This window comes from Poecilia formosa, unplaced genomic scaffold, assembly GCF_000485575.1.
Source record: "Poecilia formosa unplaced genomic scaffold, Poecilia_formosa-5.1.2 Scaffold3, whole genome shotgun sequence".
Taxonomy (NCBI): domain Eukaryota; kingdom Metazoa; phylum Chordata; class Actinopteri; order Cyprinodontiformes; family Poeciliidae; genus Poecilia; species Poecilia formosa.
The window spans coordinates 5,819,277-5,891,365 of record NW_006799942.1 but is presented as its reverse complement, the minus strand read 5'-3'; the positions used below and the strand labels follow the sequence as shown (position 1 = coordinate 5,891,365).

Here is a 72,089-nt window from a genome sequence, read left to right as displayed (position 1 = left end):
GGAGAGGTGTGTTTGAGAGTGAAGGCAGAACAAAGCCAGGGGGAGATAGATGACTATAATAGCAGCATCCTCCACACATGTAGAGAACAATCCTCACTAGTGAGTTCCCATCTCACTGAAAACCAGTCGGCGACCATTTCACTCTGGTGGAAGAGAGAGCGTTTTGTTTCATTCATCTAAGGCAACCGGATTGTTTTCATTGATATTAGCTAAGTACTTTGACTTTTAGGTTACCGTTTTGCTCATAACAGTCTCATTTATGTTTGTGCTGGTCACAGTGTCATGTTTTATTAAACTTAACCTTTTAAAATGACCAATGTATTATCTGTTACCATGAGCTGGAATAGACAACTATTATCATTATTATCCTTTCCACATGGGAAAAATCTAAACATGAATCATAAAAAACTTACTCTTTAAACTGAGGAGTTTTAAAGTGATTCTTTTCTGAGCCAACTCTGCTGCTGTGCTAACATAAATAGTAAGATGAAGATAAGAAATATGAATTTTATTTTCCCCCATAGCATTGCTAATGCTCTTAGCATTCCAGTCTTCTGTAAAAAAAATGTTATAAAAAGAGGCATTTTGTGTTGAACTAAGTTGTTTTAATATCCAGCCAACCACAAAACAATGTTCTGTGTCCAGAGAAGCTAATTTCTGAGAATAAAACCTGTCTCCTTGAAGTAGTTGCACATTTTCTGAAATCATATGAAAAAGAGAAAAACCCTGAGAAGAGTACACAGCGCAATAATGGATAAAAATATTCATGGCTGTACTTGTCGTTGTGTCTCTTGTGAAATTGCCAGAGGTCCTTGCAAAAATCAGAGAAAATTAAATTTTAGCTGTAATATGATTTTTAGCAGCACACACTTGCCTGGACTGTGATTTCCCCTCTGAAGGAACCCAGAAAATCTTTCAGATTTTTTCGGAGCCAATCTGGTTCAGGTTCTGAGCTTTCATTAAGAATATTTTCACTATAATTGCCACCTAATGTCTTCCCCTTTCCACCACCAGCTCCCTGCCATCCCACAGCAATATCAGGTCAGATCTCACCTCTTATTATTTTTGCCTGACTTGACTGATGCAAATACTTTTGAGTCTCCTTTTTCCTGCCTATCATCTCTTTATGAGCTTTTCGTTCTTTTAAGTTGTCTTGCATTTGATGTCTATGAATAGATTATAATCTCAATATCTATTTTTAATCTCTAGTCACCACTTAGTCACCAGATATCAGTAAAAATTTTGATCTTATTTATATACGGTTCCCTTCTTTGATTTCTGATGTTTTCCTCAATCTAATTAGAGAAGAAATGATGCGTTCAAGAAAACCTGTGTAACCATAATTTAAAGCAGTTCAGTTTATTGCATAGTGTGACCTGCAACTCATAAGTGCTGCAGACACAACAGCCACATGAGTCAAGTGACTGTGATCACTGTAGTATTTGGACTTTATGACAGGGATAAAAAGCAATGCAGGCTGAAATATAAAACCGTTTAATACCCAGGGATCTTTATATACCAGAGGCTGTTAGCGGTTCTTAATAATGTGTTTGTATTTACTGTGGTTTCATAACAATGACTTCACAGATGTCTCTCAAACTGAATTCAGTATAAAAGGACTTTTCTACTAGTTTTCATTAGAAAACTAGTGGACTTAAAAAGAGTCCATGAATCAAGGGGGGAGTTCATTTAAAATCAGCGTTGAAGTCGAAAGCATCATCTGTATAAACGGTAGAGAGGCTGATGTCGACAGGGACAGGCTGGAAAGGTTTCTACTAGTTTTCACTAGAAAACTAGTAGAAACACCTGTGGTGGTGTTTCTACTAGTAGAAACTAGTAGTGGTCTTGGACTACAGGTACCGTGTTGCCACAGCATTTACAAGGTAACAGAAACAAAAAAGGCCAGAAAAAGGCGCCTGGTGCGGTGGTACTCTTTCTTCAAGCAAGGACTTAAAATGGTCTCACACTCATGTTTTCTGTTTCCTTCAGAGGTAAAAGATTTTAAACCATGAATGTCTGTTCCCAACAAAGCTGCCACAAACAACCAACAAAATCCTTCTGTCAAGTGATTGAAATGCGCCTATAAATGCATTGTTATATTTTAAGACAGCTAAATATACTCTAATTGTTTTGTAAGTAATTCTAAAAAAGCTGAAAACATTTTCATGTTTTAAGTTATACTCAAGAACGGTGACTTGAATTCATAAACAACAGCAATGCTGAATTTTAGGTAAACGCCAGGTATCAGATGTGAAAATGTTCATGTTAAAGTAGAAAAACAGTTATAAAAATATTCATATCCCTCGTATCAGGACCTCCTGTAAGTGCCAGTTTAAGAGGATGGAAATATGTGAGAAATCATCTGGTTGTAGATAAATACAGCCAGGTGAGTGAAACCTGACAGGATGGGGCAATCAGCTCTGTGGTCAACTTATCTGCTCTTACTCTGAGAGTATAGTTTTCTCTGTGCATATTGTTAGTAATGGTATCAATTGAAAATGAGGTGCATCAATGGAGTATCCATGCAGGACATGGACTAATTACGTCATTAGTGATTTTTTGTGATGCAGAATAATTCAGGTTAAATCTGAATTGTCCATGTTTTTAACAAGAGACCAAAGTAGTTTAGCTTTTTTTTTTAAAAAAAAAAAACAACAAGCAAAGAACCTAAACAATAAAAAAGACTGTAAAATAACTACTCACTGCCAAACAAGAATTTACAAATCAGATATAAAGTTCACCACTTTTAACCTCCTTTGGAGGTTACCCTCAAACCCACATTATTCCTGCGCTCACCTGTAGAAGTAGGAGCAACCTCGCACTGTGTTGTGACTGAAGTATTCCTGGGTTTTCTCATTTCCAAAGTCTTCCAGAGGATCAGACCAGAGCAGGTCACACATGGGCCCAAATGCTGGCGGCTCTTTGAACCGATCCAACTTAACACGAAGAAGAGAAACGTTTTAAGGCATAAAAAAAAACTACAAAAATAACGAAGCGTTACGTGGGGGACGCCGTTCTACTGATTCTCCATTACCTTCTTAATGTCGTCTAAGTTGTGTATTTCAGGTGAGAGTCCTCCGTGGACACACAAAAACTGCTGGTTCATGAGTGCAGCCAAAGGAAGGCAGTCAAATGCATCCATACATGAGTCATACACCTGCTCTGAGTACTTGATTTTACCTGATAGACAAAACGATGGATCAGCTGCACGGATGAGAATTAATGCTAAGTCTGAACTCATATTTTTCACTAAAACATTTAGCTATCAACATCAAATTTTCATCTGTTGACAGAAAACTCCAACCTTTCTTACTGTCACATGTGCTATAGTGGATTAGCTCCTCCAGACATGCTGCAGGCTACACAAAAGCATGCCAAGACTAGAAGAACAGCCTCAAAAGCAAACGCGTTGAACCCTGCGAAGGTACTCACATTCTTGTTTGAAGGTGAAATATTCTGTCAAATGTCTACATTCATGATTTCCACGAAGTAAAAATAGCGTCTTTGGATAGAGGATTTTCAGCGACCAAAGGTATAAAACACACTGTCAGAGCAAACAGACAGACAAGCATAGATTTAGTTATTTTAGAGCACGCATCCACTGCTGTTAAGAATCTTTTTTTTTTTCCTTTCAGCACATACAAACATATATTCTCACCTCAATACTGAAGTAGCCACGGTCAACATAGTCCCCGAGGAACAGGTACCGTGTTGTGGCTGGCGATCCTCCCACTTCAAACAACTTCATAAGATCAAAGAATTGACCGTGGATGTCCCCACAGACTAGAAAATGAGCAAAGGAAAAAAATAGAAATATGGTATTGAATTAAAATTTTTCCTCTGAATGTTACTTTTTTGAGCACAGCAACTTTGCCGAGTTTGGCAAAAAAAATGTCCTGAATTATATAAACATAAAGAATTCCTTTAAATTAGAGATACATCAATAAATTTTCATGTTATTTAAATGCATATATTTTAGTTGAATTTGTACTGTGTTTACTGCTAGTTTAATCTAATAATCTATTCAAGGAAAACACAGGCCTCGTTATTAGCATCATTTCAATTGTGTGTTTTAATACAGCTCTAATTTATCAGACCCAACAAAAACAGGTTAACAGGTAACTGAAGAGATTTTGGGGGTATTTTTTGTGATTTTGGTTTAGTACAAAATAATGAAAACCAGAAAGGCATTTTTCCTGTTGGTGAAGTCGTATTTTATTATTTGGGAGATCAAAGAGTACTTAGGAGGGAGAGGAAGCTTTTACATCCCTTGATGCCCAGCAGTAGGAAAACTTGCAAAGGAAATCAGTGTGACTCCACAGTCAGCCTGAGTCAAGCGTCTCCATGGTAACAAACCATTCCACTGGCCAATGAATGGTGATATGAACTTAAAATCCTTTCTCATGGTATTATGTGTCATTTAATGAGATGAAAAGTGATGACGATAAATGTTTAATAATCCATCGATTTCTTTGTCATAAATCGATCAAGCATAAGATTGTTTTGTCTGGCTAACATTTCTGCAGTCCTTTAATTGGAATATCAAAAAGTGAAGCTTTTTTGTTACTCCAATTGTGCAGCTCATTTATTGTGCACAAATAAAATCGCTTTAACTTGCACAGAACTGGGGTCAAGGTTGTGGCATTCCCAATGTTCACCTGCAGAATAACCAGGTCCTTTTGCAGTGACATTACCACTGCAATGTCACTGCAAATGACCTAACTGGAGATGAATGCCACATGAGATGTCCCGAATGGTGAGATAGCAAGGATAGAACAGAAAGTAGGTCAATTTATCAGATTCAAGCATAAATGAATCCACATCATTGCAGACACCACAGCTTTGAGTGATTTTAAATAATGTTAATAGTGAGTCATTGCTGCAATATTTCAGTTGCTTCTTTAACATTAAAGGTGTGCGAGAGCTCATTGTCGACATTTTCACAAAATCTTTGGCAGCCTGATTTATTGTGATCAAATTGAGCGTTCCTCCACATCATGGAAAAGAAATGCAGATTTGCAATAGTGAGAAGTGTATATGAGAGATAAATCAGCAGATCAGACTCTCAACAGATACCAAAAATCAGTCTTTACCAGAACAAAGTCTCAAGAGATCATCCCCAATGTTGATCAAAAAGAAAAACAATGTGTCACATAGCTTACATCTTATCACCAGGAAAATAAAAACAGGTGTTCAGAGAGGAAGTCAAAAACAGGCATACAAAAAGCAGTATAACCTCAAAAATCCACCCTATTGGAAGCACTGCATTATTTTATTCATTTAAAATAGACAATACACACACATTGGTGTGAACCAGATGCCTTGTGTTTAATCTTTATTACAAACCTGCTAGTTTTTACCGCCTATTCACAGGAAGCTTTTGCCTATATGAAAATAAATAAAAAAAAGATAAAGAAAGGCATAAATAAATAATGTTTGTTACATTTTCACATGTGAGCAGGTCTGCCCACACTGAGGCCACTGCTTTAGGCCTCTACCTGGCCAACATTACCATGAACATATCAGTTTTAGTGTTAGAAATGTAGGAGATTGCTTTGAAGGGCTTTAGCCATCCTCCGCAGACATCTGCTACGCTATCAAAGAACCATGTCGCCTTTTTTATCGTCAGTCTTGCAGTGACATGGGATAACAACAAATCACAATGACAATAGTCGAGGTGTAAATACAAATTCTGACCCATCTCATGCAATCCGTCTGCCACGTGCAATAATGTGTTGAAACAGACGTGTAAATCTGCGCCTATGAAGATCAGAAGATATTTATGCAGATACAGTGACAATAAAATCATGGTGACGATGTTTGTAAACAACAAAGCAGAGCACATTATTGGTGCTGAGATCATCAGTGAGTAAAGCAAGATTTTGTCCACGCAATATGTCTGTTGTTTGTACAAAATGTAAAAAACAAACAAACACAATTATAGTTTGGAAATAATGAAGATGATTTGTGTTACTGACGAGACCTTTAAATAATTATGGAAGTACTTTGAGCAATTACATCGAGGACATGATGGTAATGAGATATTTCTGTGGTCTTTAAGGCCTCCTTTCTCTGCTTCTGAGAAATGAGAAGCGCAAACCTCAAAGGGGTAGAAGAAACCCAAGCCCCCAGGGAGATGTATGCTTTTTTCACAGCGAACACTATGGCTCTGGAGTGCAAGCCTACATCTCATTTCCTTGCTGCCTTCAATTTTTCATTATCAACTCGCTCTGTCTCGTTCTCTCCTGCTCATCCTCCATCTCCTCTCGCTTTTCCGTCTCCCCTATCAGCTCCACAGTGGCCTTCGCCCACTCAAAGCTCAGAGCAATGTGTGTGGGAGACTGCTTGTGTGACTAAAGCAATCAAACACACACATGCGCACATAGGTGCAGGCCCGTGCACAAACACCCCATGTATTACATGCAGGCGAAAGCCACATTGAAATTCAAATGCAGTCGAGCTCACAAAGATACGAAACAAACGCACAAATGCCCGCGCACAATACTTTTACAGATTTTCACCTCAATATGTTCTGCATCTATTTAGACCAGGAGGCTTAGGCCTGAAGATGTGACTTTTGTCACTTTGTCATTTCTGAAAATGTTGAGCTGATCGTGAGCTAATGAATTAATACTGGTGCTTATATGTGTATTTAATATCGTGCATCTTGTCGTATTAAACATGCACGTGAAAGTGAACAAAGCATTAACGAACCACGTGAAGTGGTTTAAAATCAAATGTCCAGAGAACTAAACCTTTGGGAATCAGAGGAAATTTAAATTGTCCTATGTTATGTGTTGGTGTATTTACAAAACAATTATTTGTGGGTCTAAATGTAAAGAAATAAAGCATAATTCCTGAAATACCAACTCTTATTAAGTCTATAAAGTCTTTCTGTAAATGGTGTAAAATACAAAATTTGCCATAGACTGAAAATGTCTCAATTAGTTTCCTTTTAATCCAGTGATCTCTGTTTTCCTACATCAAAACAATCAGCGCAAAACTACTTAAAATTTAGATCTGACCAGGGCAACACCAGCAAAGCTCTGCTGGTAAGTTCCTATCTGAACCAAACATCGACTGGCCTGAAACAACAACAAAGATCAAAAGAAGGAGGCGGACTAAAAATACTCATCCTGAGCAACACCAAAGAACACACTGTCTGCGATAATTATCTACCAAACTGTTGCCCCAGGGCCAAAATCAATAACTAAATAGTGCGTGCTTTATTTTTAAGACTCAGTTTCAACTTTGGAGTCATTATTTCTTCCTTCTGCAATAAAACTTCTGCAACCCACCACATCCGACAATACAACCTCGAATCCTCGTCCAGTTTGGTTCGGTTATTTTAAATATTTTAATTATTAAGATTACATTTAGGAAAGCAACTATATTCTTACTGGCATTTTCAGACTAATGATGACAAACACACATTTACCTCATTTGAGCATGATCTATTGTCTTTCCCATTTTAAAGAGTAGCTAAGTAAAAAGCTATTCTCATACCTGTACAGCAAGGACAAATAAATTGAAGGATTACTCATTAAAAGCTCCTCAACACCAATGCATACGAACAAAGAATAGACATCAGATCAGCGACTAGGATGCACATCAACATATCAACGATATATGTGATTTGGATGACTGCTGAAACAGATGTGTGCTAAATTTACTGGGAGTCATCAGCCTCAATTGTACGTTACCTTTTTAGATAATTGTCCCCTGTTTGGGGGTGAAAATAAACACCAGGAATGATTTAAATAGGATTGAAAAAGGTAAACAAAACTGCTTAATAATAAAACTGCCTAATAATAAAATGGCTAGCTTTAATTTAGATGAGTAAGGCCCATGGCTTTGATGCTAAACATGCTAAATCACTGACAGAAGAGCCCATTTTCAAACTACGACATATCAAAACATATGTAGTGAATTACAGTCTTTCATATGTTTAACTGAAGATCATAAAAAATGAGTTCCAGGTTTAGCCTAATTCAGCTTGCCATGAAAAGCTTGGAAACGTCCCTAAACCATGTGTTACCTGTGACTGGTGCCTCAATGTCGAGAATAGTTTTCTCCTGACGGAGGATGGCTGCTCCCTCATTGATGATTCGGAGCGCGACAGCTTCTTCCACACGGCCCTCCTTGGTCAGGTGAGCCTTCAGCAGATCTACGCGAGGTTTGCCTTCACAGTCGAACACTTCCTTCATTGTAAGGCGGTGGCTCAAGGGGAAGGGGACAGCTAAGGGAGGACAGAGCACAGAGGCAAAAATTGTAATTCAAATAATTGGCATACGGCAGAAACATGGATTGTCAGTGCTACTGACAATCCAGTTATTAAATTATTTGATTATAATGTATGATATTCACAAGAAGGTCTGCTTTTTAATGCAATGTATTCCAATGCAGGTGTGGAGTTTTGTGTTTTCTGATTTCTGCATAAAACATTCAAGCAATTGGTTCACTCTTCCCGGTTTCCTAAAGCGTGTGGTCATTAAATCTGCACCAGTCACCTACCCACCAGACAGTCTGTGAAACTGTGAAATCCAAGCACAGATAATTACTTCGGTGATGGCAGTCAAGGATTATTATTATTTTAAAATTTGCAGATGATCTGTGTGACTACTAGCTTCTGGGCACATGCACAAACATTAATCTAGATACACAGAAAAAGTGTCAAAAGAACAAATAATTTACATGGGAAGAAAATGTAAGCCCAGTTTGCTAATTTACATTAGTGAGAAACGAAGGCACCAACACACTCTTACTGGAAACATGCACATATGTTATAAGTCAAAAACTCAGAGAATGAGCAATTGAATGTGTGCCAGATTTCTGCAGTGTGCAACTAACAAGGCCACTCAGCACAGCCAGAGAAAGAAAAGACAAAGAAAAAGGCTCTGAACTCAATGTGGTGAAGATGGTCTTTAATAATGAATGGTAAACTAGAGAAATCTCAAAGCCACTATTCCTGGGATAATAAGGCAAGCCCCTGCAAGTGTAGTTAAAGGGCCTAAAACTTTTCACAGGGCGCAGTGTGTATCTGTGATGGCGACGTGTGCTTTGACACTTAACCAGCAAGTACAAAGCAGCGTTGAATGCACTGCAGAGGAAGTGAATGAGCCCACTACATATAACAGCGCTCAAAAATCTGTTCAGTTTTTGTAAGCAGTATAAAAAGCAGTTACCAGTTAAAAACAGAAAGAAACAATTTATGATATATGAAGCAAAATCACCTTATTCCTGCAAAGTAAGCATACAAGTTAGAAAAAAGAGTTGGAGGAAGTGCACACCTTTTCACTATACTTCTCAGAAAGTCATTTGTTACTTATAAACATTCTTTGTTGTTATATTTCAGATAGCTTAGGTTTTTTTTTAAAGTAAAGTTTTGACAAAACTTGTAAGGAGTTAATATCTTACACAGAGAAGTTAAGTGTCTATGCACCTTCATTTAAAATACAGCTTATTGACCCTGAGGCTAACACCTGGTCCAGGAAAGGCCAAGCTAATAGTCCGAAGTTTACAAATGTCCAAGAGGGGTCAAGTTAACACTTTGAAGATTGTGGCTAGTTTAAGAGGGCCCACATGGATGGCCCGAAACTGATGAGTAGCCCAAGAGGGGCCAAAATATTGTTTTAAAGCTAAGCTAATAAGCTAATAGTTATTCTTGGTGAGACCAGGCATATCTTAGTCCAAGAGGGCCAAGCTAACATTTGGACGCTGCTGATAGTCCAAAAGGCACCAGGCTACCAATATGAAGATATGAACAAAAGGAAGGGGCCATTTTGGATGAAACAAGGCTATAATCTGAAACAAATTGCGAGTCCAAGAGAGCCTAGGTAATGCTATGATGCTAATACTCCAAACTAACTAGAAATTAAAAGTTAGTCCAAAGGGCCAAAGTTAAAAGTCTGAAGCTAAACAACTAGAAGCTGAGTAATAAATATGGCAGACTAAATATAATTCAAACCACTACAATGTTGTTGTTTTTTTGTTTTGTTTTTTTACACCACTTTACATTCACATCTAAAGGTTACTCTGTGTTACAGTTACTCTGTTCTCAGTATGTTTCACACAGAAAAATTATTTTTGGTGCACCACCTCCAACGTCCATTTCTTGAAGAAATATTCACAGATACTGTCCAGCGCAAACATGGTGACAAGTAAAAAGCTCACAAAATAGTCTTAGCATACAATGCTGAATAAAAAACAATAATATTTTTTCTGAACTGGGACTCTTTCAAATCTTTCTTTATCAAACAGTGTACTTTTTTTTCATCTGATTGTTTCAGTGTGGATTTGTAAAAATCAGTAAATACAAATTTAATGTGATGTTCTAATCCAGTGCCGTTGCAGGACCTCTGACCTCTACAACTGTAGATTACCACAACGTGTCTCTTTCCAACAGCAAAGCAATCTTAATATTGTTTATTTCTAGATTTTTATTCATTCTTTGCTTTTTACCAAACTGGAATGACATTGAAACTTAATGTTAATGAAATAGATCGACCAGAGCTTTAGCAATGTGCAACAATTTGTCTGGAGATGATCACTAAACAAACTTGATAATAAAATATGGCCATTCTGTTGTGCTTTATTCATTGCACTCAAATTGGACAGCCAAAACTTAAAAGCATGTACATAAAGAATAAAAAATAACAACAACAATATTCACATATTCATATATTTCTTTAATAAATTAGAACATGCTTTGCTTTTTGATTATATTGCAAAAATCTTGTAAATGTAGCTCCTAATTCTTCTAAAACAATTTATCATAAAATTATTAAATAAATTCCTAATTCTATAAGGAATAAAATTTACTCGCTGCGTATTTACTCAAAATGCATTTAGCCTATATTTTTATAGTAGTCTTCCTAATATGGGTAATAACAGTAAACTCCTAAATATATAATCCCTGCATCTTATGTAATATTCTTCCACAACACCTTCTACAGAAGCAAAGGCACATTATACAAGTACACTGATATAGATGTGTGGTGCAGAGATGAAAAGCTGACTTCTGCTCAGCGCCAAGCTCAGCTGAGCTATGAAATACTGTATGTTGCCGGGCAACAGCAGCAGCAGCAGCGGCAGTGGCAACAGCAACAGCAGCTGAGTGTTGGAGTGCAGCCAGTGGTGCTCCAGAAAACTGCAATTTGCACTGGAGGTTCATAGAGACAGTGATTTATTAGACACGTTAAGGCAGCTGACAACACAAATTTTCCAATCAGCTTTGAATAAAACTTGTGTTGTATTGTGTTCATGATGCCTGACAAATATTCCTAAGACAGGTTATCACGCTGAGCAATTGAAAAAAAAAAACAGAACAACCATGTATGTAATAGATATTATTGCAAAAGAGAGATCCTGGATCCTATTAGGAAATACTGTACAGCCCCACATGATTGGACTAACTAGTGTTGGTAGGTGTAAGGTTCCCTTCAGACCTCCATGTGCAAGGTCTACACACTGGAAGATATTTAAACCTCCAAACTAAATGTATTTATTACATTTAGCAAACACTGGTCCACTTCCATCTAGTCAAACTATTTCATCAGTCATTAGAAGTGACTTTAGGATGAAGGAACAAGTGACAAAGTGAGGAAAGATTGTGCACAGGTAGAAATGTAGCCTTCTGCCTGTTAATGCTAACAGTTCAGCAGAAAATCAAACTGCACTGGCCAGCAGAAACCAAACCAAAGCTTTTTATGCTCTGTCTGAACTGAAGATAAACCTAGTTTGCTTTAGGTTAAAGCTATGCCCACAAAGATAAAAATATCCCAGTCTCACGTAGTGAGTGCACCAGAACATAATAACTCACTATTGTCATGATGGCAAACTTTGATCAACTGATGCTACTGTGATTCAGTTCTTTATGACTTTTTTTTTTTTTTTTTTTTTTACATTAGGCACTCTGGGAATTGTAAAAAGAAAGGCTTGTCTCTTCAAAGCCAAATACCAAAATAGGAAAAAGCAGATAAAAGTGACAAAAGGAATATCCGCAAGCCTGTCAAGAAATAACAAAACCTATCACATGTTTTAGAGCCTCTAGAAAATGACTCGAACTTAGATGTGAGTAAATGTTTTCCTATTTTAAATGGTCAGATAGTTTCTACAAAATACACAAGTAATAAAACTGAAACAAGTGCATAATAACATGTTGAGTGTTTCAGACTCCTCAAAGTGTTTGGTGTTACATGCTCCTGTTACAAAAGCAAAGCGTTTCAGTCAGAAAGCTGGCCGTGTGCCTGTGCTGATGTGGACTTTCTGTTTGCTTCACACTGTTTCTTCAACTCTTGGCCAACAGTCATTTCTGTTGTTCAAATTGCCAGTCATCCTTAGATATACAAGTGATCGCATGGCTTCCCTCTATAATATGTCCAGTATTAGTAAATTATGCCATAGTGATATCAGATGTGATTAACTCCCATTTTCCTTCGATGTTGCTCAGTTTCTTCTAATTCTGTGTAATTTAGTATTTTTGATAGAATCAGTTACATTGAGGAATCAAGAGGGTAATTGTCACCAATATTTCCTTACAGGTTTTCCATTATTTCAGTTTTAATTTGTGTCACACAAGTAAGGAAAATGCATTTTTGGGTTTAGCATTTAAGTTGAGTATGTTGCTAGATTACAATAAGAGATATGTCAAAGAGCAACATTATGATAAACAGAAAAAACAAACAAAAAACAACTAAAAATAACCAAACACTGGTTTCATTTGTTTTGTTCTAAGTTCATGTTTATGAGCAACAATTTCAGTTTACTGTTCCATCAATTACTTATTTAATTCAGGTATTGTTTATTTATTGAACAATATAATGAATTGTCTGCATTCCCAGTGTGGTCATGTGAAGTGTATACAGTCATATCTAACAATTTAGAGGCTCAGACATTAAACCCACATATTAGAAATGTGTTTGCTGGTAAAATGTAGTCTTATGTTTTCATTAGGTGTAAGTGTAAATTCATCATAAATACATAAATAAAGGCTTCGTCTGTATATTTAACCTATATAATGTGTTTTTGTGAATGGATATATTGAAAGGAATTAACTTTTCAATAATATTTTAATTCATTGAGTATGACACTAACTATTTCCCCAACTGCATTAATGTTGCAACCTGATGAATAGATATAAAAGTCATTTTGCACACACTAATATTTGAAAGATAAGCTATCTGCAACACCCCGTGCAGCCCAGCTCTTAAATATATCCTTTACGTGTATTATTTATTTCATTTACAACTATCAATGTGCAGAAAATAAAATGTAATCAGATATGCATTGATGAGATAATGCTTCTTTAAAATGAGTCAGTGGGTTGGTTTACAAAACTAAGATTCAGCCAGTTCATTTTTAAATAATATTTAATTTGGGGCTACCTCCTGTAAACCCAACAGCAGGAATAAGACGACTGATATTTTATTTTTATGTATTTGTTTAAACGATATCCCTTTGACATGTAACAGGGATCCTTAACACACACATTTTTTCTCTCCATTCTTCATCTTTTATTTCCTTGGTTTAGTTCTGAAACCTTGAGGACCTCTAATGTTGCATTCACAAGAACTAAAATAAAAGGCTTTTAGTTAGAATGTACACATGTCCTGTCACTTTAAGTTAAGTTTCTGTTGGGTTCCCCGTCAAGCCAGAAGCACCAAGCAGTGACCAAGTTTACTTATACCTTGGTCTGTCCCTGCATTGGGATATCTACTTTTCATGATGACACATTTTTAATATGCTATGCTGCTGCCTTGGCAATATGAATAAAAATGTTGTGGGTCAAAATATTTTCTTTAGAATGCCTTGTATGTCTGTAATGGTTTATCAAACTAAATCACTTTGTCGATTTGTTGTGTTTCATGTGGGCAATATGGCTTTTTGCCAAGGCCAGTGCTGCCTGTAGGGGGGCAGCCACAGCAGAAAAAAACAAAAAACAAAAAACCTACTCTACACAAAAGTTGGAATCCATGCAACGTATGAATTGGCACTAAATGAAAGTGCTGTTTTGGTGTCTCTGCTATGGAATCTGGACAACATATCTAGTTAAAAATCTTGGCTCTAAACCTGAACTGACAGATTCTTCTCCACCCATTTTCGTTTCCAATCAACAGCAGAAGTTAAGTATTGTGGTTTCTTATTGGTTATATAATAAAAATACTGCTTGCAGTATGAGCTTTGTTGGTGAGTGGGTGTATTTGGTAGTGTGAGGGGCAGCAGAAGCAGGTGCTTTTTCATTCTATTAAAAAAAAGTTAACTTTAAGCTTATATATTTGATGCTTCAAAAGATAATTGTCACAAATATTGCCGTGTTTCTCCAAGTCTTGAGCCTGTAGTGGTTCTAGTGCTGATAGATCTGCTAGGCCATCCTGATAATGCACTGGACTGTATACTACAGAAATATATTCATGCACAGTGCAGATGCATGCTGAAAATGAGCTGGGCCAAGTGAGCTATGGCAACTGTGAGGACCTCATCATCCCACATCGATCAGTTCCATACATGCCTTTTTTCTTCTTCTTTATTCCCCCTAATCAAATTAAAATGTGACTCACTCCTGGTAAAGTATATCCCATTAAATGTCAATTTCATGCCCCCTTCCTCCTCTGCTGCCCCCGTTAAAGCCCACGAAATCCTGCTGCATCACTGCTCCAGCTTCTACCACAACTGAGCTCGCCAACTGAGCTTTTCTTCCTCCTCACTTCTGCCTGCCTGCTGCAGCCTACACGCCATGCTACTGTAAAACCGAGCAGCAGCAAAAAGATCCAGTTAGATCGCGGAATGCATGCATATATTTATATACAGATATATGTTTGAGCAATGCTTCGTGCTTTACGCCTGACTTCCTCGGGGGAGAGCTTGTGCAGCAGAGGAACCTGGGATTGTTTATCAACATCAAAGCTTCTCTTGTCCACTATAACCTCCCAACCAACGCAACTTAATCAATCATTATGGCACGATTAAAACAACAGTAAAGGACCCCCCCCCCCCCATGCCCCCCCCCCCCCCCTTCTCCTCCTTAACCGCAGCGCTTGAGATATTATGTAATGCAGCCACATCCGAGCGGAAAATGTAGGCTAACTTACATTTTACCACCCGATCGGTGGGGTTTAAGACGGTGTCAGCGTTAGACATCTTCATGGGCAGTTGCCGTCTTCGAGGCTGAAGCAAATTTTCCTTCACCCCAAGCTCTCTCCTTTGCAGGATCAACTCTCGATTATTTCGCGTCGAAATGCGGATGATGCTGTGGCATCACTCACACGGTGTTGCGCCGGGTAGGACTGCAGCTCCCCAGGCAGGGATAGAGGGATGCTGGCTGCTGGATGCTGTAGGATCTACTTCTGCCGTGCTAAGCTGTTATAATGTGGGGGAGGATGTGTGGAGAAAGGGAGAGAGAGAGAGAGAGAGAGAGAGAGAGAGAGGGAGAGAGGAAGCGATGTGCACCATCCCGACATGGCGGTGGAGGGAACTCCCACGCAAACGTTTCACGGGACTGCCTGATGCTGCCATCAGATGGAGGGTGAGCTGGGGTTGCCCCCCACGCACGCACGCCGCAGAACCATATAATCCTGGTATTCTGGAAATGTGGTTGCGCAGCATGAGAAGCCTGCAGGCCGGTTTGGATATTTTGTGGACATTTTTTCTTTTTCTTTTTTTGAAGCATCCACAGTAAATGCAGGTTTTGGTTCTATACCTGCGCGCCCGCGGACAATTTTCTCTCGGTGGCGACAAAAACGTCAAATGTCTTTGAAATTGTTTGTTGTCACGTCGGAACGTCAAATTTCAATGTGATTTATTGGAGTGCTGTGTCATAAACTAACACGTGGTAATGTTTGAATGTGAGCTTTAACGAATATTATACAATTTACTTTCAGAGCTATTAAAAGAAAGTTAAAGAAGAAAACTGCTGTCAGAAGAAAACAAAGCCTTTAAGCCAAATATGAGCTCTTATTTGTTGTTGAACCAACCAAATTTTATTCCCCCTCCCCTGAAAATATAAACACTTTGAACAGATTTTAAATTTATGTGTTTTATATTTTCCGTCATTGACAGAATTTGGACATTGAGGGGTAAAAATGCCACAGTCGAATGAATACATAATTTGCCAGAGAAATATTTATACATGTGACAATTTAAAGTAACTGAATAAGTAAAAAAACATATATATTCACAAACATCTACAAAATGTGCAAAACAATGATTTCTGCACACATCAATAAGTAGGTCAAATTATTTGAATTTATCTTCATGTTAAAATAAGTTATATATATGCAACATCAATGTATCTATAACTAATACTTTGATATTCTACATATTTAATTGTCTAACTTTCACAACAGTTTAACTGAATACCACTTCCATCAATCAGTCTGTATCTGCATTGGCCGGCCTTTGAACATACAATGAATAAAAAATTTGAAGAGTGATTTCCACATTGAGTTATTTATTTATTAAATGACATATTTTGTAAATTGCTGAAATGTTTAAATAAGTATACATACATTTGGCCAGCCTTTCTGTTCCTGATGCAGAAAAGGATCTCCAGAGAACGATGCTGCCCTCACCAAGTTTAATGATAGGGATGGTGTATTAAAGGCAACGTGCAATCTTAATTCATCCAAAGTATAATATTTCATGGAAACCTTCTTCTATTAAGTGGTGCAACAAACAGAATAGACAAATGTTTTACCTGCTTTATTTGACTGCATTGGGCACTGAAACTGGAAACCACGCAATGCGAAACACTGACTGGCTGGACGTCAACATCATTTAATGGCCTATTAGTCTAATGAACTGAAGGACAAGCTATAATTATAGTTAACTGGAAAGTGATTAAAAATCAATCTAGTGCAGAATAACTGTAAAACATACTTCTCCTGCAAATAATTTGAAAGTAATTCTCATGAATCAAAGCAGTTCAGATCAATTAGCATTCAGATTGAGTTTAGCAGAGTATGAAACTTCTGGCCTGTGGAGTTGGTTCAGCTGTCTGCAAGGGAAATCAGTCAAGGAGAGACCGTCAAAAGTTCCTCAAGATAAGTTTTAGAGGATTCAGCTCAAGCAGAAAATCTAGTCATCTGAACTGAGTTTGTTAAGAGTTCTATCAGTGTAGGTCTACAATAGAGGCATTTCAACCATTCTGTTTTTAGTGTGAAACAAACGTGATACAAACTAAAAAACTTTTTAAAGCTGTCAACAAACGTCATGTGTAATTCTTGCTGATTACTTCACTACTCCAGTTATCAGAATTGGAATGAATTTAAATTAGTTGGTTCCTGTTACCTACCACTTTGGAGTAGAGGCTGGGACCGATACAGAAGCTCACATCTCCATCCATTCCACAAGCCAAACTAGTTTTAATTTGTGTTTGTTGTGTTTGCAATCATTGTCCTGGTGGAAAATCCAAATGTGTCACCGGTGTGGACTCTGTCATCCAGAACATGTCAGTCCTAAGTACTTAAGAAAAAGGTAACTGGACTTCTGCTTAAGAATATTATTGTGTCCAAGTTTTAAATGTCCCCCATTTGCATTACTCCCAGCAGTTGGCACAGACCCCCAGCATGACACTGAAATTCCTGAAAGCTTGTTCAAAGCCTCACCTTGACTCCTCTAAACATTGTTGTTATATGTTTCAATCTGTCTTTTGTAAAAGTTTTGTCCTCAATACAACTGGCTTTGTCACATAAGTAGTTTTGCATTTCAATATATTTTTTCTTTTCATCCAAAAAGACGTGGGTGTGCCAACAGGATATGAAACATCAATCAAAACTGATCCTTTGAATTCCCTAAATGGCCTCCAACCAAGGTCAAAGGTCAGTGAGGAGAATTAGAGGGCAGAGCTCCACCAAGTTACAGAAAAGGGCCATTAACGGTTAGTTCTTATATAAGCAGCATTTCAAATACACAGCTTTACACTTTAAGCTGATGTCTGTGTCTGTGATATTTTTAGTTTACTAGTGAGCTGTGAACACGGTTTAACTTGTTTGTCTTATTGGAATAAAACTACCTGAGAAATGGGGGCAGTTGAACCACTGACCTTTCGAAAAAGTCTGCAGGACCCTGGATCAAGACAGATTTTTCAACAATTTGTTCACAATTACAACAACAGGCACATTTTTTCCGTTGCAAAGAAATTAAATGAAAAACGTTCCCTTTGTTACGTGTCATTGAGTTTTGACATTACAGAGCAGTTTTATCTCTAAAGAAGTGGTTTGCACTGTTTTCCTGTGGTGCCAGAGATTGGCATGTTCTGTATTCATTAGGCACACTATTCATTAGGTGACTGTGGGGTATGTTGAATATGTTATAGATTCAGTTCCCCATCACAGTACCATCAGGAATATAGGAAGCTCCTCCATAACACCGAATCTGATGCCACGATTGGTCAAAGCCCTCACCGCAACCTGTTGGAAATCTTTGGGCTTTGCTTAAGATTTTGCCACAAATTCTCTCCCCACTCTGAGCTTACCAGACACGTGTTAAAACCGTGCACCTGTGTGGTCATTACTGTCAGCCGCAGAACAGCTGCTCTGAAACATGAGGAGGACTTTTCAGAGCTTGTGATGCTTAGTAATTATCGCTCTTGGCAATTAAAGCTGAGACCACAAAGCTGCTTTTGTTAACAGTTTTGAGTTCGGTTTCTTTGCCTTGTTGATTTGCCATTGCACCTGGTATTTCACACACTGAAAGGAGTTTTTCCAACAAGTGTAAAATAGTTTTGAAATGAAATTTAACGGCACCAAAAACATTTTTTTTCTCTCCCTTGTTGATATATTTGATGTGTCATAATAAATTCCCTTATTATAGGAAGAACACACAGTGCTGCATTCTGCTCCTTTGAGATTATAAAATGTAAAAAATAAAAATAAAGTAAAAAAAAATCTGACAAAACTCTCAAGTTTTACCACAGCGGACTAAAATCCCTGCTGCTGTCCAACACAAAGAAACAAACAGGAGCTGAATGTTTTTTATTGAATTTACCCTGGGAGATCAGCAACTGCATCAGCAGGATAGCTGGTTTGATATTTGGAAGCTTTGATTTTTCCTTTTCATTTAAGAATATGAAAGACTCACATGTCACGGTGCAATGAAGAAAAAGACATGAAATGCTTTATATAGCTCCAAGAATAGGCATGGACCGAACTACATGTGAAAATCAAAAGAAAAATGAACAACATCTGACTGAAAATTCTGAATTATTCTAATAATTTTTCATATTCTGATGTTTGGATTCAAGATGAATAGCTAACTATTTCTTACAATAAATAGTTATTGTAAAATAGCACCTCCTAAAATCCTGTAAAGAGACAATGAAGTTTAAACATTTTGGCAAATAACCAGATCATTATTAAAATAAAATAAAGACACTGTTTATTTCCTTAAATAATAACAGAGACTAAATCACTAGGGTGTTCTCTAAGATAATATCAGAAGAGTTTTAATAGAAAAAACAAACAATTGCTTAAAAGCATGCAATGCTATAATGTCTACCACTAGATGGCGCGCTAGCCTTTAATTTTCTTCTCTGCAACAGCTGGTCTGCTGGATCTGACACACGGGGCAGTGTTTGCGTGTTTACTGTGAGTCATGATCATTTGAGAAAGTAGTCACACCATTTAGGTGGCAGTACACGCAGCTGTTGATGTGGCTTTGGCTTCTATTAGTCGTAAAACAAAATAACTTTGTTTGTGTCAAACTGATGAAAGGGCAAGCTGCTCAAGTTTGCTGCTCACTAATGACACCAAAATAAATAGCATTCAGCCTCACCTTCAATAGGGAGAGACCAATTATTCTGTTTTAGCACTGTGGGAAAAAGCCAACGTCCTGGAGAAAACCCATGCGTGCGGAAGGAAAACACGCAAACCCAACGCAGAAAGATCCCATGTTGAGATTTAAAGTGAGGACCTTCTTGTTGTCCGTCACCGTGGAGCCCTTGTTTCATACAATGCATGAAAGAAATGGTTTCAGCTGTAGACAAAAGGCAGACAGCCCCAATTTCACATTTGATATTCACCTTAATTTAACAAGTTGTTCCAGTGACCTGTTGGCAACCAACATCTTCTGACCCCAACTTGGGAAAAAAACCCAACAAAAAAACACTTGGTGGAAAGCAGTCCTGGCATAGCTGTGGGAGGAACTTGCCAGTTGAAAGTCTCTTAATCATTCATAATGTACTTCCAGATCCAAACTACAATCACTATTATGTTAGTCTCTATAGAAGTTTATGGAAATGCTCTTAAGAAGTAAGAGTAGTTTAGATAAAGTAACATTTTAGTTTTTTATTCCAACCCTCTAAGTGCTTTAAGAAATGTCAATTTGCAACAGGCTGCATCTTTAGAGCATTCTTCGAAAGCACAAGCAATTTACTCCCAGGTGGAGCCGAGGGGTGTACTTTATGTGCTCACTCTAACAGATGTTGCTCCATGCACGCTTCTGTCCTTTAAAGGAGCTTCATCTGCTGCTTATTTGCAGCTGCAGGACAATTTGCTCCTTGGTCATGTTATAGCTCTACTTTATACCCACATCCATATTGTTTCCTCCTCTCATTTCACACCTCAACCCAAACTATTTTCTTCTACATCCTTGGTGCTGTACCACTGAGTATCAAGTTATTTTACTTGGTAGCTACGTCGTATACATCGACTGCTGTTGTAGTTGCTAAGAAATCTTTGGTTATTTCTTTTGGGCAAAAAGGCTTGAAATTCATCAGTTTCGTGTTTGTGTGACCAACCGACCAAATTTTTCAAAGTGTAAAGGTTTGTCGATGATCAACCCTCAAACACGATGAAAAACATTGGTGGCACCAAGCTACAGCATCATCAGGTCAGACAGCATATACAATATGCTGCTGTGCTTATTTTACACACAGCAAACTGACAAACTACTACAGCTTAAATATACAATAATGATTACAGTTTATTTTGAAAGATGCAAAACTTTGTCAATTCCCTCAGCTTCAGCACACTTCCATCCTCATTCTTTGCCCAGTGGAGGGCGGGTAGGGAATTTCCTCCAGGTGATTTCATTATTCTGTGAACCATGACTTCAGGAAGTTGACTTTAAAAAGAATGAATGGTTAGCAGTTTTCAAAATAAAAGTCAGATAATGGAATTGTGCTTTCCTTACACAAAGCATGATGGGATTCATTCCTGACTGCTTTATGTTGTGTCGTATTTGCCCAATGCAGTAGATTACTGCAGACAGACAGAAGAACAAAGGGTCTTCATTTACTTTTCTATGTTTGCTCCTTAATTTTTTCCTACAGATTTCTTCTGTGTTTGCTTTTTTTCATCATACTTTTAAAATGAATATTGTACTTGAGGGAAAAAGTGAAAGTGTCCTCTGTGAAAATATAGTTGTCCCTCATAATAAATATTGAATTAACTGTGCTTACCCACATTTTTTGATTGTCAATGGCAGACCATGAGAATCAAGAAATTATAAAATCTGAACATGCCTGATAGGATGAAAGGGGTTAAAACACCATGTCATGCTTTGTAAACATAAACAATATAAAAGTGTAAAAGCAGATAAGAAGCAAAGTCGTTGACATTCACCAGCCTGGAAAGATTTAAAGAGATTTCTAAAGATTTGGGACTGCAGCAAACTATAGAACAATTTCAGAAAAACATAGAGCAGTGTCATTAAACATTTATGTTTATCTTTAAATGTATCCTTAAGGTTTTGTGATTACTGGACGTTTCAACCAGAAAGAACACAAGTTGAACACAAATTGACTAAACTTTAACCTAAGAATGGGAATTTGTCTGTAAATAATGACTTCCATTTGATTTACTGTTATAAAAAGTGAAAACGGACCCCACAGACCCAAAGAGCTTGCAAGGGTTAAAGTTCTTTAAAATTAACAAAAATTGCAAAATATAATTTCAGTTTCATGCTGGGGCAAATGTTTCACTGTAAGAGCTGAACTGGCAAGTCAAAACTGGCAGATTACTAAACTGTGACTTAAGTTTAGTCATATTTTACTTAAAACACTGGGACTAAAAGACAACATATTAGAATTAACACTGTTTTTTTTTTCAGCCATAGTAGCTGAAATAAGGATCAAACAAAGTACGAACCAAGGGAAAGGAACACTGTATACCTACTGGTACTAAATCCAGATGCACAAAGAACAGAACGTAAGAATTTAAAGAAACAAAACACAAAGAAATGAACATATAGCAACTCCCCTTCAACAATAATAAATACAGAGAACCAAATATGACAAGACCAAATTAATGTAAACAGAAAAGGGAAGGGTCAACACTCAGATCATAACGATGTTAGTTATGGAAAAAAAAAAAATATCTAAGAAAAATACTACACTGATTAAAAAAAATACATTTGAACGTTTGAACCTGGAGAAAAGTACTTTCAATACTGAAAAATCAAATTGCAATATTTGTGTCACCTGCTGGGATAAAGCTAAATAAATAAAGGGCACCAGAAAAAAAACAGAAGGAAAAAAAAAGATGACCAATCTTAAGTCAAATGCCTGCCCCTTTAAAATGTATTTGTTCCACCATGCTACTTCCAGTGGGAGCCACATCCTCTTCCCCTAGTGGCACCAACATTTGAAAACAATTAAAGCGAAAGGTTTTCTTTGGTGATTACTCTTTGCTGACTACGAGTATTCTGTAGCTGTGCTTAAAAAAGAAGTGTCTCTTGATGAGTTGTGAAATACTCGGTTGCTGGAGCACATGCTCTAAATAAATTTGGGTGTTATTTTACAGAAGATCAGCCAACATGTTGGGTTTGAGACTGCTGGGGGATTTTCTTCGGAAACTTTATTTGCTGCAAAAGGAACAATTTATTGCTGCTAAACTGACAGAATAGTGTGATGACATAAACTAATGTGGTAAAAATGTTGCAGCACAAGTAGTAATAATAAAAGGGGAACAGATTTCTGTAGGGAGAAGAAGAAAAATCAACATTAAACTGCACTCCCAGAAAAGAACCATGTCATTTTAAATGATTAGTGTTGAAAAAGTTCCCGACGTTTTTTGCAGTAATGGACGAAAGAAAGCTGGTCGCTCCTCGTCTCTCCCAGCTCCCTTCAGCCCTGACGTACCTCTTTTTGGGCCATCATGCGGGGCTTTCCTGCAGCGCTGGTCATGTGTGCAGCTGGGGATGGAGGCCATGCAACGCTAATCCTCCTCCCCGGCTCAGGAAAGTACCGTGCCTGGCTGTGCAGAACGAAAACAACAAAGAGCCGAGTGTGGCTGCAGCCTCCGGGGTTCAGCGCACCCACCAGAACATGTCCAAGAGTCACAGCTTGCTGCTCCTTCCAACCCATCTATCCACGCATGACTCTCCTTTCCTCCCCTGCTGTCTCTTTCTGACCCCCTTTTAAACCCATGAAAGGCACAGATGATTGCAGATTGCAAAGTAAAAAGTCTTCCTGTTCTAGTACAACCGACTAGATTAAGAAGGACAGAATAGAATAGAATAGAATAGAATAGAATAGAATAGAATAGAATAGAATAGAATAGAATAGAAGAAAGACCTTATTGTTTTACAATTTACAGGCATTAGTCTTAGACATGGTTAAAACAAAGATACACTCAAAATGGAGATACATTTATTTCATGCTTGTATCATGGTTCTTATAGCATAAGCTAATAAAAAGACAAACATCAATGGAAGTATAGCTTATTTTATCTTAAGTGGCTGAAAGGGACAGCATTTTGAGCATGAGTGGACAAATTTACATTAGAAGTAATAAAAAAAATAACAAAGTGATAAGCAAGGGGATTGCATTTACATCTGCAATTTTCTGGAAGTGCATGTTAAGGACCAAACTAATGTGCACAATTTTGTTCCTGTTCTAACATTTTTTTAACTCAGTTTTTTTTTTTTTTTCACACTGGGAGCATGTTTCACCTAACTTGTGCCAGTCACTTCCAGGTTTTGATGATGTCAGCATGGCTGGGAAGTGATCTGAAAAGCCACGGTACATAAAATCTCAGGCAGCTTGAAGTAATACATTCATAAAATAGCTTAGTTTGTCTAGTTGGACTTCTCAGACTTAAAACAACTTTGTGTATATAAAGAGCCACAGTCTTAAAATATTGACTTTTTTCTTGCATTTAAGAAAACAGATTAGGTCTGATTTGATTTATTACTTCCTTTCAATGTTGTAATACTAATTTAATCCTTATTTAACCAGAAAACCATCAAGAAAATAATTCTCCTTCACAAGGCTAATCCAGGAACAATCAGTACTTATTTTAGTCTCCCTGAATTTTTTCTTCATGCTATTTTGTCTCTAAGCAAGACAAATTTCTGTAGAGTAAGAGATTGGATAAAGCATGTTCGTATAAAAGTATCCACTGATGTTTAATGTCGTTTAAAGGTGGTTGAGGTCAAATAAACTTCCTAAAAATGGCATTCCGCATTTATACTGAGACTAAATTTTGGCAGAACCTTCAATTTTCTGCCAAGCTCTCAGGCTTTGTAAGGGATTCAGGTCTGATTTTGGGATATGTTTTGCATCATCAACCGACTAATAGACCCAACGATGCATGATTTTCAAATAATTGTTGAACTCCAAGAATTTATTGAAATTTCCAAATAGTATAATTATGTCATGCATTCTCAAAAGGTTTCCAGGGCAATTAGAAGAAAAACTCCCCATAGTTTCACGGATCCTCCGTCACACATGGACTGCAGTGGGCATGAGGTGCATCCCCATATATCCATCCTTTGCCTTACATCACACTTAAATTCTGTGTTTATTCTTAAAAACCTAAATACTGATGTAATTTGACTAAAGCATAAGAGTTTAGCAAACTCTGCATATTTGTGTTTGTGATGGAAGGACAGAAAAAAAAAGGTTTATCATGGTATCACTTTCAAACAACTGGTGGTATGTAGATAGCAGCTAATGGTTGTTATGGAGACTTGGTAAGCGCAACATGCTCTCTGGGGATTTTGAAACCAATCACCCACATCTTCATCTCGCATTGCGCAAGTCAAACTTGGATCCTCGTACGGCCAAACGGGACGGTTCTAAAAGAGATGAGCATCTATCTTGTAATATTCATTCCCTCCAGAAACAGAAATCTGTGGATCAGAAGGAATGATCAGTTTAAAAAATAATCAATCTAAAAATGATTCCATTATATTTAGTTAAAGGTAACTAACATATGTGGCACCAGGGATTTTGTCAATTATTTCTGGAACAAAGGGTCTTCTCATTATTAAATAAATACAGTAATATGCTGGGTTTTTACAAATGTCTCAGTGCAATTCAGCAATAATAATAATAAAAAAAACTCAGATCTTTTTGAGATGGTCTGAGAAATGGATCATCCTCTAAACATAATCAAGATTTTGAACAACATTAAGAAGGGAAAACATTTACAACCAAACGTTTTTTCCCCCTCCAACTAACTGATCAGTGCTTTAAATCTTTTCATGGAGACCATATTATCAGGGAATGCTGCATAATTCCGGCCTATGTAAATACTCTTTTCCTAAACTTTGTACAGGCTGATGGTTCAGACAGTAAAGCTCAAAGAAAATGATTTTTTTTTAGAGCGTGAAAAATCTTATCTTACAAACAAATCCAACCACCATAAATGTAGCAACAAAGGTGAGTAATAATGAGTTACTTTTACTCAGTTAAACTTACTTTCAGCCTGCCAACCCGGATTTAACCTTTAGAGGGCAAATAAATGTTTACACCATACCTTGTCAATGGAAGTAGTTTGCATTGTTTATAGTAACATATGTTGGCTACTGTAGGTGTTGGTTTCACAAGTCTTGTTTTGTGATAAACTGCAATTAGGAAACACATACTTCTTGTAATTTTGCCACAATGTTATTTATGTTTTATAAATTGCATTTCATTAGTTGAAGACATCACAATCTGCAAAACTTTCTGTCTGTCTCACATAATAGCTACAGCTTTTTAAAATTTTCACTTCTATTTGAGTTGTTTAAAGTATTACTAAACTCACTTGAATATTTTTTTGTCCACTCAAGGCTAATAAGACAAAAAAAAATTAAAATTAACTGTACGATTAAAAAAAATTAAAGTTTTTCACATACGTCTGAGTGTGAGATGCAAAATTCAAAAATCCCATGATGATTTCATAGTATTTATGTGCACCTAAGAGTTCTGTTAGGAAACAAAACCACAACAGTATGTGCATATAACAAATGGGTTTTGGGAACTTTAAATGAGATTTCTCTTTCTTTTTTTTTATTCACCTGTTCAAACTATTGAAATAAATTCAAAAACAGAATAAAACATGTTCAGCCATACGAATAAAATGCAGCTTAGAGAGGTTCTATTATTGTACCTAGTTATCTGATCATAAACGTGAAATAACCTTCACTGTAAGTGCGTTCGGATGTCAAATCCCGTGCGTAATTACGCACGCAGTGACTTTTTGACTCCCGTGTTTGCATAGTGAGCCTCATGTTTATGAGGGTCAGAGCGCATTTATTTGCAGGGATGTTTGTTGGCTAGGGGCAGAGTTTAGTTGAACACCCCCTCCTCTTTCTCTCCCTCTGGCTCTCTCTCTCTCTCTCTCTCTCTCTCTCTCTTGCTCTCTTCAACTGCCGCGATATTTTCCAGCTCTGGAGCCTCAGCCGCGCAGCTCGATCGATTCGCATTGATTGTCCCTGACGAGCTGCTCCACTTTCTAGCCAATGTCAGCCAGTCTGCGATCGGGAAGGAGAGAAATGAAGGAAAATCTCTGCCGCCCTGGCGGTGTCATTTCCACACACTTGGGTTGGCCGCCTGCCAGCAGACAGGCCAGTCGGAAGAAACGGAGTGGAGTTTTGAGAGCTGGATGAAAGGGCTGACATTGTTGTTGCTTTGCGTTTTGTTTCCGGTTTCTCCCCGTTCTCCCTCATCAGGTTGCGTAAAGCTACGAGCAGGATTTCATTTGTGCCTCAACTCTGGTTTAATCCACCACCCACCAGACTCCAGCAGTTTCTATTTTCTATTCTTGAATTTTTGTAGAAATTATACATCTGATCCAAACCAAGTTGAATGAAAAGCAACTTCTGGAAAAAAAAAGAGTCTAGTAGGCAATGATCCAATTACTATTAACTGTCTGTACAATTACAATTTTTCATATGAGCACTATGGGCACAAGCATCGGATTAAAAATAAATAAAATCTTACATCCCATTTGCACCTTGAACTTTATTTGAACTTTTCCGTTACATTTTCGCAAATTTAAAAAAAATAAATAGTTGATTTCATACATTTTGATTGGTTTGGAATAGAAGTAGCTGGTCAGGACCTCAACTCAAGCAAGAATCAGGACTGCATGTACATAATGCCTCATCTTTGTCATTTTTTAAAAAGTTATAGTCGGTGAAATACAACTATCTTTTATTGTGAGATTTCTTTTCTCCCAACATGCATCAGTTTGTACCTAACACAGGAAACTTTTGTAGCCGCTTTGATGGCAAATGATTTCATTGAATCATCTGTAACCTTTTCTTTGTCTGTTGTAACAAAATATACTTAAATGACTCTAATAAACAACGTCTGTCCGGAGGAAGTCTCTCAGAGTCATTTCTGGTGTGATAAGGAGTCATGTGTCAGATTTTAAAAGCAACTTGTTCCAAAGTAAATATAAACACGGGGTAAAAAAAAAAAAAAGTTTTCGGGGGAAAAACAAAGTTTGATTAACAAAAGGTAAACAATAACACAGGTTTTGCACAGCTTGTATATTTGTCAACATGTATGGCGTAAATAAAATTACTCTGGATCAAATTCTACCAACCATGTTGTTCAAGCAGCCCCATTATGTCACAACAACAGAAAGTGCTGGGCTTTATTGTTGTCTTTCTTTTTTTCTTCTTTTTACAATAAATAAATTAAATGGTCTTGGCCATTTGCACAGCATGCTTGTGAATTAAAAAAAAAATCTCATTTAGAAGTTGGAGAAAAAAAAAGATAAGAAAGCCTTGTGACGTCAGAATTTCAAGAGGGAAATCCTGAGTTTCACACTAACCTAATCTCAAACTCCAACACGGCTGTTGTTTAAAAATTGTTGCATTACACAGTTTTTTGTTTGTTTGTTTGTTTGTTTGTTTTGTGCTATGAAGTTCTTGCAGTTTGTATCATTCTCAAATAATTTCCAAAGATCAATACATCTAAAACCTCCATTGGTGAACATATTTATTCAGCGTAAGATTGGATAAAATTCAGGAACATATCTGTTAATATAGCTTGTTTTGCTAAAAATAATTAATCTTGTTGCTATGCAGCAACTGAGAAATCTGTCTGATTTGCTGACTTGTAGCTAGAATATGGTTAATTTGTGTTTGACGTTATTCTTACATAAATCTAGTAACTTTAGAGGTAAGTTATGACAGAAACAGCTGCTCAAGTTGCCAAACGTTACACACACTTCAAAAAAAATTGTCTGAAAGTAGCGCTTCTGAGGTCAAGATATGTAGTGACACTGACATCCATTGTTGGATACATGCAGACACCTCTACTGTTGTCCATCTCATATAGGACCCATTTGTGCATTTTGATCCCTTCAGGTTTTGATGCATTTAAAATGAATATTCAGAAAAAAAATAGGAAACAGATTTAAAGCCCATAAGGGTCCCACTTTTCATAGAGAACGGTCCTACAACAAGCCAAGAACATGGGGTCATTATGTTACTAGCAGACAATGGCCTGGGGACTATTTTCAGACAATTTTCAATATGGCTTCATTTGCAAACTTTCTCTAATCCAGATGTTTTTCGGCACTAAATCAACGTAATCGACATTAGTTTTCAATAAGAGGTCAAAAAGAGATCATTTCCATGTTAGGTACAGGAGTAAACCGATGAAAAGGAGGGTATTCTTGCCCCGTCAGCCTGCAGCTGTATTTTGAAACAAGCTTCTCTGTGGCTCAGATCTCGCACAGAAATCCACTCCGGGTTTTCCACGGGGCTCCAAAAATCTATGAAATGTGTTTGCATGTTCCTCTCTGCAAACGGGGATGTAGAGGTGGGATTGCAAGCGCCGAGAAAGCTCGGGGAACCCACGCGTTCAACACAGCCTCAGAGAAAGTGCGCTTTTCTCATTGAAGCGACGCAAAATCAGAATTGTATTTTATTTTATTTCTCTTCACGTTTGTCACTAATAAGCAGGCACCGGGTTAGGATTGTGTCTTTGGAAAAAGAAGCTTTTTTGTGCCCCTGTCTTTCCTTGTCTTCTTTCTTTCTCTTTTTTTTTGTCACCATTCGCCACGGCAAGGCTGGGAGAGACACGGACCGCTCCGACTGTGGGAGCCCTCCCTTCTGTTTGAATCTGCTCTGGTAGGTGCGAATAATAATAATAATTTAAAAAAAAACGACTGAGTGTTTGCAAATATGCAGATATATGGAAAAGGAGGGAGGTGGGGGTGGATTATGGTTCGAGGTGGTGGAGGGAATCATACTTTGCTGAAGTCTGATGAAAGTTCGGATGTGATGTTAGTGTGGGATGAAGTTAAAGCATGATGTATCTGTACCCTGAAAGGTCTGATCGCAAGACAATACAAAATCCGATTTTGTTATTTTTTAAAAATTTTACTAGGGAAATAAAGTAAGCTGTAACTAAGGAGACGCCACGCTGCTGGACCTAAAGTACCTGCAGTTTAATGTAAACCAGCTGACAATATCGGTTATAGTTAGGATCCATTAATTTGGACATCGCTTTGACAAAAGTCGCCTGGTGACTGTTGTGTTACAAAAACTCTTATGAATGCGGATAACTAAAAGATTCGCGTATCCGTGCGGACCCTAAAATTAAAGATTCCCACTTCCTCGGTTTTTTTTTGTTTTGTTTTGTTTCCAGCTTGTCCTCATTTGAAAGTTTCCCACAGATGTTTTATTTTTTCCGCCACCACAAAAGGTACATAGCAGCATCTCCAAGTGGATCCAAAGAAAAGAAAAGAGAAGAAAAGAAAAGAAGGGGAAAAAAAATCCTCCAACTTTTTTCTGTGTGCGCGCCCGCAGCCTATTCGGGGGGTGAAAGAAGACGCAGCAGCAGGTTATGGACAAAGGATGGAGCGTTGAATCTAATTATTGCCACCAGGCTTTCTAACCTCCTCTGCGTTTGTGCGCGTGTGCGCGCGTCAGTCGAGACGGAGGGAGCTCAGCGAGTGGACAAGTACATACAGAGTCCGCCTGAAAATGGAGAGCTGCGTTCCGCGTTAGGTGTTCCCAGCGTCTGTCGCAAATGATTCACAACCGCGCAGCTATAAACCAAACAATGCTCCCCCTCACACCACCGCCTCCTCCACCACTGCCTCTGTTAAATAAAAGCTGCTAACCTGGCACCTGCGCATGCACTGACGTCAGTCACGGAAACTCATTCAGGACTGATTCCCGGCCAGCGTACCTGACAGTTTGTATATCTGGCTCACCAGGGCAAGACTAAGAATCTGAAGGCAGACAGTTACAGTACCATTTTCTAGATTTGACTACATCACACACTAACCAGTCACTTTATTAGGTACACTCTGGATTTGTTGACTCCTTTTTGCCTACAGAACCGAAAAAAATTGTTTGTTGCATAGACTCAAGGTGTTGGAAACGTTGCTTAGAGATTTTGATGCTCCAGATTTGACAGCTGCACATCCATGACACGGATATCCTGTTCAGCAATATCCCAAAGTTACCGCGTTTGACTGAGATCTGGGGGAATGGAGGCTACTTGAATACAGTGAACTCAAAACAGTTTCAGCTGATTAGAGTTTTATGACATGGTACATTTTCCTTCCAAAAACTGTCCATCAGAAGATGGGTACACTTCAGATATGAAAGGATGGGCTTGGACACCAACAATAACAAGTTGTCTTGTGGTGTTTAAAGTGGCCAAAATGTGCCAGAAAATATTGTTTATGCCTAATTTTGAATGCAAAATGTTGCAACTGAAATTCAGATTCATCAGATCAGGAAACATTTTTCCGGATCTATTACTTTCCTGTTAAGGTGAGCATTTGGGAACTGTAGCCTCAGTTTCCTGTTCTTAGCTGCATGAGTAGCATCTGGAGATGGTTTCTGCAGCTTTAGCACATCTGCTTCGAGCTTTGACGTTTTGTTCACTGATGGTGTTCCACACACTTTGAACCAACTGCTAAACGCATTTAAAGTTACTTTAATCCCTGTTTAGTCCTTATCCTAACGGCTTAGTTTGAACTTGAACAAGTTGTCTCTACTACCTCTAGACCTCTAGACTGACTAAGTGGCAGCAATAATATTTTCTTGTTCACAATTAAAAAGCACCGATTAAATTATGGATTACAATTAACGACGTCAAGCACAGCAAACATATTTACAAACTACCCTGGATTGCAGTTGCTAGAAAACATACATATTAAAAGTACACATTGTACTTTATCCATAAATCAAAGTCAAAGTGACAGAGATCGAGGTGGCCTCAGCATTTATTGTAGCACTGTTCCTCACTATGAGTAAAAGTCCACTAATTTGAGTCTTTGGTCAGGAATATTAAACATGGTAAAAAAAAAAAAAAAGTCACATTTAACTCACAGACGAAGTCAGACTGGATTTTGACTTGCACTGTAAAGATCCAAGACTTTACTATGACTTGCTGTCTGGGACTCAAGTCTGACAATATTTATCTCATTCAATCAGGGGTGAAAATAAGGCAGAAAGTGTAGTTACACTTGGTGAATGATTAATGTTGACCTCGTGTTTCATAGTGTATACAAATGGCACGTTATCATCGTAATGTTAGGCACACTAAGCGTGGCTTCTCGTGTGGTTTCTCATCAGGATGTGCCAGTAAAAGGAGTAACCAACCCCTTTCAAGTTTGCCTGCTTTTATTAAATGCTACCATCAGTCTATATCTAAATCAAACATTCAATAATGTTTTGTTTAGGCATAACCAGCAAACTCAAGACCTCAACTTATTGCATACTTATTATACGTATGCTATTTCTTTAGCCTTTTCCATGGGTTTACAGAGCTTTGCATTATATAGTATTGTGTTGATAGCACACAAAAAATATATATTTTAAATGTAAATAGTACACTCTTTTGGAAGGAAGACATACATAGATGAGAAATTCTCTACATAGCAAACAGAAAATGGGTAAAAAGGGGTAAATTAGCGACAGGACTGACATTATTTAATTGTCTTGTGAACATTTGTGAATGAAATCTCTGAATGTTAGTCAATGCTTCAGTTATTAGTTTCTTAGATATTTTAGTATCTCCAGTTTAATGATCATATTCAAATACCTTATATAGATTAAGACTCAGTAATAAAAAAAAATATTTAACACACACATAGTCCGGCATATTTATTGGCACCTCCCATAAAATTTTGTTACAGAGCCTTAAAATAAAATAATTGACTTGGAGATTTTGTATTCTCTCGTGTCTTTCCTACTTTGGAGAGAGGCTAAAGGAAATTGGTGTCAGTGTCACTTAATAATTCTACCCCATGAAAGCAGGAAGGCTCAGATTACTGATCAAAAGTTCCTGTTCATTCTGATCAACTTACAAAAAGTTCTTATTCTTTCATATCTATTATTAGGAGTTTTCATGAATGGTTACTGTGATCTTGTATTTTTCTTTTTTGTTAACTTATAATTGGGATGATTTTTTCCCCCCAGTGTCTGGGGTCTTTCTGGATGGAGTTTGCTTGTTCTCCCTGTGCATGTACGGGTTTTCCCCTGGTACTCTGGCTTCCTGCCACAGTCCAAGAGCATGACTGTATGACTGTTTGGTTCATTTAAAGATCAGTTTGCAAAAGCAGCACTTTGTGTTGGTGAACTACAATTTTATTGATGCCATTACTTCTAGTAAAGGGAAAACAATGTGTAAACTGTGAGAGAAGCCTTAGGTTGCTCTTGGGTGGCTGTGCAGGGGACTTCTGTCTTGAAAGTGGCAAGATTTGACACTAGGTGCTTTTAAGTGGGGCAAATAGATGATCAAAAGATACAAAAAGTTACAAGGTTCATCATTGTCAAGAATGAGGTGAACAAATATGCTTACATCCTCATTAAAACTAAGAAGTTGAAATGGGATGCATGGGAAGTTCATGTTACTTTACAGCCACTAAATGCTACATTATTGTAGCAGAATTAAATTGGTCATTATGTGCTTATGCCAAAAAGACAAACAGTTTATCTCCTGCTTGCAGTATGTAGAGAATCATTTCTGGCTGTAGCTTCATATTGTGTAAATGGATCTCAGATTCTTATACAACGTGTAAGAGTAAAGTGTAAAGTGTATACACTTTTTTATTATTACTTTAGGTTTAACCTCCAGCTAATTATAGTAACTGAAATCATGCAAATTATTTCATTAAAATAAACCCACAACACTTGTTGTAAGGGGAATGTGTTCCTGCATGTGTGTGTATGTGTACATTTGGATGAGGGGTGATGAGAGACAAATTAATGACAACGCAGTCAGTTGCATACAGGAAAACGGCTAAATAAGTGTAATAGCATATTTATCTGAATTCTTATTTGGTCATTTTAGAATGTCCTCAGTTTTGCATTTAATATATTTTTATAGGACATGTTTGTAAGGGAACGTCTAGCTGCAATGGACATCTCCATTGCAGATGTATGGAAACTCAGAAATATATCAGGTAATACAATGTGGCTAAATTAGCAACGACAAAACTCTAAATCAAATTCAGATTGTCTGCTGAGTGGGCACTAAACCTACCATGAGATTTATCTTGCCATGTATGTTGGCATATTTAAAATGCTTTCCATGTGGGTCCATGAAGAAATGAAGCATGTTCTATAAAACATCGTGTCCTGTTATGTATAGCTTATGATGCACTCCCATAATCAGTGTGTGCTTTTAGAAGACGGGTGTCAAACTTAGTGTTGTTTTGCGTCGGAGTAGCCTGGCCATCGCCTTCCTATAAAATTCCCTCTTGATTAACATTTTGCTTCACAGCACAGTCTGGGCTTTCTCCCATTTACTTGGATTCCTCCTGCAGAATTTGTACCGCATTACGTACGTCATGGACAAACGTCAGCGATTTCGTTAAATTTAAAAGAGTCCACACCTTCTGTACGAAGGAAAACATAGAGGCTGGTTTTTAATCAGGCTAGCATCGGAGTAAATTACTTTTTGCCCTAATGTCACTCCTTCTTTTTATTGATTCTCTATCTAATGATTACCTGACTGTTTTGGGCTAAAGGTAACAAAATGTGGTCATGTCTCCAAGTGGTCCAGTCAGGAGAGAAGTCCGACTCTCCTGGCATGTCAGCCACTCCAAATATTCAGCCTGCTGACGTGATTGAATCTTTCTCAGTACAGACAGAGCTTCTGCATAGCATGCCATGAGATTAAGTTACATATTACCAGGTAATTGCTGCAATGTGCGTTTTGCTCTCGCATATGAACTGCAGCAGTTATTTAGTGGTAAATGTGGTATTTCTTAGTTGCAATGTTCATGTTACACTTTAAAGTCATTCCTAAAGCTGTATCTCTCTTTTTTCGCCATTAAATCTCAAGACAAATAAGTAAACATGTGAGGACCTTATGTCATTTAAGGATAAATTTGAAAAGTTTTTTTGACAAAGCTCCCCAGTGTATTTCAAGAGTCAAATTATATTTTGAGTGATGACATTAAATGTACATATCCAAATACTTAAACTTGCTTTCTTCAAACTGAGGAAAAAAAAAAAAAAGCTAAATTATGACAAAGCTTAAAAACATAAACAGTTCCAAAAGAAATACCTCAACACTACGGCTACTGTTTCTTCTCCTGTGTAACTTCACCTAAGGAACTGGTCACCAATTATTTTTGCAGATGCTTTAATTATAGGTTCTCACAAAACACTAAGGCTTTGCAGTTTTGAGCTGAGCTATCTGACCGTTCTGAAGAATGATTCACTTGTGTAGTTCCTGGACTGTATTGATCTTTTGGTAATTTATACATTGGTCTTTATCTCCGTGCTGTCATCCAGTGTTGCACATTGTGCACAAAGACATTCACAAAAAATAATAAAAAAAAGAAAACAAGAAAGAACCATTGAGATATCAAGAACAACTTATATGAGCACATGTTAAGAAACGGAAGAGGCTTAACGTGCAAGAAATGGCACTTTAATATGTGGTTCAAGAAAAAATATTGTCCTAAAAGACGTCACTTAGTCTTTACATTTTGGATGTGCCAATAAATAAAGTGAGCCTGTCAGTTGAATTAAACTACATCAGCTATAGTTTTACCAAAATGACATCCAGGCTGTCTTTAAATTGCAGCTGCAGTTTAGGAGACAGTTCACATGAGGACATGAGGCTTCTCTGTAAATGATGCGCTGAGGGGAGCTGAGAAGCCAGGGTGTTGGAAGTAGAGGAGGGTGATTAACCAGGGACTATATGCCATGCTCAAGGTTTATTATGATTGAAAGAGTGTGACTGATAGGGCACACAGCATGGGAGAATGAGAGCGAAGCTAATACCTTGTAGGTGGACTTGCTGTCAGTTCTTACCTTATGTTTTAATGCAGTAACAGCACTGTATGACTGCATGCTGGACAAAAAAAAAACCTCCCCTCACATAAATATGGTAAATAAATATTTGCCATTGGAAGCACTTTTGTAATTTCGCAGTTTATATTTTTGTACCTTTTTTGTTTTTTAGTCTCATAAACAAAACAAAGATTAAAGAACGAGCCATTCAAGATCAGTGCCAATTCTCAATGCAGTGCTACATTAAATTAACAAACGGTATGCCGTATATATTGTTAAAAACTGAGTAGTTTTACATTGTAATAATATAACACACTGTATTCCGTCATTTCTACATACCTTACATTAGTGCTTGGATTTTCGCTCAGTGATGATGTTCAGGACAGTGCAGGACAGCCTCAAAATGTAGTTAAGTTAGGGTAATTTATACATTGGTCTTTATCTATAGGAGTTGTCAGGGACCAACTCCTACAGTCATTTACTTAAAAGGCCAGTAGCTTTTATTATTTGTTTCTAAAGAAACAGTAGCCGTAGTGTTGAGGTATTTCTTTTGGAACTGTTTATGTTTTTAAGCTTTGTTATAATTTAGCTTTTTTTTTTTTTTATCTGACTCAACACATATTGCAGGCTTTAGCAAACTTACAACTTACACTTGTTGTAAGGAAACACCTCAATTTTGTAAATTGAGGTGTTTCCATTAAATAAGAAACCTGATTAAAATCACGTGAATAAGTTTTGTCATGGATTGAATAATTGAAAAACATGCTGCACCATCATCCTTCTACCTCTTCCAGACGTCGTCTTCGTTTTTTCTGTCAGTGGTAACATCTGGTTGTTGATCACATGACTGGTGTGATGATTGCAGTTTTCAAAATACACTAATTTTGAAATAGATGGAAAATCACATCATTCTAGCGCAAAATAACTTTTGTCAAAAAAACGTGTTTTTTTTTTTTTAATCGGTGTGTTTAAATGGGCAAATTTAATTTCCCAACTCCAGTTTGCACGACTTTATGGTCAATGGAAACACAGCTAATGTTTTCACAAGGAGCAGGATTTGACATTGCTAGACTAAAGTTAGTTTGTTTGCTGTCTGACATAATATGACCTTGATCATTTTGATAAATTGACTTGGAAACATATATCAGTACAGACCCAGTTAGTTGTTATTTTATTTCTTTACCATTTTGTACATTTGTACCTTTGTAAGCATCAGTGGTTGCTAAGATTCACAAACATTTACTTTCTGGTTTAAAAGTGAAGTTTTTAAAATGAATATGTGTACAGGTTATTGACAGTATATGTGTTATTGTTTTCCTTTAGGACTTTTTAGATTATTTTTGGGTTATTGTGCATAGTTTTCACACACAAAAAAATATAGCATTGTGTCTTATGGTAGACTAAAATATTTTTTACATGCTCTTGATGTGCTCATTTTCACTCCCTTCCATTTTGCCACAAGTTAAAAGTTGGCTAGTTTTAAAGAGGTTAGCAAATCTTTGTCTTTGAAATTGACAAAGACAGATTTTTTTATCACTATCAATGGAGTCTATATTAAAGCATTCCTCCACTTAACTTTCAGGAAAAGCCATTTTTATAGAAGTTTATATGTAATTCATTAGGCGATATGTCTGGCTAATCAAAATAAAAGTACTTCCTGTTCTGTTAACTCTTAAATTCACTCACTAGACTATGTATTCTTCAATACGTTTGAATTTGTAGCGTACTTTGTAAGTTGAATCGAATGCTAAAATATTGTAAAATAATTGCTAATTAGTGTTAAATGACGTGCGTTAAATGGTCAAATTACCGCAATTCACTGTTATTATGGGTTGCAAATGTTTGCGAGTGTTTTTTTTTTTTTAATAAAATAAAAACTTGTTCACTTAATTAAACCATCACTAAAACAGTTAAATGTTGACTGAAGACATAGTTTAGAGGGATTTTTTTAGTCACATACAAAGCCTTCTCCAGAGACTATATGAAACATGAAATCCACTAATTCAGCACTCTTTACTCGCAGCTGAGCACAGATTCTGGTAGGACGGGGATGCTGTCGGGAAACCAGACCCGGGTCAGTGCAGCATCGGGGAAACTGAAACTACGGGGTTGAAGGGCTGCAGAGCTGGCTCTGGTTCTTTGGCGCCGCATCCCCCTGAGCTGGTGAAAATGTGGGGGCTGTGCTTTAGCCTTTGAAGCTTTACCTCCCACTAATTCTGGCCTTCCAATTTCCACACACTGCACAGACACCCCCCCGACCCTCCGTCCTCCGCCCCTCTCTTTGCCTTTGTTTCCCTTATAAGGATTTACCCGGCCATTTCCTCAACGTTTCTGAAAGGTGGTGCGCTTGTTTGTTAACATGGACAGGTCAGAAAATAGCATCATTATATAATTAGGTGTTTAATTGCTCTGGAGTGTCACGGGTTTGTTTAAACTACGAGTAAAACTCGTTATAAATAAATACCACTTTATATTGTTGACATTGGAAATTTTAGTAGATAACTGTGAATTTCAAGATGACAAACTTTTTTTTTCTAAAAGTAAAAGATAATGACAAACAAATGTTTGTCGGTGAAAAGTGGATAATCTGCACAATCTTGAAAATTTGGGATTTTTATTCATCAGGTTTCAAGCCTGCTTAAGTATGAAAAAGTAAATGCAATTAGTTAGACATTAAAATAATTAAATTTTTAAAAATAAAATTCAAAATATTTGAAAAATAAAGTGTTTTGTTAAATTTTCTAAATAATGTCTTTAGCTTTGTTTTTCCACACCAAAACATAATTTTTTGTCAAAGCCTTGAACCTTCTATGTTTTTGTGTTAACCCACAGATAAATGGAAAGTCATTAAACAATTAAAAAAGAGATATTTTTGAACTTTCTTTCAGCTTCTAAGGCCATTTTTAATGTGTCTTTTTAAATGAACCTGTTGTTTTCATAAACAAAAGAAAAGATCCATAGATCACAAACTCTTTCTATGTAATATGTATTTATTAAAGGATGACGCAGTGGAAATTTGATGTAATTTTAAGGCTAAACATGATAAATTTTAAAACATTCCTGTCATAAGTTGTTCTGTATTTTTTACAGAAGTTGTGAAATAGCCCTTTAACACATTTAAAGAATGTAAATTTGGTCTACTTCACATTTATATTCTTTCATGATCTGTATGTATTAATATTAAAAAAGAACCTTGTAAATCTGTGTTGTGAACTGCTGGTGAAAACATCCTAAAAATTAAACCTGATAAAGAATCAGTGTTGTTCATGAAAAAAGAGCTGTGGCAGCAGTGGAAACTTTGGACATGACCTCATGTGGCCAAACTTTTGGATTGGTGCAGCCAATATTTCCTGCTGGATAAAGACAAAAACAGACTGTTTTGGAATACATTGCAAGCAGTGCCTTGCTTGTGATAGAAAGTCATTTATCAAGAAAATTATTGTCCTTGCTACAAATTAATTCATTAGATTTTATTATATTGAAGTAGCAGGGACTTGGCTCCCCACCTTGTAATTTCCTTGCAAGCCAATCAGAGAATCTGCAGGGGAGCAGGTGTTGCCTCATCAGGCAGGAGTGTGTAAGGTTTGATTAATGGATTGATTTGGTAAGAAAAGAATTAGAGGTGTTGTAAAAGCTGTTGTTCTTGGGCAGAATTTTCATCAAATACTTCCGCAGTTGGGTGAGAAATTTCAATGCGCCTAATGAAACTCATTCACAGGTTACCATTGTTTCCTGCACAAATTCCCTACTGAATAGCAATTGTTACATCAAATCTGTATTAAAAAGGTTTTATACTAAATTCTAGTTCTGAAAGATGTGATAAGTTGATTAATTTGGGGGACCTCACTTGTGGAATAATTTAGTTTTGTACTTGTTTGCTGTCAGATTTATAGAGTTTTAAGTTTATTCTCACACTTCTGGCTTTGTTGCTTCTCAGCCACACAGAGCAGCTTTTAAACCAAAATGCTCTAAAATAGTTATGCCCCACTCGCTCAGCAGATGACACATTTTATGCACCCTTAATGGATTTGGCTGATAAGAGCAAGCAAAACCAAAAGCAGAGCTGAATCCAAGTGTGTAGTAAATGCTTTAATGTTTCTTGAAGCCGCATATGTGGTCAATTGAGCGGTGCAACAGAAGGTCGAAAGCGGAAAGGTGCACTGATTAATTTTTTTTCAGAATCAGCGATTCTGAAAAATCTCTGATTGTGAAGTGGTTAATTGAAAATTTTAACCAACTTTTTGTATCCTATATTAGTAACTAGCACGGCTAATAATGCTAAAACACCATTCTCCATTTGTATTGCTCTAAGAAAGTAGATCCTTCATTTAAGTCTGAGATTTATGAAAAACTGCCACAATTTCTAAATTTAAATCCATGACAGAAAGAGTTTGAATCTCAGAACAGAGCAACTTTACTCTACTGCATTCAGCCTTCTTGTTATCCGCTTGCTGTCTTGCTCTTTCTCATATTATTGTGGTGTGAATGAAATGAAGACATACAGTATTTTTATGTGTCACAGAAAACTATTCCTCTTCCAGCAGCTTCTTAAATCTCTCTGCACGCACCGTGTTCATTTTATGCAATTCTTGGTTTGGTTTGCGCAACCGCAGGGATGAGAATCGTCTTATTCCAGACACAGGACAATTTCTTGGTGACTCTCCATAAAACAGGGTTCCTACACAAAAATATGGAATTTGATTAAATCATTTTCAAGTCTGGATGAATGAGGAAAAATTAAAATTGAGTGCCAAACAAGTTTGTGATTTATTTATATCTATAGATTAGAAAAATCTAAATTTCTGTAAAAATAAAGAGCTTCTTTTACTTAAATTTACTTAGATGATGGCCTTTAGTTTCGATGTGTAATAGCAAGTAAGATAAGACAAACACTCATTCTAAAATCAGCTTTTTTGCCCTCCATGTCATTTTAGTTCTAGGTTTAAATCGAATCCATGGATCTTGAAGTGATGCCAAACAAATTTTTGTTTTGGCAATTTAAGGTAGAACTGATCACAAACTATGATTTAAAGGGTCTGTTTGTAATCCAGGACAATGTAGTCTATATATATTTCTATGTTCTCTACATTATAATTGATCTGAGTTGATATGTCAAAAAATTGTGAGATGGCCCTTTACCTCACTCATGAACGGAAAGCCAGCTTCAGCACAGATAATGAAACACAACAATCCATAACTTATGTGTTCCGATCTCCATAAAACAAAAAAATCATAAAAATGTAGGAAATTAAGTCGGCAGAAGTTTGGAAATGTTGGATGGAAACATCTTGAGAACCTTGAATAATAACCCCCTTTCTCTTCTCTCCCTGTAAAGTTTCCTGAAAGCCAATGGAAGAACGTGGATGAGGGCCGCGCTTCTAAGGAGGAGGAAGGCTTTGGTGCCTGTCTCTTTCTGACCGGCTGGCTGGCCCACTAACATTAAGCAACAGTCTCACCAGGGCAGAGTAAAAGTCCTTCATTGCTCACCCCTCTCCCCTTTCCACCCTCACCCCCGACCCAGGCACGTACGTACCGGACCATGTCTAGTGGGCTGTCGGAGGGACCCCAAACAGAGGACCTGGAGCGGAGTAGCTGCAAACAGGACTCTCCTGTCATAGAGCGCAGGAATCGGAGTGGCATCATCAGCGAGCCCCTCAGCAAGAGCCTTAAGAACTCGCGTACCCTATCTCAATATACAGCGGTCTCCTCTGCCACCACCAATGGACACACGGACAATAGCTCGACGAAAAGCCACTCGGCCAAACCTCAACCGCCCGCAGCTCCCCAAGCCACTGTCTCCACACTAACAGCAGCCAAGTTGGACAGAACCTTAGAACAGGTTCTGGAGGGACAAAATGGCCTGCTGCACTTTGCCCAGGCAGCAGCGCTGCTAAAGCGAGCCGGTATGGAGCACATGCTCCTGCCTGGGGGCATGGGAGTGGGAGTTGGCGGCGGAGACGCAGGCTCGGGGGCTAGCGACTTGGAGGGTACGTCTGTCACGGACGCCGTAGGTGGTCCCGTTGACTTCCCATATGGAGTAGGGAGCGGCTTCCCCTTCAACCCGGGCCTTTTCATCATGACACCGGCTGGAGTCTTTCTGGCGGACAGCGCGCTTCACATGGCTGGCTTGACCGAATACCCGGCACAGAGCGAGCTGGCCTCTGCTATCAACTCCGGCAAAAAGAAACGGAAACGCTGCGGCATGTGTCCGCCTTGCCGACGGCGGATAAACTGCGAGCAGTGCAGCAGCTGCCGGAACAGAAAAACAGGCCACCAGATCTGCAAGTTTCGCAAATGTGAGGAGCTGAAGAAGAAACCCTCTGCTGCACTGGAGGTAAGACAGTGGTGGTTAAGATGTACTATTGCTTAGTGAGGTGAAACAACTGCTTGAATGGGTTTGATTCAGAGCGACAGAGACAATCTAGCAGAATTTGAATGCACCGACCTTGGCCTCCAAGTGAGACACAAAAATTCAATCATATAGATGGGGGATACAGAATGATATGGAAAAAGTCTGAGGTTGAGAAGTAAACTGCTTTTTAAAAATACAAATAGGACTTTTGAATCGTCTTCCCCCTGAAAGAAAATTAGCAAAGTGGGGGTATATGGTGGGCCGAAGGCTTCTCGAGCAAGGAAATGACAGGTGGTGAGGAGAACGGAGGGTATGTTCAGTGTAAGCAAACGCTATGGGGTCTCTTTAATCTGCCCACTATGACCACACAAGCGCCATGCCTACATATTTCAACCCGAACACTGATTCAACCTGCCACCGCAACGCAACTGTATTGTTCAAAACGTTACACTTCCCTCAAGCGGGACCATTTTTAGTCTGATCCAATGTAACTCTTGTTTTGCCTACTTTGGCAACAGAAATTTGAATAAAAATAATGTGCGAGTTTGTGGAATAAGATTGGCAGTAATTGTGGATATGTGTACAGTATGTGTTTGAATGTCGGTATACATGTGTGGGTATGTTTGTGTATGAGTGTGCGTATAATGAGGTCCATCTGGCTGCAGAGCTGTCATCTGGAGCACCAGGTGTCAGTGTGGCACACTGCACCCCCTCTTCTGCTTGCCACTGTCCTTCTCTCCTGTGACACTCCTGCTCATCTAAATGGCCCTCCATACTTCCTGTCTGCTGCCTCACACTCTGTGGCCTAACTAACCCTGGCCGTGGTGGCAGATGTTTGATCTCAAAGGAAACAAACTTTTGTGGATGATGGTGTCACTTTTGCGTTGCATAATAAATTGATAGACATGAAACACTGTGTGAACATAAACCAATAGAGAGGCCGCTGGTCTAATTGACCCAAACCGAATCTATGCTGCAAACGGCTAATGGCTTTGCTACGATCTCTGGCTGATGCTGATTGGGACGGACAGCTTAGTCTTGTGTTTGCAGGCTAAAAGGTTAGTTATCCAGGCCTGATGTGCTGAGTTTGGCCCCTCGTGATAAACTTGACACATGTGTAAAAATCAGATAATTTTGAGTGATACAGCTCTCTGCACATGGCAGGAGATTTCAGAGTAATGAAATGCCACAATTCTTTTTGTCAGCATGGTTGTGTTATGCCTGTATTGTGCATAAGTAAAAGGCCATTCTGACCTTTTTTGGGTATGTGAAGTAAAAAAGATAAACACTGACAGATTGATTAACTACGAAGGATTTACAAACAGAAAATGCCACAGTTTGCTAATATTAGTTGCCAATGAAGTTAATATCTACTTCCCATCTGCTGCAAATGAAATGACTTTTTTGAATTTAATCACTCTGGACTTTATTTTAACAAATCAAGTTCAAAACCAAAAGTACTTAGACTGGTCCTGCCTGAACTCAATAATCGGAACAGAACGTCTTTGTTTTGAAATGTATGTTATGACATTTTTATTCTGTATGTAAAAATAAACAAGGAGAGTGGGAGAGAGTTTACAATACTATATTCCAATTCTCTGTTACGTGCACACTTCCTGTCTGAAAGTGGTGGTCTGAATAAACAGCAAACATGTCTCCATAGAAAATACTGTTTTCAAATAGCTTCTTGCACCCTAATATTAAAATGATATGACTTTGGGTCTAATTACGTCTGCAACCACTTCTACACTGAAGAGTGGTGTCGTTAGCTCTTAGGTATAGTGCGGTAAAATGCTTGAAAAACTTTGAAATTTGAGGTTTTGACAGCGACGTATGGCCTTTTCACCAGTCGGCATATGTATATGTCTAATAGTAACTCATTTTGAAGGCTCGTGATAGTGGAATGGATCAGAGTTAAGCATCAAATTTAATCCTTTTGTCAAAGCTTGTCATACAGAAGAATACTTCTCATCAGGGGCAGTGAGACTGAAAATTGTTCAATTGCTGTCACTAGCAGATTTCTATTATTTATATTTTAGTTAAAAAAAAACAAACAGCTGTTGTGTCTTGTAAGTCAGTGTCACGTAATCAACACAAGTCTTCCGCAGTACTTCTCAAGCATCCTCAGCAGTGGGATTAAAGTTTTGACGTGGTGATGGAAGTGGAGAATTTGTGTTCTAGTGTTTTGATTTAGAGCCTGTTTGGGTAATTAGTTACTTTACATTGAGTGAGAGAACATGTGAGCCCTGTGGGTTCCTACTGCCCCGGTGACGTACTGCCGATCTGTCCAGGGTGTATCCCGCGTCCCGCCTATTGCCGGATGAGAGCTGGGAGATGGCAGCTATAGCTGACCTCATTTTTCTGGGCACATACAGTCGCCGGTTGTGGACTTGACCAACTAAAACAGCCTCATATCATAACCATGTCCACACAAGCTCATGCAGTGCAGTACAGTGAGCATCAGGCATGCACTCCGTTCACTTACATCAAGAATGTTTTAATGATAGGTCTAGCTCTTCTTGTTTCATTCGTTTCCTGCAAAGTAACTCTTTGAACCATCATGAAGAGCTACATTTTGCCCCCCACAAGTTTGGGATAAAGCTTGTCAGCTAAAACTTAGTGGAAAATGCGTTCCCAGTGAGAGCTATAGCCAGATCTATAAAGTGATGATTTCCCTTTGAGGTAGCATGTTTTACTTCGGCTACTCTCAATTTCTAAAATTAAATCAAAATTTACCTGAAATAATGGCCCATGATGGAGATCTCAAGAGATCCCGATTTCAAACCAGATTCTTCACGAATCATTTAAGTGCCTTTTTGGTTTTTTTAGGGATAAGCAAACAAAACCTTTTAAAAAAAAGATTTCTCCAAAAAGCTTGTTAAGACTCTTGGATGTGTATTTTGAATGTATATTTGAGTATGATTCAGTACAGCAATCAACAAAATCCTGAAGGAAAACTTCAGCTAGATGCTCTGAGTGGTACTTAATTTGAGGTTTGGAAGTGAAGGTCATTATCTTCCTGAATCTTGGTCGTCTGACCGCTGCCCTGCATGCTTTAGCTGTTTGCCTCTCCATCATACCTGATTCAAATAAACAAGCTTCGTCCTCGACATTTATACAAATTCAAAAGAAGTCCGACCCGATAGTTTAAGCGAGGTGTGTGGAACAGGGACCTCTGCAGGACACTGGTTCCCAGGGGCCAGCGGTGACAAACACTGTTGTGAAATTTTACTTGTAAACTTTGTTGAACCACTTTTGCTTCTGGAATTTACTGGGACCGAGATTAATTCTTTCTGAAGTTGTACTTTTTTCTGACTTGTGACTACATTAAAGTTTATGACCTCATAGAAATTGTTTCTATAGCAAAACCTTTTTTGTTGGTAGCCATGTACATAAAACAGTATGTAACAGTTTACTTGTTTCTGTGGTTTAGTATTTTTTATTATATATATGGCTATAAATAGTGATTAAAATGTCCAAATCCTCCCTGTGATGTAGCGGCTTAATTCTATTTTATTTTTGTTCTGATCCCGTGGCCGGTTGAATCTGTTGAAATATGATACATTAGCTTCTGATCAGACCAAAATAAATCTAAATGACCTCCACATTTTCCTCCAGTAGTCTATGAATAGATTATAGAAAATTATTTTAAATTGTCAGTTGTCAAAGAGGGTACGGTACGTTCCCAACAAGTATAAATTGATTCACAGTCATTGCAGCAAAAGACACCACTTACTAAAATAAAAAAAGTCAGGCACCTTCTCAACAACTCCATCTTCATGTAAATATTAATTAGCAAAGCCGTAGCAGTCAGTTTTGATTGGAAGAAGCAGGAGCTTCTCATCTAAAGACTTTGAATGTTACATAGGTACAGATTTTACACATCAGACCATTGCAGTGGAGTTTAACTAACTGATCAGTCTCTCTGAATGGTTTATGCCGCTTGATTTACTGCTTTGTCAGATTAATCTTTCTGATGTCAAATTGCCTCCACCATTACTTGTTTTATTCATAACACAAAGTAAAATACAACCCAGCTGAGCTTGTACTTTGCTGCACATTTTCAAGAAAAGTTTTAAAATGTTAAACAGTTGCTTATATGAGCATCCCCCACATTGTTTGGACAACATTTATTAAGGAATCAGAATATATTGTTGAGTTTTGACATTAATATCTTCTGATCTTTACCAGTTCAAGTCACACATTCAGTGTCAAAGCTTGGGTTCCTTGTGACATCTAAACTTTTTGTTTACTTTTTTCATCTTAAAATAGTATATATAGAATAAATAACTATGAAATATTAAAAATAAATTTGGCATCTTTAAGTTTGACCTGTCATTGTTTAGGTGCTAGCCTCACTGCAGCCTTGTGAGTCACTGTTCCAGTTGTTTTAATCTTAGTCATTAGCCTAATGACTAAGGCTGCAGAAATGACAAATTTGGGTGAGTGGCTATTTTCTTGCAGCCATTTCCTTATGAAGATCAACACACATTGGACTTTCTTCAATAGTATCGTTTCTCATCTTTCCCATTTTGAAGAGTCGCAAAGAGAAATAGGACTCTACACGTCATAATTATGTCAGAAGAAAGCAGGAAGTCAATGACTGCAGCATAATCTTTGAAAGCCCAAAAGGATAAAACAGATAAGACAATATGTCCAGCCTTCCTGTTATCTGCTAAAAGTCTGAATTCCTTCCAGTCTCAGTCAAACATGCCATGCTACTGCAGCAATACAGAAAGACTGACATGCTTTAGCATGGCTGCTTTTGGAACCGTTGTCATAATTTGATCGCAAATCACAACATGAATATATGCTGAGTATATATATATATATATATGCTGAGTATATATATATATATATATATATATATGTGTGTATAGTTGTTAGTTGTTGCTAGGTGCCCTTGTTTTCTCTTGTTCATCTAAGCTGTCATCAGGTACGACGTCATCCGTACAGACATGAGATTCATAGCCAATAAATTAGAAATGTCTAATTCAACTGATTGTTTTAGATTACAACTCAGTTTTCACTTATGATATATGTTTGCATTGTCTTTCAGTTTTGTTTTTTTTTAAGTGGGATTTGTGCTTCCCATCAGCAGCTTTAGTGCATATCCAGGGTGACTTGGGCACCACCTGCGCCAGAGCAGATCTCCTGGCTCTGGGAGTCGCGCTGAACTGCGATGAGCCTCAGCTGTAGTTCAGACAGCCCCTGAGTGTCATGTTCCACTCCAATCAAAGATGGCACAGTACATCCCCGTCTGCTCCGACTATTACACCCTGTGCGCTTTCAAAGGGGGCATGATCTCTTATTTGAAATATGTGTTGGTCTCAGTTATCCTGGATAGATTTCACTGCTTTCTTCACATATCTGTGTGTGCACACAGTGGACGTGGCGCAACATCCCGCACGTGTTTCACTGCATTTGCATGCAACACTTTTTTTTTTTATTCCCCTCTTTATCTGTTTGTTTGTTTCGGGCTGCGGGTGCATGTATGCAAGAACACAAGTGCAGTCCAGCGACGACGGTGGCAGCGTGTTTATTTTGGGTGTTGACGGTTTCCATTGAAAGCTCATGGCAGCTCAAAGAAGAGCGTAAAATTGGCAAGTGAGGGGGAGTTAGCATGCTGAGGCCTTTGCCACCTCACCGCTCACTGGCTGAAGATGTCTGGATTTATTCTGGAAATGCTATGTTTGAGAGAAATAAGTGCAAAGGCAGTTCTCTTCTGCTCCCCGTCTGAATACCCTCCAGGGGTGTCAGTCTCAGCAGCGGTGAAAAGAGAGGAAAAGTAAAGGTTTGGAAGTTCTACTCCTCCTTGTTGTTATCTAAATGTCACAAGACTTTTAGGATCCGCTGTGCTAATGGCTAATATTTAAGTATCTTATCAAAAATAAGAGGAGCTCGGCTTTTGTAGACTTTGGGAAGCGGCGCTGGTTAAACGTATACACTCGGCCCTGCATGTCATTATGCGCAGCTAGCACCTGAAACGTTTTCCTCTGACACCCACTTTGCCAGCATCAGATGGCGATATGGGAGCAGTATATTCCCTCACTGTCTTCCCTGCCTCCAAGATACCGCACACCAGACAGTCAGGACAGCGGAGACTCATAGAAAGTGACAGGCATGCAGTCTGACGCCGAGATGCAAAGATGTGTGGGCAAGTTGCTGGGCAGGCGGAGGGACATGTTGAGGTGGACAGGAGGGGGTTTGGGGGAGGGGACAACCGAGGCAGCCAAGGTGTCACTGTGGACTGACATCCGCATTAACCCATGAAACTTTTAGCTTGAAGAGTTTTCTTTTTTTTTTTTGAAGTACAGTTCCTAGCAACCATTGTTCACTCCTTATTTTTATTTATTTTTTATTTTTTTGTCATTTTCATCAGACTGCAACCACAAATAATATGGTATTTTATTAGGACTGTAATGGATCACAACATGGATCTGTATTAAGACCCTTTTATTTTGATAACCTCGAATAAAATATTGTCCAACTCAGAAGTCATTTAATTTCCAGTGAGATTAAGATCCGCATGGTGGCAACATCTGGCTCTGGAAATGTAAACATGTCTTTACTATATTCAGATCCTTTCAGCGACTTTTTATCCAAATCTAACAAGTGGCAAATCAGGCCACCTTTTACTATGCTGTTGGAAACTTTTATGGCGGCAACACTTGCTGTGAGCACTTCCTGTTTTCCAAGCGTTGCAGTCAGTCTGACATGGTCGTCCGTCCTGCAGAAAACCGTCACCAGCAGTCAGAGCAGAGGAAACCCACTCCACTCCATGTCCAGATCGAAAAGAAATCACAAATTTGTGGCCACGCTCACTTTCCCAGCTCCTTACTAGCCACTGGGCGGGATTGTGTGTCTGAGAGAGATGATTTTATACCTGAACATGGGACTGTGTGACAAAAAGCTGTACCGTTTTAACCAGTGCCAGAATTCAACTGCTTGGACACTGTTTACCTAGAGAGGCCAGCAATGAGATGGTTTTAAGCTAAATATAACATATTTACACTAAAATATCAACATTTGCACAGAAACATAAAAATAGAATCCTAAATAACCTATTTAATTGGTTTATTGGCAAAAAAATAAGCTTATTTTGAGTTAATTACACTGTAAAAGTGTTCCTTAGACTTCACATGTGATTAATGGACTCAGATGTCAGAGGCTGGAATGGAGGTACTTTAAAAAGCTTAAATTGAATAAAATTGATAAAAAGCAATGAAGGTACTAGACTCCTTGTATTTATTGACATATATTGGCATGTCTCCAGCATGCTCTGTGTCATATTTATGCCCAGAGCTGTGACAGCCAGCTGATTAATTAGAGGATTAGCTGAAGATTAGTCTGAAATTATTTTGATGATTAGCCTCTTCAGACTCTTTTCTGGACTAAAATGAGCTGTTATTTTAGTTCTGATGCTTTTCAACACTGTGTTGCACTGAAGAACCAAAAAGCAAACAAAAGTGAGAAAACAAGAAAAACACTGACTCTTTGTTTGACACTTGAAGCTCCTAATGAGTGCTTATTGATAGGGATGTTCTGAATCAGTATTTTTTGTCTTACATATCAATCAGTCTTTCAAAGTTAGACATTTGTTATCATCTAATCACAGTCCTAGAATTCATCAAAGTCAATGCAATGTATGTAGTTGAAAACACAATAACTTCAATATGCAGTAAAATAACACACCCCAAATCAACAGTATTAGTTTCCTTTAGGTATGTGGCTTTCCACCATTTAATAGACACATCTTGGTGCTGCACAATCTGTTTTTCTTAAAAGAAATGTTTTTTTGTTTGTTTGTTTTTTTTTTCCCAACTTGAGTTTCTGTCATATAGCCTCCACATGTTATGCCAATGCAGGATTAAATCAGTTAATAAGGCTACTATGCTGATCTTACAATGCTTCTTTAACATTTGTTACTAAAGATATGTTTGACTAGAAACAAAAAGCCGGTGTTTAACAATCTCATGTCTTGGTTGTGCTAAAGATGTTTTCACTTGAGCAGCTAAAACCAAGGCTGATGTTCATATATTTAGTTTCTGTTTTGATATGACTTGTTGATATTTTAGATACTTATCTAGTTACACTTGTCTGGTGACACGTTGTGTTCATTTGCCTGTTTCTGAACGTCATGGAAACAACCACGGCTTGAAGTCCACTTTCTGACACACCAATGTCTGTGCTCTAAATCGGAGTTGGCACTGCTCCACCGGTGGCGAGTAGCGGAGACGCATACTGTGTAAATGCGGAGGTTGCGTTCCATGTAGCGGTAACCCGGAGGGGCCCTACCTACAAAGTCATTTTCATTCATTTTCTTAGCAATTACCAGGACATGGAGACATAACTCCTGCCTCTCCCAGCAACATTTTGTTTAAGCATCGAACTGTGGACTTGTGATGAAGTTTCCAGGTGCTCCGAAAGAAACAGGCTCACAGCTGCCCAGATCCTCCCACATATGAGTTTGTTTTATCTGGCCTACTTTGAGTGCCGACTCATCACGCAGATCCTGTGAAAATCTCAGTAGAGTTCCGGTAACTCCACATGTTTATGTTTGTGATTGTAAAAGGGAAAATGCTTTTTCTGTACATGCCTAAAAAAACAGCCAAGTTTGTCACGGTTTCTCTTGTTTTGTACTTTCTAACATTGGCTCTAACTAAATGGCCAGGTTTAGCCAGTAGCTAATTCCTTAATGCCTTACTTGCATGTTCTCTTGTCTTTCACATTTTGAATAATAGCTAAGAGAAGTGTATAAATGTGCACCATAAAGAAAGGGCTATCATGGATTGTAAACAAGAAGTTTAATTTCACTGAGGGCAAATTGTATGGGAAATAGAAATAAAGAAAAAATGCTGGATTTTTTTATTGTAGTGGATTTCTTAATTTTCCCATTAAATAAACTGTGATTAAATGTTTTTAAAGGAAATATTTTACTAATTTTTACTAGTGGTGCTAATAAATGTGACAGGCGCTCTTTATCTAAGTCTATTTTTTTTAAAGCCACACATTGTGACATCTCACATTTGCTTCAGCATGTTGAGATGCTTTGAGTTGATTGCGTCTGTTTCCTTATATGTGTTTTGGGAATCCATAGAAAACAATCAGCTGAACACTCAGTTGTGCCCTGAAGCCAAAACTGAATTAGGAATGGTTTAAACAGGTTTACAGATTCTTGCATCACTTATGCTTTCCTTTATTTGGTTTATTACACGGAAAATGTTTGTGTCATGTGTAAGCCAATGGGTTTGCCTTTATTTGAGACGGGGGGGCACATCCATCGACTTGTAGTGATTGGCCTCTTCACACCCACAGATCCCATCTGCGTGAACTCTCGCAATCAGTGTTGAGGAAGGATAGGAAGGAGGTTTTCTATTTCTGAAATGCTGCCATAACCCCACCAACCCCCCCATCCCATTGATTGCACACGCTTGATAATGAGGAAAAACAGCATTACCGCTCAGTCCCAGCCGCGTGTTGTTTTTCCTCCCACACATTACGTCATGGTCGGTCCAGCCCTTACCAGGTTTTTAACATCTGTGGCAGTGCCAGATGTTGCTGTCCTCCAAGTCTCTGCTTAACAGCTGAGCGCAGCAGCAGAAAGGTCACCGTCAAGATGGAGGAGACGCCGCTGCAATATGTCGGTAGTTAACCTCGGGGTCATTTGTGTTAAAAACGGTTTTCTTAAGACACATAGACTGAAGGCTTGAGTAGCTTTCAGAGGATAACTGTAGGTTTAGTTACTAAAATAAACATGTTATCTACAAAATGTATTGAGTTTCGTCTTCCCGTAGCTAGCTAGTGTTCAATATTTTTGATCAAAACTGGAGGCTTTTATTGACAGTCATTAGATAGGAAGTGGGTGTTCAGGCAAGGGTCTTGAAAGTAGACTCTATATATGGCATGCCCGCTCTACCTCTACACCACACGGCGCTCTGTCATTTTAATATTATTATTAGATATTGTGATGAGAAAATAGCTGTAGATCACATGATTGACGCTACACCTTCGGATATAATCATATGATAAGGTTTGTTTTGTGTGTCAGACCAAAACATCCATACAAACAAGAAAATGGCTGAAGTTTAGTCACCAGGAACTGTTCAGTCTGTGGATCTGCGACTGCAATAAATGTTTTTGTTTATAACATTTCGGAACCTGAAATGCACCTGATAGGATTTTTTTTTACTTCTTTGATATTAAAACAATCCTAAATCAGGCATTAAAACCACCTTCCCCTTCAACATCCAGATAATTTAACAAACACTTGATTCCTTTTAGTGTTTTAATCAGCTGTATTTACTAGAAAAAGAGACTTTACACAGTATTGGAAATAAAAATGTAACCTTTTTGCAGATAAACAACCATCAGTGTACAGTTAACTTTGCTAGAAATTTAATGTGGAGTCTGTACCTTGTTGCCACAAATTTTCATGTCCATGTGAAAAAATAATAATAAAAAAAAAAAAACAGTGGTGGTCACAAAAGATCAACCCTGACTTAAGTGTAAATGAATGATTTAAATTGGCCTGAAAAGTAATTAAGGCAGGTATTGTTTTTGCCTGAACTAATTTGAACTAATTCCTTTGTGGAAAACACAATTTTACAGCCTGAAAAAAGCTACACCAAAAACTTTAGTCTGATTACGTCAGTGCTAGCCGGTCTTCATTATTATTTTTTCATACCTCAATTTGACTTAAAGAGCAGCAGCAAAGACATGACAATAAGATCTTCTTTCGTTTCATTTAAATGATGGAACAGTATTTGTGTTTCTGCTCACTGTTTGGATGGTTATTTATTAAAAAAATAAATAAAAATTCTCTGCTGGTGAGTATTGAGGGAGAACTGAGCCTGATTCCAGCATATATGAGAATTTCACTTGAACAGTCTCACTGTTTGGTGTGATTTCGGGGGTGTATTGCGAGAGTCGGTTAACGTGCCACTGTGTGTGGAGGTGTGTGACTGCACTTGAATACATATTGGTTTCGATGTGAGAGTGTGTGTGGGTGCGTAAATGTTTGCCGAGCTTCTGCCCCTCACACCACCAGCCCCCCTCCCTACCCCTCCATCGCCGCCACCGCCACCTCACTCCAGGCAGTTCTGGCAAACGGAAGAATCCGTGCTGCAGAATAGAGGCGTGCTTTGCAGGACGCCAGCCACGTTCTGGCTCCCGGGACCCGAGCTGCTCTCTATCTCCTGACTGGCAGGCTGCTGCTGAGCCCTGCAGCTGCATGCATGTGTGCCACTCCTGCTCAGTGCAGTCAGACACGCTGATAACCACAGCGACGGGGGGGTGGAGGGCCGGTTTTGGAGGTGGGGGTCGAGGGGGAGGGGGGTGCAAAGCAACATCACCATTCACGATGGTGTGGGAGGGCAATGTGTGTGGTGGCTAAATAATAAATGTGACGTATTGGGTTTTCTGTGAGCTGAGGCCTGTTCCTCCTCTGGTGCTGAGGGCGGTGATGTAGAGATTTCCCTCATGCTGCTAACCAAGGGTCAGACTCTGAAATAGAACCACTACTGAGTGGATTACATATTCAGTTTATTAGCTGATTGACATCCATATTTTAGGTCACCAGAAGTTTTCCGGAGAGGTTTTGTTTTTCACAACTTTACAGTTGAAAACCCAATCTTTCGTCCTGTTGTATTAACTTAGCAAAACAACTGATAAGGTTACTTAAAATATGCTTTCTACGTTAAATAGTAGTTAGTAGTAGACAGTGTTTATCTGCTGTAAACACGGTCTTGTAGTGGTTTTAATTTGAATGACAAAAAATAAAATAAAATCAGTGATGGGACATTTAAACTCATATAATTCAAGATGGGAGACCAGTGAAGACCATTTGTGTCTAAAGCCAACTTCTGATACAAAAATACAAGTACGTAAAAGCACTATTTTTAAAATCTGGTGGGAAAACTTACAGCATTCGATTAGTAAGATTTAGGGAAAGATTGTAGAAATTCAATATGGAACCTCACTGTTGTAAAAATCTGACCAGTATTCAAAATAATTTTCAAATTTTTTTCCCAGCCTCCCTGTGATAAACCAACTGTTGTATTTGTATGGAGAACAAATATAACAGTTCCCTGGAAAAACTGATAACTTTGGGGTTGACATTTTAAACAACCCTATACATTTTTAGTGCAATTAGCAATAGGAAAACAATAATCCCTGTATGTAGTCCATAACAAATTATATTCCGTCTTAAATTTCAATAATCCACTGATATTTCCAAATCCACCATATTCCACGGCAGGCTGACGTCAAACATACACAAATCTATTCTGTCCTTCTGTTGTCTTTTAGTCTGAATTAACAGCAGATTTCAATATAAAAATGTGGTTTATAATATGGTTCTAATAGGGGTTACTTAAAAAAAAGGACTCCTCACACCATTATTTTTAAATCTGAATTCATCCCTTTAGCTTTATTTCTTATAAAAAAATGTACTATTCCTTCTTTAGTTGATTTATGCAATTCTTTACTAATGATGTGTATTTTATTACTCGTTTAAGTTTTATTCTTCATTTTTTTCTCGCATAGTAAAGACAGAGTTTCATTTTCAAGTTATTTTTGCCGTCTGTTATGCATTGATATGTTTGTGTGTTTGTGTAAAATTATTTATGTGTGCAAGATGTGGACATTTTAAAAGGAAGTTGTGTATTTGAGGCTAATATTTGCAAACAGACACACAGAAAAGTGTTGGTGTTCATTAACGACTTATTCTTTCTTTCTTTCTTTCTTTCTTCCTTTCTTTCTTGCCCCCCTCCCTCCTCTCTCCTCTCCCTTGTTGTCTTGTGTTTCTCCAAGAAGGTGATGCTTCCTACAGGAGCAGCGTTCCGGTGGTTCCAGTAGGTCTCCTCCTTCGCTCCTTTCCCAAAGCTCTGCCATCAAGTGCAATGCCAACTCCTGGATTGTCTCCGGAACAGACACTGGTTAATAAACAAACTAGCAATGAATAAAATTCTATATAAAAAGAAAAACCAACAAAAACAAACAAAAAAACAAAAGCAAAGCAGAAAAAAAAAAACAATCGGATTATGGGATGCACCTACTTATTCCTTGAACCAAAAATGAAGCATAAAAGAAAAGCATCTATGGCAACTTTTCATTCCCTTTTTCTATGTTTCCATTTTTTCATACCTTTTTGTCCTTTTCCCAGCTGGATTTTTTTCTCTTTTTTGGGTTTCTGTCTCTTAAACATGGAACTGCTCATTGCCAGAAACAGAAATAACGGACAGATGGTGGACAATCAACTAATTTCTGTGTTTGGTGTTAATGTTGTTCATGTGTGAAAAGATTCGGTACTTGTGTAGAGAATGTAAATTTACAGCTATATTTTAAAGCTAGCGGCTAATGGCAAACATCGTAACTCTTCACTGTTATGTTACCTAAACCCTTGTCTAGTTTATGGTTAAGTTTGTTGAAGATGGAGGCAGAAAGTGATTTAAAATGTGACGCTGTCAAGTTCAGACTGAAAAGAAAGTGAATATTATTGCTGGGCAAAACTCTCAGAGTTGAAGCCATCACTACTGTAATCTCCTTAATGAGCCCTCCTCTGCATTTCCAAAATTTTCCTTTCTTGTAAGACTGGCAGCCTTATGTTACTGTGGCCCTACTGAGCATGTGCCAGTACTGCTCAGGGCAATAGCACCAAGCAACAGCACTTGCTCTGAGTCTACCCTACTGAATGCACTGAAAAAAGTTGCATTTCTTTTTTTTTTTTTTTTTTTTTTTTTTTTTTTTTGTAATTGTTGGTTTATTTGTTAAATTTTCATGAGGTTTTTTTTTTTTTGTTAAGTTGCTGGGTAGCTGCAGCTTTTGAGAAGAAAAAAAAATAACTCAATCTTTGTATTTGTTTAGGAAATTCGACTGGTTTTGTGAATAAAAGGAATGCATGTATTTGTGTCGAACTTTACAATTCTGAAGTTTTGTCTGATTGTCTGTTTGCATGTTTTTTTTAAGAGCGGTTTTGAGTAAGAAAATGAAATTTTCCACGGATTATGAAAAAATGTTTTCCTTTGTTTTATAATTAGATGGCATGAGAAGAAGAAAAAAAAAATCCTTATCCCCCAAAAACTCTTAAAAAGCAAATGAAAGGTGGTGGTTACAGAGATCACCATCGTGTCCCATTTTGCTGCCTGTGTTTAACTTCCTACACTGGAATGATGGAGCCTTGCTGTGCTAAAATGTAACCAAAATGATTTAAAAGATGTTTGAATAAGAACAAGTTTGATTGCCGTGTTTCTTCAGAGTGCATGAAAACCCTGCGAAAATCCTCCTAAATCTCATTTATTGTCAATGATTTTTGGTCTCCTTCGAGGTCTTTGTGACACTCGCCCCGCTCACTGACATTTATAGTCAGAAAGCACGAGCTGAAATGCAGGAGATCGATGGCAGTCATGGATTACTGAAGAGAAGCTGCAGAAGCTTAGGTAAAAGCATTAGGAGCTGAAAATCCTGTGAAGTTCCAGTAAAAACAAGGGGGGAAAAAAGTGGTTTTTGATGTATGTTCTAAAGGTGGAACTCAGTTATTTATCACTAAAATGTTATTTATTGCAATAATTAATTTGAAAAATTTAAATTCACACATCAGATATGATGCTTCGATCTGTGTATATTTCAATCTCTGTTCATTTTATTTATTGAGGCGTCAAGCTAATTAAAACCAAGAATTTAACTGATCAGAGAAAGAAATGTTGACTTGACACTTGTTCACTGACATGCCACGAGGAGAAAAAGAAGCAATATTTTATTGCTACAGAGTTCTGTATACAAGCATAACTGTGGAAGGTTTAGTGTAAGGAAAAAGTGCGGTGGGAGAAAGCTGCAACAAGCCCCAGGGATGACTGCAGCCTTTAGATGATTTTGGAACAAATCCTAAGTTTTTGTGGGTGAAGTCTAAAATGTTCTTACCTGGGCTATAGACAGAAAAAATTCTAGTTGTAGACATCCTCATTCTTCTCACTGTTTACAGGCTTGAGGGTAAATATACACATTCTTTCAGTGTTTTTTCAACATTTCAATAGGAAATGAATTCTTGGATGCAATATTTTGTTGGCCAATAATAAATTTGGATAGACTTTGCATGTCTTTCATGCAAACTCCTGATATAGATTCTGGTGATAAAGAGCTCAGGGGAGAGCTCTTTATCACCAGAATAGTCACGATTAATTAGATGCAATATGTAAAAAATATAGCAATTTTATGTTTTCCTAATGTTGTGAGACCCATCTTCAATTTTCTGCAGGCTATGTTGCCTCCTCTCAATACCAAAAGTAGCAATACGTGGTTCACACTCACTGTCACTGCGCTGGATAGACCATAAGTGGCCTGACCGAAACAGAAAGATATAAGGGACACCAGACCTAACGATGCAAATATGCTAAAGTCTTATTTTAAAGCAGCCTGTGTTTACTTAACACCACAGAAGTGGCACAGGACGACCATCTCCATGCCACACTGCATTGATGCAGTAATTCAATCAAAGCAACTAAGTACGGAGCGCATATGATCTACAGCGCATGGGCATCCTTAACAACGGACCGACATTTTCTGTTAAAAATCCCTTACTTCGTTGGTTTTTGTATAATATTTACATTTTCTAAGCCTTATAAAACGTGGCCACATTCAGGCGGCTCTCTGCATAAACACTCATTTCCATCTGCTGATAAGTGATGACTGCCTGTGTTGTTTTAAAGCTGCTTCTTTGCGTCTAGGTGGGGAAGTGGATGCAGATTCCTTCCACAGCCAAAAGTGTGGTTTTAATTAGCGGCCGTCCACAGTGGAAGGCCCAGCGTGGCGCGCCTGTGTACGAGCTTGTGATCAGCTTTGTGAGAGCTGGAGAGCGGAGCTATATCCCAACTCACCCCCCACCCCGCTCCACTCCACCCCCACCTCCCCCTAGGTGACAGCACTGGGCTAGTGCCATCGCCATGGCGATGGGGGGAGTGTGTGCGTGATTGCGTGACTGCGTGTGTATGTGTGTGTGTGTGTTTCTGGGGGTGGTGGCTGAGGCCTTTCATTATTAATGTGCACCGCGGCGTCCTTACCTCCTCCGAGCCCGCACAGCTCACCGCCTGACCTGCCATCCAAGGGAGAGGAAAAGGATAAGGAGGGGGAGAGAGGGAGTGAGGGAGGGAGCGGAGGGGGGTGAGGCGGCAGAGATAAAGAAAGAGAAGTGAGCCGAAGAGAAAGAAAGAGACAGCACGCCCAGCGCAGAGTTAGAGGAGTGTGTGAGTGTAAAGCACAGATTCATTTACGTGTTCTTATTAAACACCAGGAGTATCTCAGATTAAGATCAGCACTTTGGAGATTTGGGGTGTGGTTTGCAGGTGTTTGTGCCGAGGAGGAGTGGAGGGCAGGGGTGTGGGGGGGGGGTGAAGAAAGTCAGGGAGGGTCATGCGGTGGCTGTACGGCTCATGAGCTGGGCTGTCACACTGGGAAAATCCTGGAATCTTATCACCGCTTCACAGACACTGAGCCGTACTGATCTACTCACCCTTGTTGCCAGCAGACATGCCCTTCCCCCCCTCATCCCCCTTTTGCAAATGCCCCTGCACAAGCTGGCCCTTCGCAGTTGCGACGCCACCTTCTCCACGAGCAGGGAGACAGCAGAACCGATGCAGTCCAATTGTTGAGGAGGGAGGAATGCTGCTCGTGAAAATGGGACTACCGCGAAGAAAAACAAGCTTTGCAACTGAGCAGGCGGCAAAGAACCGAGGAGCCCGGAGAAACCCTGAACAATAACGCAAAGTCACAACCAAATCTCAGTGAGGAACATAAAGAAGTATGTGAATATTAAACGTACCTGTAAGTTGTTTTTGAAATAGTGGTTCAAAAAAGTGAACTGAAAAAATGTAAGCACATTTGTTTCACTACATTTACAATATAAGATATAGAAGTCTGAGGCTGACATCTTTTCATCTCTTTTTCTTGACAATTACTTTCTGCTGAATGGCTTTATGTGTTGCTCCATGATGAGTTGGGTTAAAAAGCTAGCAAAGTTTTGACATGTCACCTAAAACATAAACAGCATAACAAGTTGTTTCTAAAGACATATCAGCTCAACATTTACAACTATAGTCTTCAAAAAACTCATGTTTTGTGTCTGCTGACAATGTTTTCATTCAAAATGTTGCTATGCTAATGCTAGCATGCTTCCTCTGTTTTGATAAAGCAGCTTGTGACTGAGGTAAGACGGTTTGCCAGCAAAGGAAATTGTTCTCCTGCTTCATTATCTTTGTTATCCTTCTAGCATCATTAATAGATAAAGTTAAATTTAATTTTAACTTTGGGTTTTAGTAATAACATTATGTTTGCTTAAAATTAGAGCATTGAACCAATGCTGCAAAATGGCCTGTAAAAAAATCAGCTATTAACTATTGCTAAAGTTACTAGAAATTACCTCATTATAAAATTTGCTAAATAGCTTCTTTTTTATGTAATGGTAATGAATGATGTAGGAGGGATAAAAGACATGGTGGAAGAGACAAAAAGTTAGTAAAACGGTTTTAAAAGGAGCTTTCTTCAGACAAAATTATTTAACATCATTTAATTTGACATTTTCTTTAGTGTCACTTTATTAAATCTAAGCTAAACCAGAAAATCTGACAGTTCTGAATGTTTCTGCCATCTCCACCCAACTGGTGTACGCCATACACAGAATCAAGCACGCCCATTCTCCTTTTGCTGCTCAATCTCAGCAGCAGAATCTACAAGGTAACCCCCCTCACCTGTGCTCACATCGTGGGCTCTCTTCAGACAAAGAAAGCTTTTGCAAAAACACCCTTGCCCCATTTTATACAGCTCAACAGCTGGGACCAAGCATTACTACCCTACAGTATGATTAAATGTCAAAGAATTTAGAAGGCTTCATACCTATTTACCTTGAAAATAGTCATCAAATTAATTCATCAAGATTACTGAGCATGATGAATTTTCTTCATTAATTAGAAGACGATGAACAAGATGTGGTATTAGTAATCAGCACCTCAGAAACTATCCTTCAATTTCCTGGCTTCAATAGCTCCCAACTTGTAAAATTTCATTTGTAAAAAGAGACTGTTAAACACAGGGTCAGCGCAAGGGTCAAGGATGGAAATCAGAGTCTCTATCTAAGCTCAGATGGTGTAAAGGTCACAAGATAATGTTAAACTTTGTGGATGGCAGCCAAGAAATAAACTTGCTTGTTGGCACAAAACTGTGAGACAAAAACTTTTTTGACACTCACTAGTTCATTGTTTTGTTTTGGAAAATGTAAGTAAGTTATGAAAGTAAAGAGTGGAGGTGGGAGTATGATAATCTGAGCCTCCAAGATATTGGGGATTAACCCTGTATTGTTATAATCCCACAACTGAAATGTGAGGCAGGAGGGAAATTAACTTTATAAGAAACTTTTCTTTTTCATTTAGTTCCTCCATGCACATTTTATTTTAATGAAAGTGGTTTCCTTTTAATTCCACATTTAGATAGATAGTTATAGATTGATGGATAGCCATAGATAGTTACATAGATAACTGGGCAGATGGATATGTTCAGCTGGTGGAGAATCCTCCAGTTACAGGATAAACACAAAAACTGGACATTTTAGATGAACACCTCATTCTGACCTCTGTTTAATGGAAACCAGTGTGAGCTGCAATTTATTGGTCGGACACAAACCTGCACTGCATTATTTATCCAAGCTAATTAGATTGTGGCTTACCTCTTCGCTCCATCATTCCTGTCTATTGGTTAGCTTTTCAGTGACCGAATAAAATCAGACATTAGTTGTTCTTTATATCTCTAAATGAATATACAGGCAAAACAAATATGTAAGGTCAATGAAAGGCAAAGCAAATCTACTGTTATCCTACTTGTTACATGCTGAGCTTAGGATTCTTTCTAGATCATTTTCTGAGGTCTCTTTAAATTCTTTGAAATTATTGTTTTCCTGCTTTATTTGTCAGAGTTTATTGGGATTCGCCAGAGAAAAATTTGCATTTGACCAGAATCGGCTGATTTATTGCTTTAACAGTATAAAATGTATTTGAAGTTTTTGAAATCAGTGAATGCACCATGCACTGCGCCAACAGGTTGTCCTGACAGCACTTTACAGAGTGGAAGTTGTGACTGAGGGGAGAATAGTAAAAGCTAGCTATTTTCACAATAAGTAAGGTGTTTAGATTAAGTCAGCGAATAGAAAAATGTGTAAGATGCTTCAAAAGAAGAGAATATTTTCCCAGGAAGCATGTTTGGAGTTAATTAACGTCCAGTTTAACTGTGAACATTAAAAGCATATCTGGCACAGCTCTTGATTGTTTTCCTTTCTTTTTTTTAAGCCCTTGTAAGCTGTTTGGGTCTGTGGGACCCATTTTCACTTTTTATTGTAGCAAAACAAATAGAAGTAAATTATCTTTTCAAATTGAGACTCATTGGCCTCAAGTCATTTTCTGTGAAGACCATATGATGGCCACCCTCTCTACACATTTACTGTGGTTTTGTATGTCTGTTTGTATATAGACGACCATTATAACCGTTTTCACCAACAAGGGGAGGCTAGTCGTGGAAACATTTTCCTGGTCTTCACTTCTTACAGTTATACTGAGCTCTGTTAGTTAGGTTTGATGTATGGTGTGAAAACGGTTTTGGTAAATGTTTGGGTTAGGAATATAATCGTAATGGTAAGATAATGGAAAATGTCTTGTTTTGGCATAAATGCAGTTGCTAAGATGAATTGAAGTCTATACAAAACAACGGGGCCATATAAGGATGTTTGTGTGTGTATCTGTGAATTTTGTCTTACTGGACCTGGCTTTCTGGACAAAGTTGAAACACTGCTGCAATGTGCTGGTGCCAGATGTTTCACTACAGACAAATGTCCATTCCTCGGCCAACATGGTGCCCATTTGCATTCAACTTGTGTTTTTTTTTTTTTTTTTTTCTTTTGGTTGAAATTTCTAATAGAAGTAGAAAAAAGATAAAAATTAAAGATCAATCATAACTGAAAAGCTACATAAAATACTAAAATAATTATTATTCCATAATTATTTTCTCACCTGGAGTTTTACTCTTGTAGATTTCCAGTGAGCATCTATCTAACTTTGGGCTGAAGTTATATTGAAAAATATGAAGTTTGTTTATTTATTCATTCATTCATTCATTCATTCATTCATTCATTCATTCATTCATTCATTCATTCATTCAACTAGCCTGACAGCGGGGAGAAAGGGGCAGAGAAAGAATGAGAAAACATGCAGTAAATGGCCCAAGGCCAGGAACTGAACCAATTGCGGTCACAAATATGATGTTAAATTTTACGAGTATACATTTTATCTACAACCACAGCTATGGTGGAAGTGCTGCAGTTGTTTGAGTTTGATTGACCTCTCATGTGAAGAACTGTTGTACCTTTTTAACCTGGACCATTGAATATGTGGGAACTGCCATTATGTGGGTGTTTTGTGCTAAAATTCAGCTAAAATATGTGCTGGTGTCAATGTGAATTTACCAAAGAGTTGTTCAGTGTCAGAGCTTTTAATAGCTTCCTCCAAGAGATGGTTCTCAGCTATAAAAAGGTGTGATTAGTTTTCAATACCCGTGTAAAACAGAATATTAGTAGATTTGTCTATTTAAGATTAACAAATACAGATGATTTTATAACTGCACACACATATGGTTAGTAACATTAACCATATATGATAGAAAGAAATGTAAGACTAAAATGGGTAAAAATGTGTTTTTTACTGCATTTATAAATAATTTGTGACATAAAAGTTCATCTTCCAGACTTCGAGCCTCACTTTCCAGATTTTAAATACATTATTGATAAGCACAAAAAGATGTCTCAGAGTATCCTCATCATCAAGAAATTCATAGTAGATCAGCAAGGCTTACTGCTGACCTTTCTTGGGGGAATCTTTAAAACATTTAAAAAAAAATAAAATCTTTAAGTATAAAGGTTAATCTGGAGCCTGGCAGTGGACTGGCGACCGATCCAAGGTGTATCGGTTTCTCTCGCCCAGTGACCACAGGAGATACGGACCAGCCCAGAGATGAGCAGTTTTAGACAAATGATGGATTAATCTGGATTTAACTTTTCTATTTAATGATCTTCTAGTAAACCAAAAAATTTAACTAAATAACCAGCTTATATGACTGTGGGACTAAAATTAAGTTTTAGGTATAATTTTCACATCAACAGTTAAACCTGGAAACAGAAATAAAATTATTTTAACAAAAATTTCATGCTTAACAGGCACAACCTTATCTTTGATTCATATGTATCGACATTCAATTACAACAAAACTATTTAAATCTCATTACAGCCTTTGAACATTTCATACCACCCAATTTTAAGGGATAAAAGTAACTGACTCAAGACTAAAATGAAAGTAAGTGGCTAAAATATCCTACATCAGAGCATGTGTTATAACTTAATGGAAGCAACATGCATGGTTTATATAAATGAATTCACATTGGTTTGTAAACCAATTTATTGCCTTGCGCTTATTTCCAAGAATTTTAATTCAGTCTCACTGGCGGACCTTGATACATGAATATTTAAGAATTGCCACAAGTTTTGTGTACTTTTTAGCGGCAGTTTTGTTTTGTCCCATTTTGTTGTTGAATAAAAATATGTTTACAATGTGTTTATATTTTTAGATACTCTGATTACTTTATGATGTCAAACAGGTACTGTTTAGTAATCATGTCATACATGTGGCGTAGGAACAGGGATTAAATAGATTTTCCTTGATAAATGAAACTGTCATTTGGAAATTCACATTTTGTATTTTTTCTGATTAAAAAGGAAAAATAGAAAAGGAATATATATTTATTTCTACATTTTTATTAAACTAATAATCCCTTTGAAAATAAGATATTGCCCCCCCCAGCAAGCAAACAACACACAACATGTATTATTGTAATTTAACTCAATTGTGTTTACCAATGCGTGGACGTATACCTCGGTCTTTGCGTGAATGTGAGAGAGCTGTACACACTTTTTGAGCGGCCACACAAACACGCCGAGGCCCACTCAGGCTTTCTTTCCTTCCTCTCACCTCTCACTCACGCGCTAACAGCTCTCTCGCGCGCCGACACGCTCACGCGGACACGTAGGAACAGATTAAGTCCAAATCAATGGCAGTGGCTGGACTGGGAGGGAGAGGGAGAGAGATTTCACCCAGGGTTCTCGTTAAGGTCTGACACATGCGGCAAAGGCTCGGGGGAGTGTTATTACCAAGGTGATGGTTGATAAGACACTCGTTTCTCCACGCTGCGTCCTGCGGGGAAATGCGTCGTGCAGCCATGGAAACCATAAGGCTAGGTGTTATGCTATAATTGGGACAGCGTCTCTAACGTTGCAGCTGCACTGCCAGGTATGCCACCGTCTCCAAATGAGAAATTACAGTGGAGCCACAGAGGAGAGGATGCGCCCAATTTCCAAGAATCCCCCTTCCCTCCCTCCCTCAATGGTTTCCTTTTGATTTTTTTTGGCCAAACTAAAAATAATTTTCTAGGACAAGTTAAGACATACAAAAAAAAAGAAAAAGAAAAAGAAAAAACAACTCCACATCATTATCTAAAAGTCTAAGTAATACACAAAGTATCTGAATCAAATCAGAGTGCAGAACCAGGAAATGCACTGGAAAAAAGATGGAGGAAGAACGAAGAGGAGGAAAGGAGAAAGATGGTTGTCGGCCAATCCCTGCTCACTCTCTGTAACTTGGTTGATTACGATCAATTTCCACGGTATCGATGGCCTCCCTTGCCCTGAGCTACACTCCCTCCTGCACTTTGCATGGTACGTGCTTTGTGTACCGTGACGTGACGCACACTCCAGCACATCTCCAACCAACCCTGCCTCCTCCACCACCACCTGCAGAACCCCGATCCCGGCCTTGAGAAATATCAACAGCTGGGTTTACCACATTCTGGTAGGAGGGCTATAAACAAGCATTCAAAAAAGCACAAATGTTTCCACTTCTTGTTCTCAGAGTGGGTGAAAATCTGGGTTAGCGCAGTGGTTTCTTTTTTTTGTGTTTTTTTTTTCCCCTCCATCGACTGCCTTGTGAGTCTGATAGGTGTAAAAAAGTTTGGGTGGTGTTACTGCAGCAGAAAAGAAGAAAGGAGATTTTCTTGTCTTCTCTCTCTCACCCTCTCTCTCTCTCTCTCTCTGTCAGGGCTGCAGAGGGATTGAACACAAGCCAAAAAAACTCCAGGAGACAAGGTGGAAACGATGAGATGAGGTCTGGTCACGACGTGCACGGACCAAAAGCCCCCAAATCTGTATTTGTTCTGGGGAATGGGAAACTGTCCTCCCTCCGGCATGTGCGAGGGCGCATCCCGCCCGCTCTATCTCTGCACACTTGGCACGCTCTATGCGAATTAATTGCATCTCTGCGAGGGAGAGAGTGAGATGGATAGAGAGAGACGGAGTGAGGTTTAGTCCTTCTGTTGGGCTAGTCTCGCTACGAGGGGAGTCATTTAAAATTCTGCCTCCCATGTGGCTCCTGGTTTTCACTTTAATGACTGCCCCCTCCCTTTTTTTATGTCCACGACTTTCTAGAGTTCTAAGTTTCCTAACTTATGGCTCATATACATCTCACTCAGGCAACTAATACAGCTGAGATGTCTTGCTTGTTGTTATTTAGGATTTTCCCTCCTGCAGTGCCTCGCAAAACATACTTATATGCCTTTAACTTTGCCACTTCTTTGTCACGTTACAGCCACAAACTTAGTTTATTTTATCTAGGGTTTTTAAAGGTAAACTAACAAGAGGAAAACACATGGTTCTCAATATTCTTTACAAAATAAAAGCAGAAAAGCATCCACTTCAAATCAGTCAAACAATATATTTCAGAATCACCGTTTACTGGAATTACAACTGCAGGTCTTTTGGGGGACGTTTCCACCGGTTTTGCAGGTCAGAGTGAAAATGTTGTCCATTCTTTACAAATACCTCCAACTGAGTCAAACTGGATGGAGAGAGTCTGTGAGAAACTCAAGATTTGCCATTGATACTTGATTGGACTATAACAGCACGTGAATACGCTCAACCTACATCCACATCTGTAGCTGTATGTTTATAGCCGTTGCTCCACAGGAAAATGGAAGGAGTTTCATATATGAAGGCCTAAAGAGTTCAGTTTTTGCTTCTTTCATGTGTTTGCTTTGTCTCCTACATGGCTTAGCTGTTTGATATGGCTTTCTTTAACCAATCGTCTTGCCACTCTTCAATAAAGACTCAGCGCGACGAATAGTTATCTTGTTGACAAATTCTGCAACCTGAGCCATGCATCTCTGCAGCTCCTGTAAAAATGTTTACAAACCATGTACGATGTTCCTCCAACAACAACTATATTGCGTTAATCTATCTCAATAAATCTCAATAATGTGAAAGCGTTGAAATGATATGAATACTATTGCAAAGCACTGCGTACCTTTCAACTTTGCCTGCAGACATCAACAAGTTTAGCTCCGCTGCTAGTGTTTGCTTTCCAGCCACCGTCTTTTCTCAAACTAAATTTTCTCCCCCGTTGTCATAACAATATTGGATGAATAATGCTTTTTAATGGCAGTAATGATACCGGATAATGCGTTGAATCATGTGGGCCTGTTCTGATCCATGAAGCGTCTTTAGTAGTGAGAAGTCGAGACAGCAGCCAGCCCAGTATTAACTGCTGCAGCGCGCTCCTCTGAGCCTTCATAGACGGCACGATAGGAAATGGCCTCAACAAGATAAAGCTGAGCTCTCTGCATGGCTCTCTGCAGGGGTCCCTGCCTCTCTCACGCACACTCGCACACATATATCTTCGTGTGCGAGTAGTGGGGGTAGAGTGATGTGGGCTGTAGGACAGCAAAGTCCCACAAGGTCAGAGCAGGCAGTGTATATGGTTGTTTTTCTCAGTTTTTTTTTTTTCCTTTCCTCTCAGCGGTGGAGCTGTGTGCAGCCTCCCTGGGTCTCTCCTCTATCTGGTCAATACCAGCACGCAGCTTCTGGCGATCAATGGAGGGTCAATACCTCTCAGACGCCTGCCTCTTTGTGCTCTCACTGATTTAGCTACCACCTACCCAGGCCTTTTTTTTTTTTTCAACTTTTTCCTTCTCGCTCGCTGTTTTTTTTTATGACCCAAAGGTCTCAGTTAAACACACCAGCCTTCGGAGGCTGGAGAGACACTGCAGTAAATCTGAAGGGCAGAGGGCATGTTTTAGGCAACATGCTTTAAACCGGAGCCCATCATTAGCCAGGAACATAACTGCAGTGACCTCCTGTCAGCTGAAGCTACTTTTTAAACATTTTTATTTTTTTGGTTTCGGTCGACGCTGACCGAAGTTTAAGAAATGAAAACGCACTCCTGTCTTAGAAAGAATCTATAATCCACACGCTGTGAGGAAAAGATTAGGTTATGCCAGTTTATTTTTTCATAAGAATAACGTTCAGCTCACCTGGAGGCGTCCATGTGTTGAAGAAACTCTGAATGAAACTAGCAGCAATTCATAAAGACCTGCTCAGTCGTGTATGTGACCACCTGATCCCAGAGCATGCAAGGAATAATCAGACTGACAAAAAGTCTGTGTGTAGAAGTTACTCAGCATCTCCTCTCTGCTGCTGTTGATGTGAAAGATCAATTTTGGTTCCTGTATTATGCACCACATCCTTCCCTCCATCTGGACTGAAGCTACTAAAATAATCTGGTGGTGTCTGGTGACTTCTCTCTCCCCCTCTTTTTTTTAACTTAAAAGACTGCATTAAAATGAAAATAGTAGAAGACAAGAACAAGGGTTAATCATAATTTTATTAGAAAGCAAATAGTAAGCTCTTCGGTCCCATTCTCTGCTGAGGTCAGATGTTAACGAGGCCTTTTTGTCTACACAACTGACACTAACATGATATTTTCTCTGTTTTTGTGTGTTAAAATCCCAGTCTCTCAAATCCAGCCCCTCTGCCACCAACAAAAATGCAGTGTTCAACGTTGCTTGAATCCAATTTCTTTCCTGTTCTGATGCTGGATTTGAGAAAACAAATCACTGTTTCATTTAAATTCTCTGAGTTGTAGAGTTGCTATTTGTGTTATCTGGCAATTAAAAGGCTGTCCCCAAATAAAGTGGCTGCATAGCTCATTTTGAGAGAACAAAGGCAAAGTTTCAAGATCCTCATTCAAGCCGTGTTATTTGGTTGTTATTTTCGACAACAAATGTCTAAGCATGACTCCGGGTGTGGCAGCAAAATCAAAATCAAGTCATCACATGCATCTTGGTAAACATCAGTAATTACACAAATATGAAGCTTTGCTGTTTTCATGTCTCATTTTTAAGAATTAAATTACAAACACATTCATTCATAGTCAGAATGTAGTTTGTTGACAATGTTCGGTCTTCTTCAAGGTAATTTCCTTCTACAATTCACAACTTCATTAATATAAAACTGTCAACAAGATGGATTCCAGAATGTATTCAAATGATTTTGTGATGTGGATATCCTTTATAGTCTACAGAAACTCAGAAAAACACTCCCAATTCTTTACACACCAATGAGCGTCTTTCACTGGGTAAAATAACACGTGAGGATGGTAGATATAATAACACTGGAAATGACTTTCAAAATAGACAACAGTTTGCTCCATTAAGATAAGATGACCTTTTTAGCTGCTAAGTAAGCGAAAGCTAGAATCCTAGCTAACAAGTGTTTACTCACATTTTGACCTTTTACATTTTTTGAAAAACTTGTCATTAAGTCAATGTAAAGAAGAAATGTATTTTGTGTAGTGTCATATGTTGAACATGATTTCTCTCTTCAAATTCAAATGTTTACCAGTAAAAGTCTTGTCAGAATCTAACAAAATAGCAACTGCTGGGTTACTTATTTATCTCAAATACTGAGTTGTGGTTGGGGCAGGAGATGAATAGTCTTATATAAACGTTGGGTTAAAAAAATTATCAGTTGTTACATTTAAGTAAGCACAGTACTTTGTACAGCTTAGTACTATGTTGAACATTCAAAGGATGACAGAAGAACTGTGTACAGGACCATTACAGATAGACTATATTTTGTGCACAGATATGCAACAAGTATGAATTTTATTTTCTAAACTTGTAATGAATAAAAGTTGGAATACATGGCAAATTAGGTCAGTGTTTCCTTGTGCTAAGAAGATCCTGGATTTGAAGCAGGGTGAGGCCTTTCTGTGTGATGTTTTTATGTTTTCTCCGTAAACAGGTTTTTGTCCAGGTACTCATCATCAAAAACATGCATGACAAGTTCTTTGTCTGCCCTAAATTGCCCCTAGGTGTGCATGAATATGTCAAAGATGCAGGCTTCCTCTTATCTATTGACTGCTGGAGGTGGGCGCTAACCCTTTGTGACCTTGCAAAAACAATGAAAGAGTGAGGAAAGAAAGCATTAATTTAAACTATTTGGCTAGGAGTCCAGATGGTGACTTTGCTGATACTGACAATGGTGATTAATAATTTTCTGGAGTTTTAGTATCTTCATAAATTTGTAAAAGTTAGGTTGAGTAAAAATCTAAAGAACAGTTAAACAATTATTGCTTATGGTGTTAAGCTCATGCTGTGTTACACAAGTTCAAAATAAATAAACGTTTTTAATGTCGTTAGTAAAACCAGCTTTCTGATTACACCACAGGTAGAACTCATGAAACAAAATCCCCCTAAAAACAAAAGAAAACCTTGATTTTTAAAATTGTTTTTAATTTTTACAGTAAATAGCAAGCATAAGCCAAACACAGTGGGCTGTTGAGACACCCATGGAGAGGTTTGGCTTAGTTCCACAGAAAAATCGATCTGTTTTGTTTTAAAGACGTGCAGGAATAAATAAACACACAATGGTAAAAAACTGAATGTGGATCACTTGTTGGCAGTCAAAACTGAAACAAAATTGACTTAATAGTTGAAGACTGGACAGGTATATACGATACCGCCATGCAGCGTTGAATGTGTTTACCAGTGTAAAACGGGGACATTTGTANCTTCTACAATTCACAACTTCATTAATATAAAACTGTCAACAAGACGGATTCCAGAATGTATTCAAATGATTTTGTGATGTGGATATCCTTTATAGTCTACAGAAACTCAGAAAAACACTCCCAATTCTTTACGCACCTTCTGAATAATAAGATCTGATCAGACTCCAATGAGCGTCTTTCACTGGGTAAAATAACACATGAGGATGGTAGATATAATAACGTTGGAAATGACTTTCAAACTAGACAGCAGTTTGCTCCATTAAGATAAGATTACCTTTTTAACTGCTAAATAAGGGAAAGCTAGAATCCTAGCTAACAAGTGTTTACTCACATTTTGACCTTTTAAATTTTTTGAAGAACTTGTCATTAAGTCAACGTAAAGAAGAAATGTATTTTGTGTAGTGTCATATGTTGAACATGATTTCTCTCTTCAAATTCAATTGTTTACCAGTAAAAGTCTTGTCAGAATCTAACAAAATAGCAACTGCTGGGTTACTTATTTATCTCAAATACTGAGTTGTGGTTGGGGCAGGAGATGAATAGTCTTTCTTTTAAACGTTGGGTTAAAAAAATTATCAGTTGTTACATTTAAGTAAGCACAGTACTTTGTACAGCTTAGTACTATGTTGAACATTCAAAGTATGACAAAAGAACTGTGTACAGGACCATTACAGATAGACTATATTTTGTGCACAGATATGCAACAAGTATGAATTTTATTTTCTAAACTTGTAATGAATAAAAGTTGGAATACATGGCAAATTAGGTCAGTGTTTCCTTGTGCTAAGAAGATCCTGGATTTGAAGCAGGGTGAGGCCTTTCTGTGTGATGTTTTTATGTTTTCTCCGTAAACAGGTTTTTGTCCAGGTACTCATCATCAAAAACATGCATGACAAGTTCTTTGTCTGCCCTAAATTGCCCCTAGGTGTGCATGAATATGTCAAAGATGCAGGCTTCCTCTTATCTATTGACTGCTAGAGGTGGGCGCTAACCCCTTGTGACCTTGCAAAAACAATGAAAGAGTGAGGAAAGAAAGCATTAATTTAAACTATTTGGCTAGGAGTCCAGATGGTGACTTTGCTGATACTGACAATGGTGATTAATAATTTTCTGGAGTTTTAGTATCTTCATAAATTTGTAAAAGTTAGGTTGAGTAAAAATCTAAAGAACAGTTAAACAATTATTGCTTATGGTGTTAAGCTCATGCTGTGTTACACAAGTTCAAAATAAATAAACGTTTTTAATGTCGTTAGTAAAACCAGCTTTCTGATTACACCACAGGTAGAACTCATGAAACAAAATCCCCCTAAAAACAAAAGAAAACCTTGATTTTTAAAATTGTTTTTAATTTTTACAGTAAATAGCAAGCATAAGCCAAACACAGTGGGCTGTTGAGACACCCATGGAGAGGTTTGGCTTAGTTCCACAGAAAAATCGATCTGTTTTGTTTTAAAGACATGTGCAGGAATAAACAAACACACAATGGTAAAAAACTGAATGTGGATCACTTGTTGGCAGTCAAAACTGAAACAAAATTGACTTAATAGTTGAAGACTGGACAGGTATATACGATACCGCCATGCAGCGTTGAATGTGTTCACCAGTGTAAAACGGGGACATTTGTAAATTGTAGCTTTTTATTTAGTTTGTTCTTTGTAAAAGTTTCTTCTTTGTTCTCTTTGTAACATTGCTCCGTTTGTCTTCAGCGGTCGCCACAGCGAATCATTTGTCTCCGTTTAGTCCGTATCCTCTACATCTTCTACCCTCACACCAACTAACTTCATGTCCTGCTTCACCACATCCATAAATCTCCCTTTTGGTCTTCCTGGTTTTGATGTCTGTTGGTGTTTCACTGGGGTGTTTTAGCTTGGTTTACACTTTTAGAGTTATCCAAGAAGAATGTGGTTTTCCAATTTTAAAAAAAAGGAAAAATGTAAATCAGGAACAAAAACAAACCATCATGCCCTGTTAAACTTTTGCTCATCTTGCCTTCAGTTTAAATGAAGGCAAGATGGATACGTCTGATGGCCGATATGCACCTACATTAGGATGACACTGAATTTTGGGACATGTTGAAAAACTCTGATTTCATTCTTGCAACTTGTAAACAACACATACAGATCGCATGGTCCCATGCTACAGAATTTAATGCTGCTCCGTCTGCACCAGTGTGCTGTTGTCCATCGGCGAAAAGTTTTCAGACCTCTACATTAGGGAAGCAAAACAAAATCGACTCAAGAGAAAGAGCAGCAAGAAAGAACAGGTTAATCAGATCAGCATTTATGATGCTCAGAGAGGTTTGTATATACTTTATGTACCTTTGT

The 72,089-nt window shown here is 38.2% G+C and overlaps 2 protein-coding genes and 1 long non-coding RNA gene across 6 annotated transcripts in view; 2 read left to right on the top strand and 1 right to left on the bottom strand.

Moving 5' to 3' along the window:
* ppp3ca (protein phosphatase 3, catalytic subunit, alpha isozyme) overlaps positions 1 to 26,577 on the bottom strand; it is a 41,427-nt gene extending 14,850 nt beyond the window's left edge. Inside the window, exons 1-7 of one of the 2 annotated variants that reach the window (XM_007556934.2) lie at positions 26,532 to 26,577; positions 15,090 to 15,199; positions 8,039 to 8,239; positions 3,659 to 3,783; positions 3,433 to 3,544; positions 3,035 to 3,180; positions 2,797 to 2,936 (exon numbers count right to left, since the gene is read on the bottom strand). In XM_007556934.2, the coding sequence (XP_007556996.1) occupies positions 2,797 to 2,936; positions 3,035 to 3,180; positions 3,433 to 3,544; positions 3,659 to 3,783; positions 8,039 to 8,239; positions 15,090 to 15,144 (779 nt within the window). In that variant the 5' untranslated portion in view covers positions 15,145 to 15,199; positions 26,532 to 26,577. Of the gene's footprint in view, positions 1 to 2,796; positions 2,937 to 3,034; positions 3,181 to 3,432; positions 3,545 to 3,658; positions 3,784 to 8,038; positions 8,240 to 15,089; positions 15,372 to 26,531 lie in introns of those variants that run through there. The other variant, XM_007556939.2, reaches the window with a different exon arrangement.
* On the top strand, positions 15,436 to 23,734 carry LOC107836823 (uncharacterized). Its single transcript, XR_001662788.1, has 2 exons — positions 15,436 to 15,523; positions 23,016 to 23,734. It is a non-coding gene; the product is annotated as an uncharacterized LOC107836823 (long non-coding RNA).
* Positions 26,578 to 28,957: 2,380 nt separating the features above from the next.
* Positions 28,958 to 55,709, top strand: cxxc5a (CXXC finger protein 5a). 3 transcript variants are annotated; one of them, XM_007556891.2, is made up of 3 exons: positions 28,958 to 29,295; positions 40,772 to 41,770; positions 54,602 to 55,709. In XM_007556891.2, exons 2-3 carry the CDS (start codon positions 40,976 to 40,978, stop codon positions 54,644 to 54,646), a joined length of 840 nt encoding a protein of 279 aa, XP_007556953.1. In that variant the 5' UTR covers positions 28,958 to 29,295; positions 40,772 to 40,975; the 3' UTR covers positions 54,647 to 55,709. The 3 variants fall into 3 exon arrangements, with proteins under 3 accessions (XP_007556953.1, XP_007556968.1, XP_007556986.1); XM_007556906.2 differs by having other exon boundaries at positions 28,958 to 29,299; XM_007556924.2 differs by having other exon boundaries at positions 28,959 to 29,295; positions 54,605 to 55,709.
* Positions 55,710 to 72,089: the final 16,380 nt, after the last annotated feature.

Coding starts and splice junctions, on each gene's coding strand:
- cxxc5a (XM_007556891.2), top strand. CDS start 40,976: ATGTCTAGTGGGCTGTCGGAGGGACCCCAAACAGAGGACCTGGAGCGG. Junction 41,771..54,601: donor AACCCTCTGCTGCACTGGAG/GTAAGACAGTGG, acceptor TGTTTCTCCAAG/AAGGTGATGCTTCCTACAGG.